Source organism: Lactuca virosa, chromosome 9 (genome assembly GCF_052849685.1).
Source record: "Lactuca virosa cultivar CGN04683 chromosome 9, Lactuca_virosa_CGN04683_v6, whole genome shotgun sequence".
In the NCBI taxonomy this organism is placed as follows: Eukaryota; Viridiplantae; Streptophyta; class Magnoliopsida; order Asterales; family Asteraceae; genus Lactuca; species Lactuca virosa.
Genome location: NC_136434.1, coordinates 85,064,328 through 85,136,416, shown reverse-complemented (window position 1 = coordinate 85,136,416; position 72,089 = coordinate 85,064,328).

Here is a 72,089-nt window from a genome sequence, read left to right as displayed (position 1 = left end):
CTCTCAGCTACACCATTCAACTGTGGTGTCCTAGGAGGTGTCAATTGTGAGACAATCCCACATTCCTTAAGATAGTCAAGGAACTCAGTACTAAGATACTCACCACCACGATCAGATCGAAGCATCTTAATGTTCCTGCCCAACTGATTCTCCACTTCTTGCTTAAACTCTTTGAATTTCTCAAAGGTTTCTGACTTATGCTTGATTAGGTAGACATATCCATATCTACTAAAATCATCAGTAAAAGTCACATAGAACCGATTAGCATCTGTTGTGGCGGTTCTGAAGGGTCCACACACATCCGTGTGTTTGAGGTCCAACAAACCTTCACCCCTAGCACAAGTGCCAGTAAAAGGTGACTTTGTCATTTTACCAAGCAAACAAGATTCACAACTATCATCTGACTTTAGGTCAAATGACTCCAAGACTCCATCCTTTTGGAGTTGGCCTATGCGTTTCTTGCTTACATGTCCAAGACGACAATGCCATAAGGATGCTTTATCTAAGCTAGTGGAAGAGTTAATACACAATACATTATTTCCTAGATTATCTACAACGGATACATTTTCATACACGCCATCACAAGGTAATGCTTTAAAATAAAGAACATTATTAAAGAAAGCATCAATACTACCATTATTATTATCAAATTAAAAGGTAAAACCTTGTTTATACAATGCATGAAAGGAAATAACATTTCTTGCCATTTCTGGCGAATAATAACATTTATTCAAATCTAATGTAAACCCACTATTTAGCACTAAGGAATAAACTCCTATCTTGGTGACAGGTGAAGCTTTCCTGTTTCCCATGATCAAGTTTATCTTTCCCTGCTCCACATTCTCACTTCTTTTTAGTCCCTGCAAATCACAACATATGTGAATACCACAACCTATATCAAGGACCCAAGACTTAGAATGAGGTGAGTTATTAGACAATATAGTGTATATACCTGCATGGTTGGGTTTTACTTTCCCATCCTTCAAATCTTGCTGGTACTTTGGGCAGTTTCGCTTCCAGTGCGACTTTTCATGGCAATAGAAGCATTCAGCCTCATTAGGGTTAGCAGAAGGAGTGACAAAACCTTTCTTGGTTTTGCTTGAAGAGGAGCCTTCAAGGGTCTTACCCTTGGTACCCTTAGAAGGGTTCTTTCTCTTCTTCCCTTTGTCATGCCCGATTGCCAAGACATTGGCCGCAGTTGGAGTAGGAGTAGGAGTAGTAACAACCGACTTACCCTTTAGACCACTTTCGGCGGTCTTCAAGAGTCCTTGAAGTTTGCTGAGGGTGACTTCTTCCTTGTTCATGTGATATGTCCTGCGGAATTGATCATAACACGATGGCAAGGAGTGCAAAATGATGTCTATTGCTAACTCCTCAGCGAAGTTCACATTCAGCTTCAGTAAACGGTCCACATACCTTTGCATTTTCTGCATGTGGCCCGTGATGGGTTCACCATCCTTCATTCGGGTTGTTATCATGGAGGAGATTATTTCATATCGCTCTTGACGAGCACTTTGATGGTAGCGGTCCATCAAGTCCTGGTGCATCTCAAAAAGATAATAGTCCTCATAGGACTTTTGGAGCTCGGCTGTCATGGTGGCCATCATGATGCATGCCACTTTTGTAGCATCTCTTTCATGTACCTCATATTCAGCAAGCTCTTCAGGAGTAGCAGTTGGCTCGGGTACCTTCAGCTCCTTGTCGAGAACATATTCTTTGTTCTCATACCGAGTGACCATCCTGATGTTTCTGATCCAATCTGTAAAGTTGGACCCATCAAAGATGACTCTCCCACAAAGATTCATGAGAGAGAAGGAGCTAGTAGGGTTTGAGCCAGAAGCATTGTTATTGGAAGACATCTGAAAAGAAGAGGGAATAGATTAGATTAGATATAGAGATAGTCCTTAACAAAACACCCAAATGTAATATTAAGGCTAGGACCCAACACAATATTTTATAACTTAGAAGAGGGATGTCGTAATCTAAGCTATAAGATATTTGAAGGTAGGTGAATGACGATTCACCAATTTCCACCATGAAAAACGAAATATTTAATTAGGTTTTAATTGGTTTAGAAACTCCTAGATTCTTTGAGATTCATTGAACTTTCTTCAATGGCATGTTTCAATCTCGAGTGTGCCCTTCAAGTTTTGTGACTGGGATGCCGAGGATCACAAAACAAGGTGTGAAGTAACCATGCAAATTACTTGGTACCCTTAATGTATTACCCCTCAATCGATGTGCCGGTTAACCACACACGCTCCATCGATACTATGATAAACATTAAGTCACCCTTTACCTACCTTGTTAAGTTCAAGTTAGTGTGTCGGTTAACCACACACGCTCCACTAACGACTTAAACAAAGTGTAAAGTGTAATTTCATGGATTAGCACCTTATTCACATTTTCCTAAAATAACTAAGATTGGGAATTCAATAAAGTTTAGTTACTTTAGTATTATCATTATACTTTTAATGAGAATTTATAAGTCCTTGTCCTACCCGTTCGGCTAACGACCCTCCACCGATCAAGGAAGCGGTGGGTGAGAGTGGACACCCATTAAGTTGCCATTTTATAGGCAACAACCTTATACCCCCCTTATAGACCGGCTTCGTGAATGAGGCATACTAGCGGTAAGACGACTTGATCTTATACATATATAAATATTATTAAACTTATAATATTATAAAGTATAAGGGTTGAATTTTAACTTTTAAAATTCTAGGGGTTGGAACTAAAGTTTTTAATATGACTTTACATGTTCCAAAACTTGAGGGCAAGTTTTGTAAACTTTCAAAACTTTTCATTACTCATAACTTATGAGTTAATGGTTATTAAAAATGAAGACTCTTCATTTTTTGTAACCTATGTGTTCTTTTAATGGTTATTTATAAATGTGACTTTTGGTTATCCATAACTTAAGAACTAGTTATGGACTCCATTAAAACACATAAAGATCAAGAATTAATCTAATCAATTATTAGCACATAATTTCTATGATCTTCTAAACTCATATGTTTATGAATGTTCATAACAAAAATTTCAAGAATCGTAAGTACATATACAAAACTTGAAATTTTGATACGAGCTTTTGAACAAAACTTCGATTTTCAAGTTTTTTTTTTGCATCAAGTATCAAATAAACAAACCAGGCTCTGATACCACTGATGGGTTTTGAGCATTCTAACACTCCTATGGCGTACATGCAACCCTAGAAACCTTGGATCTATGTTTGACTATGATACATGCAAATAATTATTTTTCCAAGGTTCTTATCCTATCTAGCATGGCATGGGTAACTTGAATCAAATAAAGCTAGTAGAATTACTTACCTTGTAGTTGTAGTTGATTGCTTGGAGTTTTAGAGCCTAGCACCAATAGTGTGGATGCCTCAAATGGAAATCACAAATCACCACAAACTTGGAACTTTGAGAGAATAGTAATCACCTTCTTGAAATCGGCCCTCTTACTTTACTCACCACAACTCGTGTGATTTCAAGAACCAAAGCCTCATTTATATAGTATGGTGGATTAGGGTTACATTCATGTAAACCCTAATACCCATGTCTTTTCATTTCCATGAGATCCATGGATTAAAGCTCCATGGAGTATCCATGGACTTTCCATGCAAGCCTAGCCCATTCCAAATAAGCATTAGCCCACACTATATAAATACAAGAGCCCATATTTAATTAGTCATACTTTTGATCTCTAAATTAATTCTAGATTAATTATAGATCAATACTAATTAAATAATATGATTTTATATTAATATATTACGACTTATAATATATTAATAAATCATAACTTATACTATTCTCAAATGATTATCCATAAATTGTTCGGGTGAAGTGCAACCCAAATGGACCATGCCGGGTCGGGTCAAGTACATACCAAATATAGTTATGGACTTAGACACTATATCCAACACCATCCGCACCTGCCGTATTTAGACTTGTTGTGCACATGCTCATATGTTCCTTCACCCTTCACATAAATGTCGTGGCCCCTCAGGCCTCTAACACTAGCCATGGAAACATCAAACTGCTTAGATGTTTCTACCAGAGTCGGATCATGAGTCTGCTTCCTCTTCCCCATTTTCATATCCAAACTAAGCTCCTGATCCCGAGTCACCTCGACCATCCCATCAACTGCCTAAACGGCCGAGATCCGATCCTCGAACCTGGCAACCAGTCTGTCAGTGACATGACCAATAATGTCGAGTAACTTCTCGTGTAAAGCTCGCGAAACCTCAGTGGCAATCCAATCATGGAATCGATCCCCTCGAAGACATTATGCAAAATCTACCTTTGACCCCTCAGGACAAGAGCTAGCAATAAGATCCTCCTCCGTGAAGGATTCTAGGGCTCCATAAGCCTTGAGCTCCCGATGGGCCCCTTAACTGTCCCGCTACAATCTCAGACCTAAAATCCCCGAAACAATCATCCAATAGTTCCATGATCCCTTCCGTGATGGTACCAAACATGGTAGGAATCTGCTCCAAAATTATGCGGGTGATCTCCGACGAGATAAACTCCCAAATCCGTTCATCCATCGGCTCAGCACCAACACCTGAGCCCGAATCATATCCTCCTCCACGTGTGCTCATCACCATACTGAAAAGCAACCATACACAAGATCAAAACATACCCAAAGAATCCTCATCCATAGGCTTCCTAGATTCTCTGTGACTCTCCTCGATTTGAGTATGGATCCTGTGCTTTCAGTAGTACGGACCCAATACTACCTTCCACACCTATCCATACCTTCCTCAAGAATCATCCCGAATCCTCTAAGGTATTGTTTGTTTTTTGTCTGCATATCTTCTTGGCCTCTTCTGTCTGCGTCGCGCAGACTACGTACACACATTAGCCTTCACAGACTGTTGGTTTTTTTGAAGACTGCAGACCTAAAAATGTTTGTTCGCCCTCTTCTTGGCGCAGATGTGGACTAGAGTCTTCTAACATCTTCTAGCCTAAAAAATCAAATATATCTTTATTATTACAATAATGGTCATTGAAGTTGTTTATATAAATATGAAAAAAAAATCATAATATATTCTTATATTTTTTGTGCCAAATTTTATAAAACATTATTTAATACAGTGTCGTCAATTTCTAGGGAAAATACTTATGGTACGTTTTTAATTGATTTAATTGGAAAAATCGAAGTTTATTTCAATCCATTTATGTATCAAATTCTTTGATTCATAATTACAATGTTTAGGTATAAATCTTCGACCAAAATTATTTGTTTTTGTCAAATATATATGTTAATTCGTATCATTTTATTTCCACTTTTTATACAATAATACATAAAAGTTGATCTGGATTTGTTAATTATATATAACAAAGTAATAAAAATATTAAAAAATGACTTTGAAGTTTAAAAAAATCAGTTTATTTAGATTTTAGTTTATATTAGTAGCTTACAAATGTTAAAAAAAAAAACAAACAGTCTTCTTTTTTCAGACTGCAGACATTTGGTCCACTAATATTAACTAACTACTAAATGAATATAATCACATGCCACAAATCTTAGATATTCCTTCAAGTAACAGACTCAACCCTACAACGGTTAGACTCAAACGTGAGTTGCGGAATAGAGTCAAATCCATCACTCTAAGATTATTTAACCTTTACAACATGTGACTTGACACATTCACTTAATAGTTAACTCATATTACTACGAGTCCCACAAAGCACAAAGCAAGCAACATTCGTACAGTAACACTCCAAGCCATAGAACAAACAAAGAACCTCCAAAGCTCACTTACTACAACCCATGCTAGGAACTTACACTCTCACTACCAGTTGCCTTATGCATGCAAATTATACATAATACCTAATTAAATAGATTATCGAAGAAAAGACTTTACCCTTGGACCACAACCATACGAGGAACAGGAAATAAGGCAAAGTCAATCATTATAGGGCTATATGATCCTAACCGTATACAAATTTTAAAGCATACACTTAGTAATTACTTCTACCAATACATTTTTTCAAATCTAGCATAGCATCCGATCGTCCTAGGCTACGAGGCATCACATATCAGGCCAATCAATCTAACCATCTAAAAATCCATTCTAGCATGCAATTCCAAAAACTCAAACAATCAGACATATAAAGGCATCTCTCATAGCATGAAATCCTGAGCAGATACTTAGCCTTAATCTAACATGCAATTCTCATAACATAACAAACATGTATGGGTATTATGGGAATCACTTACTTGAGGGGAAAAGTTAATTGGAACCATTGAGCTCATCTCAAACTTAGTTTCCATCAATTTTTGGAACTCAGCAGTTAATCTAGGATTAGTAGATCCGAAAATGATATCATCCACATAGATTTGGACGATCATCAGATGGTCACCATCTTTCTTGCAAAAGAAGGTTGGGTCGACCGAGCCATGTTTAAACTTAGATTGTTTTAAGAAGCGAGTGAGAGTTTCATACCATGCTTGTGGAGCTTGCTGTAACACCCATAAAAATTTAAGCCAATTTAAAACTTTTCAAATACATTTAAAACTAGTAGTTATTACAAATCTGTTTTCAAAATAGTCTAACATCATAGTTCATCCCAGAAACATAAATAAAACATGAGGAGTTGTACGATCATGCCTTCGCCTTGCCGCGATCCTCTGATGTACCTGAAACAATAAACTGAAACTGTAAGCACAAGGCTTAGTGAGTTCCCCAAAATACCGATACACTGCACATAAACACATATACAAATAACAGCATGTACTGGGTCCACAGCTTTACAGATTGGATTACCCCTGGGCCCACAGTGTGAGTCTGGATTTCCTTCCGGGCCCACAGCTCACATCTGGATTGCCATCGAGCCCACAGTACGAGACTCCCTCAGCTCATATCTGGAATGCTCTGGAGCCCACGGTACGATTCTGGAATGCCCCACCTGGCCCTCAGCTCGTATCTGGAATGCTCTCGGGTTTGTTAGTTACCGCACGGAGCAGGATCACCTCGACCCATCCCACATAATATGTCGACATATAACAGATAAGTACACATACAGATAAACATGCAATATCACATGTAGTCCTACAGATCTGCCCTCTAGCATATCAACTAGCATGCATAACTAACTCATACTCAACATAATACCAACTACTAGGATATCATATCCAATGGGCCAGCCTTGGTGCCTTAGACCCCTTAGTATAGTGAGGATAACTCACCTCGCAGTTAGTGCTGAATTACTGCAAGTCTCTGACTGCGATCTCACCAGGAATCCCGAACTGTCACATAATAATAGATACTAGGTTAATACCTAGCACTACCCCCTTGATCAAGTGTTTTTAAAACTCATTAAACCCATTCCTTTTATTTGGCCAAAATCCCACACCAAGACCTTATCTTGAAAGTCCATATACATAAGTCCACTATTGGCCCAATTTACTAAATTAGGCCCATCTCCTTATTGGGCCTAAACTCATGATCCACTACCACTAACTGGCCCATAACATCTTATTTACTAAGTCCAGCAAAGGCGTAAGTCCCTTTAGTCCATAAACAGCCCAATACCCGAAGCCCAAATGTCAATGGCCCAACAGAGGACGTACGCGGGGCGTACTCCTCTGGTACGCGGGGCGTACGCGACCAGATGTTGACCACCATCGGGGTGGTTGACCCAGTACGCTGGGCGTAGTGGATTTACGCTGGGTGTACTCCATAACTTGACAAAACCTTATTAAGTGCTTAATGGCTTAAGCACTTAAGTCCTCATCTCAGATCCAGAGGCCTAACATGCCCAGAGTCCATAAAGTCACGAACTTTATCACTTTGGACGTCCATAATTTTCTAAATACTTTGTCTTAATCCATTAAGACCTTATTTCTCTTGCATGGGACACCTACAGCCTATGGGACCTTATTTTTATTACTCAAAGTCCCTTCAAGAGCCTGGAAGGACATCTCTTTACGTCCACAACACAAAATACACACACTTTATGGCTTTTGGGACAAGAGATGCTTCTAATAAAGTAAAATGATGAGATCTAAGCATAAAGTTTGGAACATTATACCTTTAGGAGCTTCTTGAGCACAAACTAACTTCAGATCTATGAACTTGATCTTCTTCTCCAACACTTGGATGCAATGCCTTCCTCTTGAAACACTCCAAAACACACCAAATAAGCTTACACCCACAAGGAAGAGCTAGGGTTTTGGGGAGGACGAATGTAGGCAGTGGAGGCTGAGGATAATCAGAGGAAATGATCCATAAGGGTGTTTATATAGTCCCCAAACCTTAAATATTAGGGTTTTCTCCCAACATGAGTACGCCCAGCGTACATGAGTGTATGCCCAGCGTACTAGGGCGCTCCTAGTACGCTCAGTGTACCCTTGTGTATGCTCAACGTACTCCTTCCTGACCCAAAGTTGCAACTTTAGCACTAATACTTCTCATGGCCCAACTCAAACAACTCCAAGGACTACAATGACAATTAATTAAAGAGAAGGGATTCGAAATATACCGGCGAAGTTAGGGATGTTACAATTCTCCCCCACTTGACTTAGACTTCGTCCTCGAAGTCTGCTGCAGCAAATAGATCCGGGTAATGCTCCCGCATCTCGGACTCGGGCTCCCAAGTCCACTCGGATCCTCTCCGATGCTCCCATTGTACCTTTACCAAAGGTATCTCCTTGTTCCGCAGAACCTTCATCTTCCTCTCCAAAATGGCCACGAGCCTCTCTACATAATTCAGGCACTCATCAACCTGAATATCATCCAACGATACTACTGCCTCCTGATCCATGATGCACTTCCGTAATTGCGAAACGTGGAAAGTGCTGTGTATCCGACGGAGTTCCTCCGGAAGATCCAAATTATATGCAACCTTGCCAACCCTGGCGATAACCCGAAGTGGTCCAATGTATCGGGGACCCAAATTTCCCCTTTTCCTGAAGCGAATCACACGCTTCCAGGGCGAAACCTTTAGTAGCACCATGTCACCTACCTGAAACTCCAACTCAGATTGGCCTTTGTTGGCATAACTTTTCTGCCGACTCTGAGCGATCTGTAATCGCGGTCTAATCTGCTGAATCTTCTTGGTAGTTTCCAAAACTACCTCCGTCCGCCCCATCACTCTGTAGCCAACCTCTCCCCAACAAACTGGGGTATGACATCTCCGCCCGTACAACAGCTCAAAAGGCGGAGCGCCAATGCTGGAATGGTAGCTGTTGTTGTAGGCGAAATAAAGGAGTAGTTGGCTCCAGAATCAAATAAAATTTGGGCAGGCAATTCGTTTACGAGAAAGGTACCTAAAGCGACATCAGCTTCATCTTTCGCAGCTTCCAGTGTCATCTGAAAGGCTCACGCTTTCGGCTTTAGAGGAATGTTGGGTATTGCTGCCTCCTTCTTTTTCGGGCAGTCCCTAGACATGTGTCCCTCCTCACCACAACCATAGCAAACTTTCTTGGTGAGAGTGCATTCATTGGCATAGTGCCCTGGCTTTCCACATTTAAAACATGTGGCCACTACCTCACATTTTCCATGATGCTTCTTCTTACATTTGTCGCACCATTTCGCTTCGCCTCCTCCTCCTCTCGAACCAGATTTCGAGAATTTACTTTTCTTGTTGGACCCTGAAGGTCCATCGAACTTCCTTTTCTCACCAACCTCTATTCTTTCTAGACCCTTTTCCTTCTGCTGGGCCTCCACATTCTTAGCTGCTCGAACAACTGTCTTCAGAGTGGCTGTCATCTTGACTGTCGGGCCAAAGTCGGCAGGCAGTCCATTAGCAAACCTCTCAATCTTGGAGAGTTTCGTTGGCACTAGGTACAGAAATAACTTCATTTTCTAAGTGAATACAGTAGCATAGTCGTCTATGCTCATTCTCCCCTTCTTTAAGTTTTGGAACTCATTGTTCAGATCAATCATATCTATCTCTGAACAATATTGCACCCTTAGCTGTTCCAAGAACTCCTCCCATGAAATTTTCAGGGCTTCTCCTCGTGGCATAGTATCTGCCAACAACTTCCACCAGCTCAAGACTCCGGTCTTCAGTTGTCTAACTGCAAAGACAGTCTTCTGTTTGTTGCTACAGTCGTAACTTTCAAACACCAGCTCCATTTCAGAGATCCGGTCCATAATCTCAACAGGCTTTGGGCTTCCAGAAAGACTTGGCGGCTTGGCGCCCAAGAAATTCTTGTACATTCGCCCATCCTTGTTGTTTCCCCTTTCTGGGTCATTCCTTCGTTCTTCTTGAGTCCCAACTTGACTCACAGCGCGACTATTGTTTCCTTCCTCCGATTGTTCGGGAATCAGTTCGGGTTCCTCAATGGGTATGATAGGTTCATCCCTATTTTCATGCAACATCTGCCGCATTTCTTCCCTTTGTTCGGCTAACATAGCCCGAATCATGGCTTGCACTCCAGCCATGATGATTGGTTCTGGTGCAGCAGCTACAACAGGTGCTTGCTCAATCACTGGTGGTTGAGGCTGTTGATTCCTGTTTTCGTTCGCGTTTCCAACTACGCTTCTTGTTCTTGCCATACTTGATCTATACACCGAATAAGGTGAATTTAGATCCTCATCCATGATAGATAATTAAATCATCCTTATCACTCCGAAACGTTTACATGCTTGTTCTAATACCGTAGTCCTACGCTTAGAACCCTAAATACATAAGGTTTCCAGATCCGGTTGGCAACAAACCATAGATCCGAAAAAATAATATCATATATGGCAAACATATAACATTTAGCACATAAAAGCATTTTTGGCAACTTTCCTAAAATAAACTAGTGCTCGTGTCTAAAATATAACAGACACTATCTCAAAATCTTCACTTAACATTGTAAGTTTAAGTATAGAATTCCTACAAATTCCTAGTTCGCTTAAACTAATGCTCTGATACCAACTGTGACATCCCCAAAATCACGACCAGAAAAGACCGTTTTAATTTATGCTTTTAAAATAATTTCAGAGTAAATCCATTGATTTAAAAGAGCTGCGAAATTTGTTCCCAAAACAAAATATGATAAAATAAAGTTTATCAAAGCATTTCATCAAGAGATGCATTTTCATTATATAACAATATTCGGGATGTCATGTTCCGATAAACAGACCAAAAGCATAAACAACAAAAGATAGACCATACAACAGTTACATATAACAACTGATCTAATATCAAAAGATCTTGATAAGTCATCCAACTTATGCTCTCGCGCCACTACCTGTAATACAACAAAACTGAGTGGGTCAGGCTTGGGAGCCTGGTGAGTATATAGGGTATTCAACCCACAATAAATAATTATATTTAATTTCACCAACCAACAATAACCCGATTACCCATTCCCATTATCCTCACTTTACGTCCCTATGACAACAACTATTTCAAGGGACCTAATCTAGGATTTTCATCGGGACAGACATTACTGTAAAGGGGTTTCCTTAACAATAGATGTCCTAAAGGGAACCATGAGGGGGATAGAGTACACCGGTGAACACATCGTTCACAACACCTACAGGTTATGAGCCTGCTAGCGTTCCACTGGACTGTCTAGAAGGAGTCAGTGGTCGTCATCCATACTCCGCTAGATGACTAGATCAACAACAACATCGAGGCCTCTCATCATTTTTATCTCATCACACACCAACTGACTACCCATGTTCTACCCAACATATTAGTAGATAAAATATATACATTTATATACAGCTTAAAACCTGTACAAAACATCCATTCAACAACTAGTTCAAATAAACAAATAATATACAAACACATAACACGTATTTTATAAGAATACTTCATATCTATGTGTTAGAAGAAAACGAATATACACTCACTTGATCAGAAGATGATCGGACAGCACTACGGCTCTAAGAGTAGTATTCTTCGGTGAAACCGGAAGATCTTCGCACACCGGGCTTCTCGCAAGCAGAGCTTCGGCTCGGAAACTCTTTTCTTCTCGGGATCTTCGGGCTGCGGGACTCGCTTCGAGTCTCGGGATGATACCGGGGATTCAGGGGGTTAAAATAGGGGTTAGAGAGAGTATCGGGAGTGAGAGAGAAGGGATAGAGCAACCAAACTCGGCTGCCCCTTGAATTCTATTTATAGGGCCATTTTCAGCTCTCACGTCGTGAATTTTAAGTTCTCACGTCGTGAACTTAGTCGCCACTGCATGCGTCATCACAGGTTGCGTCTGATAGGCTCTGAAAGGTCAAATCACTGAGTTAACGTCGTGAACATTGTATTCACGTCGTGAACTCTGACACAGTATCGGGGTTCGCACCCCGAACTTCAGAAATTCATATCTTTCGCATACGAACTCCGTTTTTGACGTTCTTTATATTCACGCGTAGGTGAGATTATGCTCTACAACTCTCGTTTAGACTCCGTTGGCTAATTTTGAATTCATTTTTATTATATTTTTATTATATTATTTTTAGTAGACCGAGATAGGAAAACTCCGTTAGAAATCCATAATTTCTTCGTCTGACGTCCGTTTTCGTCTGTCTTTTTACCGTTGGACTACTATCGATGAGATCTTCAATTCTCATTTAGAAAGTTTTGGCTAAATATCACTCGATCTCAATTTCGAGTTTCGGGCTGCATACTGCTAAGCTGAAACTTAGAAAAATCATAACTTCCTCATACGAAGTCAGATTTGGGCATTCTTTTTATGCACGCTCTCGGTTTAACGTATTCTACGACTTTCGTTTTGATTACTAAGTCTAGATATCGCTCTATCTTAAATTCATATTTTACGTCATTCAGCGTCGTGCCGGTTCTGTCGCGAAACTTCGACAGGTCATAACTTCTTCGTTATAACTCGGATTTCGGCATTCTTTATATATTCGAAAACCTCGTCACGACCACTACGTCTTCATGTATCGATATCGGTTCTATCTAACATTTTATTTTTACGCTTATCTTTATTATTAATTCAATTAAGCAACATAATTAAGCACAAAACACATAATACTCAAATAATACATTCTTATTATTTCAAAATGAGTTACAAAGGTTAACCTAGACTATTACATCAACATTAATGCCTAGCCCAGAAACACGGGCGTTACAATTCTCTCCACCTTAGAATGATTCTGTCCCCAGAATCACACATCAACAAACAAAGGCGGATAGCGACTCATCATGTCACTCTCCGTCTCCCAGGTGAGATTTGGCCCATTCGTATGTTTCCATCGGACAAGCACTAACTCGACCATCTTGCGTCGCAACTTCTTAGTCTTTCGGTCAACGATTGCCTCTGCTTCTTCAATCAACCTTTTGTTCTCATCAATTCTTAATTTAGAAATTGGAATTATGTCGGGAACTTCTCCCGTGAACTTCCTCAAATAACACACATGGAAAGTGTTATGAATTCCATTCAGTTCTTCTGGTAATTCCAGCTTGTAAGCTTGGTTCCCAAACCTCTGAAGAACTTTAAACGGTCCAATAAACCTTGGACTTAACTTTCCCCTTTTACCAAATCTTATAAGTCCCTTCCACGGCGAGACTTTAAGTAAAACCGAATCTCCAACTTCAAAAGTCATCGGTCTTCGCTTTTTGTCAGCATAGCTCTTTTGACGATCCTGAGCTGCTAACATTCTCTCCCTAATTATTTTCAACTTTTCAGCAGTTTGATGGACTATCTCCGGTCCCATAAACTGCTTTTCCCCAGCCTCAAGCCAACATAGCTTGATAAGGTGCCATCTTAATGCTCGAGTGGAAACTATTATTGTAGGATAATTCTACCAAAGGTAAATGTTCATCCCAGTTACCTTGGAATTCCAGGGTACATGCTCTCAGCATATCTTCAAGTGTTTGTATCGTCCGTCCGCTCTGACCATCAGTCTGTGGATGGTAAGCTGTACTCAAACACAACTTGGTACCCAATTCCTCTTGTAGACTTCTCCAAAATTGCAAGGTGAAACGGCTGTCACGATCTGACACAATCGTTAACGGAACACCGTGAAGCCTCACAATTTCCTTCACGTAATAATTCGCAAGCTTATCCATAGACCTTTTCTCATTGGCTGCTATGAAATGCGCACTCTTAGTGAAGCGATCAACGACCACCCAAATCATGTCGTGACCATTCTTTGTTCTGGGCAGTTTAGTGACAAAATCCATAGCAATGTCTTCCCATTTACCCATAGGCACAGGTAAAGGTTCTAAAGTCCCGTATGGTTTCTGATGTTGTGCCTTAACTCTTGCACAGGTCACACACTCGGCCACATACTTTGCTATATCAAGCTTCATCGTCGGCCACCAGTAGTAGGGTTTCAGGTCCCTATACATTTTAGTGCTGGCAGGATGAATTGAGTACATGGTTTTGTGAGCTTCTTCCATCAGAAGATCTCTTATTCCTCCTGACTTAGGTACCCAAATACGATCTTGGAATACCTTCAGTCCATGACCGTTTGTACCAAACACCAACGTTTTGCCCAAACGTTCCTCCTTCCGGTCATTCTTTTCAGAAGCTTCTTCCTGAGCTTTCATTATACTCTCCACAATTGTCGAGACAACTTCTATTCTCAACGCTCTTGGCCTTTTTCTCTCAAGATTGACTTTCCGACTGAGAGCATCAGCAACAACATTTGCTTTACCAGGGTGGTAAAGTATCTCATAGTCGTAGTCCTTAAGTAATTCTAGCCAGCGTCGCTGCCTCATATTCAATTCTTTCTGATTAAAGAGATATTGGAGACTCTTATGATCAGTGAAAAGTTTGCACTTCGAGCCATAGAGGTAATGCCTCCATATTTTCAGAGTGAAAACTACCGCTGCCAACTCCAAATCATGAGTGGGGTAGTTCCTTTCATGCTTTTTCAGCTGTCGAGATGCATACGCGATCACCTTATCTCTTTGGGTCAAAACACAACCTAACCCAACACCAGATGCATCGCTATATACAACGAAGTCTTCAACTCCACCGGGTAGAGATAAAATTGGTGCCTCACATAGCTTCTTTTTTAACAACTCGAATGCTTCTCTATGCTTATCACTCCAAGCATAAGCAGCTCCTCTGTGGGTCAAAGCTGTTAATGGAGTAGCAATCGAAGAAAAGCCTTGGATAAACCTTCGGTAATATCCGGCTAATCCTAAAAAGCTTCGGATATCCGTGGGACTTTTGTTCCCACTTCATCACAGCTTCAATCTTTGCTGGATCAACCATTATCCCTTCTTGGTTGACCACGTGACCCAAGAATTGGACTTCTCGAATCCAAAAATCACATTTGGAGAACTTAGCATACAGCTTCTCCTTCTTCAAGACTTCCAACACTTCTCGCAAGTGTCTGCCATGCTCCTCTTGGCTTTTCGAATAAATCAGAATGTCATCTATGAACACTATCACAGATTTATCAAGGAACGGATTGCAAACCATGTTCATTAAATCCATGAATGCTGCTGGAGCATTGGTTAGTCCAAACGACATAACCAAAAATGCATAGTGTCCATATCGTGTTCTGAATGCAGTCTTCTCGATATCCTGCTCTCTTACTTTCAGCTGATGATATCCTGACCTTAGGTTGATCTATCAAAAATAACTTGAACCTTGTAGTTGATCGAACAGATCATCAATCCTTGTCAACGGATATCTATTCTTTATTGTTGCCTTGTTCAGCTCTCTGTAATCAATGCACATTCTCATATTCCCGTCCTTTTTCTTTACGAATAACACCGGAGCTCCCCAGGGTGATGAACTAGGTCTAATGAAACCTTTGTCCAATAACTCCTGAAGTTGCATCATCAGCTCCTCCATCTCCGTTGGTGCTAGTCGGTATGGTGCTTTTGCTATTGGCGTCGTCCCTGGTAACAAGTCTATTCTGAACTCCACTTGTCTATCAGGCGGTAATCCGAGAAGATCTTTGGGAAATACTTCCGGATAATCACACACGACAGGAATGCTCTGCATCTCCTTTTTCTCCTTCTTAGCATCGATCACGAATGCCAAATATGATGTATATCCTTTGGCCAAACACTTTCTGGCTTTCATTAGCGAAATGATTCCAGAATTTACTCTGCGTTTGTCCCCATACACCACAAATGACTCTTTCCCTGGCGGGTTTACTTTTACAATCTTCTTCTTGCATAGTATTTCGGCATCATTGGCGCTAAGCCAATCCATTCCCAACACGATGTCGAAACCGTTAAGTTCGATAGGCAATAATTCCTCGTGAAACTTATTCCCATTCAAATCAATTAAGATGTTTTTCATATGATGGCTAACAGGTACAAACTTGCCACTAGCAACTTCGACTAATAAAGCATTATCTAGTCTATCGACAGGCAAAGCTAGTTTTCTACCAAATTCATGCGAAATAAAGGAGTAGTTGGCTCCAGAATCAAATAAAATTTGGGCAGGCAATTCGTTTACGAGAAAAGTACCTAAAGCGACATCAGCTTCATCTTTCGCAGCTTCCAGTGTCATCTGAAAGGCTCACGCTTTCGGCTTTAGAGGAATGTTGGGTATTGCTGCCTCCTTCTTTTTCGGGCAGTCCCTAGACATGTGTCCCTCCTCACCACAACCATAGCAAACTTTCTTGGTGAGAGTGCATTCATTGGCATAGTGCCCTGGCTTTCCACATTTAAAACATGTGGCCACTACCTCACATTTTCCATGATGCTTCTTCTTACATTTGTCGCACCATTTCGCTTCGCCTCCTCCTCCTCTCGAACCAGATTTCTAGAATTTACTTTTCTTGTTGGACCCTGAAGGTCCATCGAACTTCCTATTCTCACAAACCTCTATTCTTTCTAGACCATTTTCCTTCTGCTGGGCCTCCACATTCTTAGCTGCTCGAACAGCTGTCTTCAGAGTGGCTGCCATCTTGACTGTCAGGCCAAAGTCGGCAGGCAGTCCATTAGCAAACCTCTCAATCTTGGAGAGTTTCGTTGACACTAGGTACGGAAATAACTTCATTTTCTAAGTGAATGCAGTAGCATAGTCGTCTATGCTCATTCTCCCCTTCTTTAAGTTTTGGAACTCATTGTTCAGATCAATCAGATCTATCTCTGAACAATACTGCACCCTTTGCTATTCCAAGAACTCCTCCCATGAAATTTTCAGGGCTTCTCCTCGTGGCATAGTATCTGCCAACAACTTCCACCAGCTCAAGACTCCGGTCTTCAGTTGTCTAACTGCAAAGATAGTCTTCTGTTTGTTGCTACAGTCGCAACTTTCAAACACCATCTCCATTTCGGAGATCCAGTCCACAATCTCAACAGGCTTTGGGCTTCCAGAAAGACGTGGCGGCTTGGTGCCCAAGAAATTCTTGTACATTCGCCCATCCTTGTTGTTTCCCCTTTCTGGGTCATTCCTTCGTTCTTCTTGAGTCCCATCTTGACTCACAGCGCGACTATTGTTTCCTTCCTCCGATTGTTCGGGAATCAGTTCGGGTTCCTCAATGGGTATGATAGGTTCATCCCTATTTTCATGCAACATCTGCCGCATTTCTTTCCTTTGTTCGGCTAACATAGCCCGAATCATGGCTTGCACTCCAGCTATGATGATTGGTTCTGGTGCAGCAGCTACAACAGGTGCTTGCTCAATCACTGGTGGTTGAGGCTGTTGATTCCTGTTTTCATTTGCGTTTCCAACTACGCTTCTTGTTCTTGCCATACTTGATCTATACACCGAATAAGGTGAATTTAGATCCTCATCCATGATAGATAATTAAATCATCCTTATCACTCCGAAACGTTTACATGCTTGTTCTAATACCATAGTCCTACGCTTAGAACCCTAAACACATAAGGTTTCCAGATCCGGTTGGCAACAAACCATAGATCCGAACAAATAATATCATATATGGCAAACATATAACATTTAGCACATAAAAGCATTTTAGGCAACTTTCCTAAAATAAACTAGTGCTCGTGTCTAAAATATAACAGACACTATCTCAAAATCTTCACTTAGCATTCTAAGTTTAAGTCTAGAAATCCTACAAATTCCTAGTTCGCTTAAACTAATGCTCTGATACCAACTGTGACATCCCCAAAATCACGGCCAGAAAAGACCGTTTTAATTTATGCTTTTAAAATAATTTCAGAGTAAATCCATTGATTTAAAAGAGCTGCGGAATTTGTTCCCAAAACAAAATATGATAAAATAAAGTTTATCAAAGCATTTCATCAAGAGATGCATTTTCATTATATAACAATATTCGGGATGTCATGTTCCGATAAACAGACCAAAAGCATAAACAACAAAAGATAGACCATACAACAGTTACATATAACAACTGATCTAATATCAAAAGATCTTGATAAGTCATCCAACTTATGCTCTCGCGCCACTACCTGTAATACAACAAAACTGAGTGGGTCAGGCTTGGGAGCCTGGTGAGCATATAGGGTATTCAACCCACAATAAATAATTATATTTAATTTCACCAACCAACAATAACCCGATTACCCATTCCCGTTATCCTCACTTTACGTCCCTATGACAACAACTATTTCAAGGGACCTAATCTAGGATTTTCATCGGGACAGACATTACTGCAAAGGGGTTTCCTTAACAATAGATGTCCTAAAGGCAACCATGAGGGGGATAGAGTACACCGGTGAACACATCGTTCACAACACCTATAGGTTATGAGCCTGCTAGCGTTCCACTGGACTGTCTAGAAGGAGTCAGTGGTCGTCATCCATACTCCGCTAGATGACTAGATCAACAACAACATCGAGGCCTCTCATCATTTTTATCTCATCACACACCAACTGACTACCCATGTTCTACCCAACATATTAGTAGATAAAATGTATACATTTATATACAGCTTAAAACCTGTACAAAACATCCATTCAACAACTAGTTCAAATAAACAAATAATATACAAACACATAGCACGTATTTTATAAGAATACTTCATATCTATGTGTTAGAAGAAAACGAATATACACTCACTTGATCAGAAGATGATCGGACAGCACTACGGCTCTAAGAGTAGTATTCTTTGGTGAAACCGGAAGATCTTCGCACACCGGGCTTCTCGCAAGCAGAGCTTCGGCTCGGAAACTCTTTTCTTCTCGGGATCTTCGGGCTGCGGGACTCGCTTCGAGTCTCGGGATGATACCGGGGCTTCGGGGGTTAAAATAGGGCTTAGAGAGAGTATCACTCGATCTCAATCTTGAGATCTTCAATTCTCATTTAGAAAGTTTTGGCTAAATATCACTCGATCTCAATCTTGAGTTTCGGGCTGCATACTGCTAAGCTGAAACTTAGAAAAATCATAACTTCCTCATACGAAGTTAGATTTGGGCATTCTTTTTATGCACGCTCTCGGTTTAACGTATTCTACGACTTTCGTTTAGATTACTAAGTCTAGATATCGCTCTATCTTAAATTCATATTTTACGTCATTCAGCGTCGTGCCGGTTCTGTCGCGAAATTTCGACAGGTCATAACTTCTTCGTTATAACTCGGATTTCGGCATTCTTTATATATTCGGAAACCTCGTCACGACCACTACGTCTTCATGTATCGATATCGGTTCTATCTAACATTTTATTTTTACACTTATCTTTATTATTAATTCAATTAAGCCACACAATTAAGCACAAAACACATAATACTCAAATAATACATTCTTATTATTTCAAAATGAGTTACAAAGGTTAACCTAGACTATTACATCAACATTAATGCCTAGCCCAGAAACACGATCGAAACTCGCAACGGACACTCTAATTCGCCCACTGGCATACTGAACTCCCTACTAAAAGTTTGTGATACAAATGACCGACTCGCCCCCGAGTCAAATAAAACCAATGCAGGCAAGGAGTTCACTAAAAACGTACCTAAACATAGATATATAGAGATAAGCATAAAACATATAAGATCAATAAGATAAGGAATAGAAACATACCAGCAACCACATCCGGTGCGGCCCTGTCCTCCTTTGCGGTGAGCTGAAAGACGCGCCCCTGAGCCTTCGGGGGCTCTGCCCTACCAGACCTCCCATCCGTAATCCTCAATGTAGCTGGGGCGGGAGCCTATGCCGGCTTACCGACAAGTAATGGATAATTGGCCTTCATGTGGCCAACCTGATCACAGTGATAACACAACTTCATACCCGGAACCGCGACGGGCTGGCGACAATCCTTCGTATAGTGCCCCTCCTTGACACACCTGTGGCACCCACTACCCGCTCGACAAACCCCCGAATGATCCTTGCCGCATTTCCCACAAGTGCAGCTCGGATGGCTCCCAACCCTAGAATCAGCGGTCTTAGACCGCTTCGGCGCCGGCTGAGATTGTGTCGGGGCCTGCCGCTGCTCCCTCATCTGCAGCTCAATCTCCAACTCATGACGCCTAGCAGCCTCCTGTAACTCCAGCAGAGTATCACATCGATGTGTGGCAACAAACTGACGAATGTCGGTCTTGAGCATCCTCACATAACGTGTCATCTGGACCTGCTCCGAGGCAAACTCCGGGCAGAACATCGCCCTCTCAGTGAACATTCGGGTGATCTCCGTCACCGACTCTCCCTCCTGTCTCAAACTCAAAAACTCCTGAGCCAATCGTTCCCGCTCAAACCGAGGAATGTATCGAGCGCGGAACATATCCCTGAACTGCTCCCAAGTAACAACAGCTCTTTGTTCGTCCGTGTACGACCCTGTCGTCAATCTCCACCAGTCCTTGGCCCCAAGCCTCAACATGTTCCAGGCACGTCTGACCTTCTGGTCAGTAGGACATGAACACGTGAAGAAACAACCCTCCACGTCAGATAACCACCTCATAGCTCTAATCGGATCCTGGGTACTATCGAATGTCGGGGGCTTCGTGTTATCGAAGTTCCGGTACTGGAAGCCCCGACTGGCTCCACCTCCTCCTGCCACTGTTACAGCCGATGCAGCTGCAGCGGCAGCCATCTCTGCAAGGGCTGCGTAACGCTCGTCAAAGTACTCGACCATAGCAGTCTTAATAGACCCAAACATCTCCGGTAGCTGCGCCCAGAACATAGCAGCAACCTCATCATGCAAGATTTCTCGAATCCTGGCATCCAACTCCTCAGTACTCATCTGCACCACGGGCTCAGGTGTTGTTGGCCCCTCCGGGCCTCCGTCTCCTGATCCTGATCCAGAATCGGATCCGGTCACAAAGCGCCTCGTCATCACCATTCTGAAGCATACCACAAGATATCAGATAATCCATATAAAGAACTGGGAACCAACTCCCGACTAAATCCTAGGGGTTGTGACTTCCTTGCTACGCGTATGGGTCCTATGCTTTCAGTAGTACGGGACCATAATACCTTCCACACCTACCCATATTTGTCTCAAGTATCACCACAACACCCTAACAGTATACATAACATAGCGAGCGCTAAATCCTCACTCCTAGAGGAATGCTAAATATCTCATAACTGGCCTCCCGGCCTCTCACTAACCACCCATCAATGAAACTTCCACCAACCCTGCAGCACTAGTGTATGCTAGCCATACATAATGCGGGACCCTATAGACTTTCAAATACCCAATCCTACCCTAAGCTCCCAATCAAACAAGAACAGAACATAAGCCCAAATCAAACATTCTCAGGCTATAAGATCTTAATTATGTATAACCGTGATGCATACACTAAGCAACTACAGTAATGATGTCAATCTCATATAAAGGAAACCCTAGGCTAGTAGGCATCATGTAATCAGGCAATTCTAACATGTAATTCCTGAATATCCCTAGCCTAACACTAGCATGTTGTTCTAACGTATCACATAATAATAAATAACTGTATGGTATTTTGGGGTCTACATACTGGCTCCGGCTGATCGTACATCTTGCATCCTCCTTTATTTATTTTGAAAACCATTAAAAAATCATTTTAAAATCCTTTCCTTGATCTGAGACTGGATTCACACGAGTGTTCCTCCAATTCACTCAAACCAAGGCTCTCATACCAACTTGTAACACCCATAAAAATTTAAGCCAATTTAAAACTTTTCAAAAACATTTAAAACCAGTACTTATTACAAATCTGTTTTCAAAATAGTGTAACATCAGAGTTCATCCCAGAAACATAAATAAAACATGAGGAGCTGTACGATCATGCCTTCGCCTTGTCGCGATCCTCTGATGTACCTGAAACAATAAACTAAAACTGTAAGCACGAGGCTTAGTGGGTTCCCCAAAATACTGATACACTGCACATAAACACATATACAAATAACAGCATGTACTGGGTCCACAGCTTTACAGACTGGATTACCCCTGGGCCCACAGTGTGAGTCTGGATTGCCTTCCGGGCCCACAACTCACATCTGGATTGTCATTGAGCCCATATTATGAGACTCCCTCAGCTCGTATCTGGAATGCTCCTGAGCCCACAGTACGAGTCTGGAATGCCCCACCTGGCCCTCAGCTCGTATCTGGAATGCTCTCGGGTTTGTTGGTTACCGCACGGAGCAGGATCACCTCAACCCATCCCACATAATATGTCGACATATAACAGATAAGTACACATACAGATAAGCAGGCAATATCACATGTAGTCCTACAGATCTACCCTCTAGCATATCAAATAGTATGCATAACTAACTCATACTCAACATAATACCAACTACTAGGATATCATATCCAATGGGCCGGCCTTGGTGCCTTAGACCCCTTAGTATAGTGAGGATAACTCACCTCGCAGTTAGTGCTGAATTACTGCAAGTCTCTGACTACGATCTCACCAGGAATCCCGAACTGTCACATAATAATAGATACTAGGTTAATACCCAACATTACCCCCTTGATCAAGTGTTTTTAAAACTCATTAAACCCATTCCTTTTATTGGGCCAAAATCCCACACCAAGACCTTATCTTGAAAGTGCATATATATAAGTCCACTATTGGCCCAATTTACTAAATTGAACCCAATCTCCTTATTGGGCCTAAACTCATGATCCACTACCACTAACTGGCCCATAACATCTTATTTACTAAGTCCAGCAAAGGCCCAAGTCCCTTTAGTCCATAAACAGCCCAATACCCGAAGCCCAAATGTCAATGGCCCAGCAGAGGACGTACGCGACCAGATGTTGACCACCATCGGGGTGGTTGACCCAGTACACTGGGCGTACTGGATTTACGCTGGGCGTACTCCATAACTTGACAAAACCTTATTAAGTGATTAATGGCTTAAGCACTTAAGTCCTAATCTCAGATCCAGAGGCCTAACATGCCCAGGGTCTATAAAGTCACGAACTTTATCACTTTGGACGTCCATAAATTTCTAAATACTTTGTCTTAATCCATTAAGACCTTATTTCTCTTGCATGGCACACCTACAGCCTATGGGACCTTATTTTTATTACTCAAAGTCCCTTCAAGAGCCTGGAAGGACAGCTCTTTACGTCCACAACACAAAATACACACACTTTATGGCTTTTGGGACAAGAGATGCTTCTAATAAAGTAAAATGATGAGATCTAAGAATATAAGCATAAAGTTTGGAACATTATACCTTTAGGAGCTTCTTGAGCACAAACTAACTTCAGATCTATGAACTTGATCTTCTTCTCCAACACTTGGATGCAATGCTTCCTCTTGAAACACTCCAAAACACACCAAATAAGCTTACACCCACAAGGAAGAGCTAGGGTTTTGCGAAGGAAGAATGTAGGCAGTGGAGGCTGAGGATAATCATAGAAATTTTCCATAAGGGTGTTTATATAGTCCCCAAACCCTAAACATTAGGGTTTTCTCCTGACATGAGTACGTCCAGCGTACTAGGGTGCGCCTAGTATGCTCAGCGTACCCTTGTGTACGCTCAGCGTACTCCTTCCTGACCCAAAGTTGCAACTTTAGCACTTATACTTCTCATGGCCCAACTCAAACAACTCCAAGGACTACAATGGTAATTAAATAAAGAGAAGGGATTCGAAATATACCGGCAATTTTCGAGATGTTACACTTGCTTTAGACCATACACAAATTTATCCAAAATGTAACAGTGGTTTGGATATTTTTCGTTTACAAAACCTGGTGGTTGTTCCACATAGAACGTTTCTTTTAATTCACCATTGAAAAACGCACATTTCACGTCCATTTGGTAGACTTCGAAATTTTTATGAGCTGCATAGGAAAGAAAAATGCAAACTGACTCTAGCCTTGCAACTGGTGTGAATGTTTCTTCATAGTTTATGCCTTCCTCTTTGCAGTATCCCTTCACAACTAATCGAGATTTGTTTCTCATTACGTTGCCTTCTTGTCAAGCTTGTTGCGAAATACCCATTTCAAACCTACAACCGCTGCATCCTTCGGAGTTGGAATCAACCTCCAATCTTTATTGCGATCAAACTCATTGAGCTTTTCCTACATTGCTTGCACCCAATCAGAATGATCAAGAGCAATCTTAATTGTTTTTGGCTCAACTTTGTAAATGAACGAATTAAAAATGCAAAATTCCATTTTGGAAAATAATGTAGTTTGATTCGCTTTTTGTTGAGCTCTAGTGAGAACACAGGAAGAAGCAGCTCCAATAACTTGTGATTTAGGATGATCTTTGGTCCACTTTGCCAAAGGAGGGTAGTCCGGATCATAGGATGGATCCAATTCTGCATTTACATCTTTGAATTTTGACTGAGTATCTGAGTCATTATTTTCACTCTTATTTTTCCCCCTAGAATGTTGCATGTGGCTCTACGTTCGGAATTGGATGCTCCCATGGATTGGAATTTCATTATTGACTTCGGGATTTGAATTCTCCCCATGAATAGGTGTATTGGATCTGGACGTTGAAGTAGAACCCTCCCCCTGAACTGGAGCATTAGTAGCTTGAGGTGGAACTTCAGAAGCATTCGGAATTTGTGGCTCTTTTTCAAGGTCTTTAGCATCATCGTCAATGATCTTTGATAGCTTATTTTATTTCCTTATTTTTATTAGTTTATTTTAGATTTTAGTACTTTTTATTAGTATTTCATTGTATATTCTATATTTTCTTTATCATGGATCGTATAGGGGACTTTTTATTTTGCATGAGGAATTTTGCAGGGTTTTGGAGCTCATAGCAGTTGCAGTTTGACTGGAGTTGGGCTTAGTGGGCCTTTCGATGCATTATTGGGCTTGGCGGATACACCAAAGGAGATTTGGGCTTAAAAAGCTAAAGGCTTGGATAAGTGGGCTTGTGAAGATGGATCATGGATTGTTAATTTGGGCTTAGAGCATCCATATTTGAAGCTAAAAGATGATTGGTTAATTTGAATCATGTGGGATATGGAGGGGACCAAGGGAATCTTTGGTCGTGGGATGGTTAGTGGAGGAAAAATGAGCCAATAGCATTCCAGCAGCACTTGCGCGGGTGGAATCTCCGTCGCGCGGGTACCCGCGCAACTGCCCAGTTTTGGGCATTTTCGTCATTTGGCTTGCCATTACCTTGGGGGATTGGATCTATCAAGCTATACTGTAATGCCTGTGTTTCTAGGCTAGGCATTAATATTGACGTTATAGTCTAGGTTAACCTTTGTAACTCATTTTGAAGAAATGAAAAGGAATTATGTGAATATTATGTGAATTATGTGTTTTATGCTTAATTATTAGGGTTTAATTAATTAAGAATAAAAATTAGCGTAAAAAATAAATATTAGATAAAGCCGATATCTATTAAGAAAGTCGTAGTGGTCGTGACAAGGATTACGGATATATAAAGAATACCAAAATCCGAGTTATAACGAAGAAGTTATGATCTGTCGAAGTTTCGCGACAAAACCGGCACGGTGCCGAATGTTGTAAAAAGTGAGTTTTTGAGAAACTACTTTTTAGCCTTAGTGATCTAAACGAAAGTCGTAGTGTTCGTTAACCGAGAGTAGGTATAAAAAGAACGCCCAAATCTGACTTCGTATGAGGAAGTTATGATTTTTCTAAGTTCCAGCTTAGCAGTAGACAGCTAAAAACTCGAATTTTAGATCGAGTGATTTTTAGCCGATACAACCTAAACGAGAATCGAAGGTCTCGTCAATAGTAGCACAACGGTAAAAAGACAGACGAAAACGGACGTCGGATGAAGAAGTTATGAATTTTTAACGGATTTCCTGTCCCGGTCTGTTAAAAATAATAATATAAAAATTAAAATCAAAATTAGCCGACGAAGTCTAAATGAACGTTGTAGAGCGTAATTTTACCTACGCGTGCATATAAAGAATGTCAAAACCTGAGCCCGTATGCGAAAGTTATGGATTTTAGAAGTTTTGGCACGAAAATCGAGAAAAAATTGCCAAAACCGAGAAATTTCGCAAGGTGGACTTCGGCCACCTCACCCTCGCTCAAATCGTGCCACGTGTCCGATCTGCTGAGTCATCCGAGGCCACCTGTCGACGCGTGTAGCATTCTCTTCGGACTGAAGGCTCGGCCAATCAGAAGCTGCCTCGTACCCCTTTCTCGCGTGTCCGAGCTTCACAGGGAGTGCCACGTCCGAAGTCTCGGACCCTAGACCTCGGTCCACTAAGAAGCTGCCACCAGGACCTCGCATGCGCAACCCATGTGCTCCTCGCTCCAGATCTGCTGACGCGTGGAGGCTTCTCAGCCCTTGGATCAGGAGCCTCGTCCCTATAAATAGAAGGGTGCGAGACCTCGCGGGGAATATTTGGAAAATTGTCTCTTTTTGCCCATTTTTCAATATTTCTTTCATTCTAACTTCCCCCAAAGCCCGGGATTATACCAAACACCCAGAATACACCCCGAAGTGCCCGAGAAGCCCGAGAAATTTATCTTTTCGGTTTTGAAGCCCGACCCTCGCAGATCCCGGTTTCTGAATAAAACTCCCGGTTTTATTAGAAACGATCGTTTTAGGAAACGAAGTGCTGCCTGATTATCATCAAATCATGTGAGTGTATAGTTACCTTCATCTTACACCTAGATATGAAGTATTTTCTATAAAATATGTGCAAATATGTTGGGTAAAACATGGGTAGATAGTTGATGTGTGATGAAATAAAATGATGAGAGGCCTCGATGTGATTGTGATCCAGTCATCTAGCGGAGTTTGGATGACGACCACATACGTTTCTAGACAGTCCAGTGGAACGCTGGCAGGCCCGCAACCTGTAGGTGTTAATGAACTTGGGTGTTCATTTGATGTACTCCATCCCCCTCATGGTTGCCTTTAGGTCATGTATGGCTGAGGAGTCCCCTTAGCAGTAGTGTCCATCCCGATGATATTCTTTAGGCTAGGTCCCTTGTGATAAGTGTTTAGGGACGTAAAGTAAGGATAACGGGAACGGGTAATCAGGGTTATTGTTGATTGATGAACTTAATAAGTTTATTATTATTGCGGATTGAAAACCCTATAGGCTCACCAGGCTCCCAAGCCTGACCCACTCAGCTTTTTATGTTACAGGTAGTGGACCCCGAGCATAGTCGGAGGACGATGAGAGATTTTTGGATTATAGGCCAGTAGTTGTAAATAACTGTTGAAAGGCTTATAATGTCTTGTTTATGCTTTTGATCTGTATCGGAACATGACATCCCGAGGTTTTGATATGAAATGAAATTATATATTTCTTAAAGAAAGGTTTTGACAAACTTTTATCATGTTTTGTATTGGGGACCAATTTCGCAACATCTTTTATAAGAATTTCTCTGATTTTATTTTAAAAAGCATAAATTAAATCAGTCTTTTCTGGCCGAGAAATTAGGGGATATCACATATACTCTCGATTTTACACCATTGGAGAGCTGAAGAAGGCGATTTTGAAGCTCAAGACTCATTTCTTTTCATCTTTCCAAGTTATTTGGTAGTTTCTTTATGCAAGTAGACTTTTGTGATTGTTGTTCTATTTCCATGAGTGGCTAAACTCTCTATTTTGGTAGACCTTGGCTAAAACCTCTGAATGTTTGTGGGTTTTTGAAGGATTTATGCTTATTTATCATTTATCTTATGTCTATGATTCTAGTTCATATTTCCTATGCTTGTTTAGTGCTTTGATCATGAGCTTGGTACTTTAATAAGCAATTGTTGGTTTATTTCTTTGGTTTAGCATTGAATCATTGAATTTACTTAGAACAAAGGCTTTATGATGGTAGAAATCATCTCTAGCTTATGAATCGTAACTCCTTTATGGACGTGTAAGCATTGACATCCTCTAGGAATTGGGGATTTCTTCATTCTTAAGGCTAATCAACTTCTTGGGGTCAATCGCTTCAATTGGATCTTTGATTTTGATTAAGAAGGTGTGTTGTGGGCTTCCCCAACCTCCATACTACCAATGAGAAATCTTGGCATATCATGCTTCATGATTGCTATAACCAATTTGTGATGAATGATAAGCTTCATGTTAAATCCTAATGATAAACACACAAATGTTCATTATGTTGAATTGCCTTTGTTTACCAGTTCTCTCCAATATTTGAGCGTCTCACTTTCTTGCTTAATTGCAAGTTTTTAGTTATTGAAGTCTTTTAGTTTTCAAGCAATCATAACACCCCCTTTTTAGTTTAATTGTAGTTAGTTAGTTTATTTACAATAGTTCTTTTAGATTGCATTGGTGATTGAATACAACCATTTCCCCGAGAATCGATACCCCCTTTTACCATTATATTACGTTTTATTTGCAAACAAATGGTGTAATTTGCTTGGTGGACTTGACATCCCACCAATCTTCTTCAGTTCATCTTCCTTATTATCTGCTGCTTTTGATTCTGAAGAGATCGCCTTTTCTGGCTCATCAAATAGGTTCATGAATCCTCGTAAAGGTTTGAGAGAGGAATAGTCATCAGATTTCTCATGGGAAAAATCTCCTCAGATTGACAGTCAGCCTTCTGATACTTCTTTAGATAATGTTCATCAAACGTGACAGTAGGTTTCTTCTATCTTTATTCGACTTTTTGTTCAGAATCCTATATGCCTTCAAAGTAAGAGAGTGCCCCAAAAAGATCCCTTCGTCAGCTTTCACATCGAACTTGTTCCGTTGCTCTTTAGAATTGAAGATAAAACACCTGGAACCAAAGACATGAAAGAACTGGACATTAGGTTTACATTTATTTAGAATCTCATATGGAGTGATTGAAAATCTTTTATTGATAAGAGATCGATTCTGAGTGAAGCAAGCAGTTCCGATAGCCTCAACCCAGAAGTAAAGTGGAAGATTCGCAAATGATAGCATCGTCCTTGCAGCTTCGCAAAGAGACCGGTTTCGTCTTTCAATGACGTCGTTCTGCTGAGGAGTGTAAGGAGCAGAGAAGTTATGAGCAACTCCTTTTTCAATCAGGAATTCTTAAAACACTTGGTTTTTGAATTCCGAACCATTATCACTGCGAACGTTCCGAACTAGCTTTCGCAGTTGAAGCTCGATCTGCTTGATGAAGTCCTTAATCTTGGAAGTTGTATCTGATTTCTGTTTAAGAAATTAAAACCCAAGTAAATCTAGAAAAGTCATCAACAATAACTAGAATGTATTTGCTACCACCAATACTCTCGATGGAAGATGGACCACAAAGATCTATATGTAATAATTCAAGTGGCTCGATCACTTTGGTGTTGATGATAGTCGAATGAATCTTGTGACTTTTCTTTCCGAATTCACATGTTGCACATAAATGTTCCTTCTCGAACTTCAGAAGAGGAAGTCCTCGCACAAGATCGCCAAGTACAAGTTTGTTGATGTCCTTGAAGTTGAGATGCGAGAGCCTTAGGTGTCAAATCCAACTGTCATTCGAAGATGCTTTCGTAAGTAGGAAAATTGAAGGCTTTCATGTTATCGGATTTATATTCAAAGGAAACATCTCTCCCTTTCGTTTGGATTTCAGAAGCATTGCCTTTGTTTTCTTCTCTATAATTTCAGATCCCTCATCATTGAATGAAACTTTTAGACCAGTACCTACAACCAATTGAGACACACTAATTAGGTTATGTTGCAGGTCTTCCACATATGCTACCTTCTAAATGGAGAATTCACCATTTTTGATCATGCCATATCCTTTGATTTCTCCCGTAGCATTATTTCCGTACTTCACTTTGCCTCCATCCTTTAGTGATCAGAATTCCCTCAGCTCTTCTCTCCTTCCAGTCATGTGACGTGAACAGCCACTATCAATATACCATTCTGAGTCGTACTGGTCATCACGAATCACCTACAAAATTCAGAGAGATTTAGGAACCCAAAGTTGCTTGGGTCCTTGTGAGGTTTTCTTAAGAACAGGAAAAGTTATAGCTTCTTCAACCAAGTAAGATCTCTTTATCAAAGTGGAATTTTCTCCTTTCGTGATTTTGAACAAAACAATCCTCTTATCTTTGGGATTCTTTTTAAAAGGATTTTGTCTTTGTTTAGATTTTATGTGTTGCCTGGCAACCTTTTTCATAAACTTATTTTCCTCCTTTTTCAAGTTTGTTTCGGATTCCTTGAATGAAATTTCAGGTTCCGAAACAACTTTTCCTTTGCCCTTAACATCTTTCGATGTGGTGACAGATTTTGAAACAATTGTTTTTGGAGAAAAATTGAGTTTTTCATTAGGTTTTGAAACTAGTGGTTTGGAAAAACTTTTTTACTTTTAAACTTGTGGTTTTGAAAAAGAATTTGTAGCCAGTTTCGGAATTGGAGAAGAATTCATATTTTGTTTTGAAGATCTTTCTGGATTAATAGAACTTTGAGTGGAATTCTTATTTTTCTAGAAACGTTTTCTTTCCTGCAAGTTTTTCCTATATCTAGAATTCAGTTGTCGTTTATTAGCTATGAATTTCTCAGCTGACTTATGAATGTTAGTCCTAGGTTTCTCTTTTCTAACAGGCGTGCCTGTCTGTTCGGAAGATGTTTCACTTGAGACATCTTTGGTACTACTCGGACCAGCTTTATCAAAACAGGGGTTAACAGAATTTAATGGTTCAACATATCTCCCCTTCGTTTTCCAATAGGTCATTTCAGAAAGACCTTTGGTATCATCTGCACTGTCAATAGGAGCTGACCAAAAGAATTCATCACACCCATCTGCATTATCTTCATCTACAAGGGACAACAATTATGAGGTTTGATTTTCGTTCAGTCCAGAAGTTGCGAAAACCTGATTCGGAACAGTTTGCACTTTCAGAAAAATTGTTGCCTTTTCTTTTAAAACCTTTGAACCTTTATTTTCACATATACGAACAAACTCAATTGAATTTTCAGAGATCAGATTTTTCTTTGGTTCAGGTTCACTTTTAACAAATTCAAAGCAATCTACCTCATCCTCTACATAAATTTCACTCATGTCACTTTCATCAAATTCTGAGACATTTTCAGTGTCAAACGTATTTTCTGAACTTAATTAAGTGCATAACGAGTCAAATTTTTGCACAGTATCAGATTTAATTTGCTCATTATCTTTCTCATTCAAAATTTGTTTCAACATATCCTTGTGTTCTTTGGACTGAATGTACGCTTCAAATTTTGTCAAGTCCAATTTTGTATAAATCAGATACATCGTCAGAGGAAACAATGGATTCACATTTGTAGCATTCTGCATCGATTTCATCATCTTTCAACTCGAGAAAGGGTAAAATCATTTTGTGTATATTCTTGCCTATTTCACAATCAAGATGCAGCTGAGTAATGTTAAAATATAACCGCTTTGCAATGAAACATAAAATATTTCTTCATTTTAACAACGCTAAATTGTCTCGTTTTAAATAAATAAAATCATCCCTACACCTAGTCAACTGTGACATCCCCTAATTTGTCGGCCAGAAAAGACTGATTTAATTTATGCTTTTTAAAATAAAATCAGAGAAATTCTTTTAAAAGATGTTGCGGAATTGGTCCCCAATACAAAACATGATAAAAGTTTGTCAAAACCTTTCTTTAAGAAATATATAATTTCATTTCATATCAAAACCTCGGGATGTCATGTTCTGATACAGATCAAAAGCATAAACAAGACATTATAAGCCTTTCAACAGTTATTTACAACTACTAGCCTATAATCCAAAAATCTCTCATCGTCCTCCGACTATGCTCGGGGTCCACTACCTGTAACATAAAAAGTTGAGTGGGTCAGGCTTGGGAGCCTGGTGAGCATATAGGGTTTTCAACCCACAATAATAATAAACTTATAAAGTTCATCAATCAACAATAACCCTGATTACCTGTTCCCGTTATCCTCACTTTACGTCCCTAAACACTTATCACAAGGGACCTAGCCTAAAGAATATCATCGGGATGGACACTACTACTAAGGGGACTCCTCGGCCATACATGTCCTAAAGGCAACCATGAGGGGGATGGAGTACAGCAAATGAACACCCAAGTTCATTAACACCTACAGATTGCGGGCCTGCCAGCGTTCCACTGGACTGTCTAGAAAAGTCTGTGGTCGTCATCCAAACTCCGCTAGATGACTGGATCACAATCACATCGAGGCCTCTCATCATTTTATTTCATCACACATCAACTATCTACCCATGTTTTACCCAACATATTTGTAGATAAAAATACATATACAGTTTAAAACTTGTATAAAACATCTATTCAACAGTCACCTCAATTAAACAATTAATATAATTACACGTAGCACGTATTTTATAGAAAATACTTCATATCTAGGTGTAAGATGAAGGTAACTATACACTCACATGATTTGATGATAATCAGGCAGCACTTCGTTTCCTAAAACGATCGTTTCTAATAAAACCAGGAGTTTTATTGAGAAACCGGGCTATGCGCGGGTTGGGCTTCAAAACCGCAAAGATAAATTTTCCGGGTCTTCGGGCACTTCGGGGCGTGTTCCGGGTGCTATAATTGATACCGGGGCTTCGGGGGATGTTAAAATAGTGAGAATATTGAAAAAGGGGTAAAAATGGACAATTTTCCAAAAGTACCCGGGAAGTCTCGCAAGCCTTTGTATTTATAGGCGAGGTCCGAAGTCGGCTAAGGAGGATGAGTCAGCAGCGAGGACACGCGGCAGCAGCAGAGCGAAGGCGCGCAGATGGCTCGCACGTGGGTTGCGCATGCGAGGGTCTCGCTGGAGGCTCCTGATTGGACCGAGGTCTAGTCCGAGGAGGGGGTTCGTGGCACTTCCTGCGAAGCTCGGATGTGTCATCAGAAGGCACGCGTCGGACACCCATTGGACCGCGGCTTCGGATGCGAGGGCAGGCGACACGTCTTCGGATGACTCAGCGGATTTCGGACACGTGGCACGATTTGAGCGAGGGTGAGGTGGCCGAAGTCCACCTTGCGAAATTTCTTGGTTTTGGCAATTTTTCTCGATTTTCGTGCCAAAACTTCTAAAATCCATAACTTTCGCATACGAGCTCCGTTTTTGACATTCTTGATATGCACGCGTAGGTAAAATTATGTTCTACAACTTTCGTTTAGACTTCTTCGGATAATTTTGACTTTAATTTTTATATTATTATTTTTAATAGACCGAGGCAGGAAATCTATTAAAAATTCATAACTTCTTCATCCGACGTCCGTTTTCGTCTGTCTTTTTACTGTTGTACTACTATTGATGAGACCTTTGATTCTCGTTTAGGTCGTGTCGGCTAAAAATCACTCGATCTAAAATTCGAGTTTTTAGCTGTCTACTGCTAAGCTGAAACTTTGAAAAATCATAACTTCCTCATACGAAGTCAGATTTGGGCGTTCTTTTTATACCTACTCTCGGTTTAACGAACACTACGACTTTCGTTTAGATCACTATGGCTAAAAAGTAGTTTATCAAAAACTCATTTTTTAACACATTCGGCACCGTGCCGGTTTCGTCGCGAAACTTCGACAGGTCATAACTTATTCGTTATAACTCGGATTTCGGTATTCTTTATATATCCGTAATCCTTGTCATGACTACTACAACTTTCTTAATAGATATCGGCTTTATCTAATATTTATTTTTGACGCTCATTTTTATTCTTAATTAATTAAACCCTAAGAATTAAGCATAAAACACATAATTCACATAATATTCACATAATTCCTTTTCATTTCTTCAAAATGAGTTACAAAGGTTAACCTAGACTATAACGTCAATATTAATGCCTAGCCTAGAAACACGACCGTTACAATTCTCTCCCCCTTAGGATGATTCCGTCCCCGGAATCACACATCAGCAAACAAATGTGGGTAGCGACTTATCATGTCACTCTCTGTTTCCCAGGTGAGATTTGGCCCATCCGTATGTTTCCATCGTACCAGCACTAAATCGACCATCTTGCGTCGCAACTTCTTAGTCTTACGGTCAACGATTGCCTCAGGTTCTTCAATCAACCTCTTGTTTTCATCCAACCTTAATTCAAAAATGGGAATTATATCGGGCACATCTCCCGTGAACTTTCTCAAATAACACACATGAAAGGTGTTATGAATACCCTCCAGTTCTTCCGGTAATTCTAGCTTGTAAGCTTGATTCCCGATCCTCTGAAGAACTTTAAATGGTCCAATAAACCTTGGACTCAACTTTCCCCTTTTACCAAATCTTATAAGTCCCTTCCACAGCGAGACTTTAAGTAAAACCGAATCTCCAACTTCGAAGGATATCGGTTGTCTTTTCTTGTCAGCATAACTCTTTTGTCGATCTTGAGCTGCTAACATCCTTTCCCTAATCACTTTCAACTTTTCAGCAGTCTGATGGACTATTTCAGGTCCCACAAACTGCTTTTCCCCATCTTCCAGCCAACATGACGACGTTCGACACTTTTCTCCATACAAAGCGTGATAAGGTGCCATCTTGATGCTTGAGTGGAAACTATTATTATAGGAAAATTCTACTAGAGGTAAGTGTTCATCCCAGTTACCTTGGAATTCCAGGGTACATGCTCTCAGCATATCCTCCAATGTTTGAATTGTTCATTCGCTCTGACTATCAGTTTGCGGATGGTAAGCTGTACTCAAACACAACTTGGTACCCAATTCCTCTTGTAGACTTCTCCAAAACCTTGAGGTAAAACGGCTGTCACGATCGGATACAATCGTTAACGGAACACCATGAAGCCTCATAATTTCCCTCACGTAAGAATTCACAAGTTTATCCATAGACCATTTCTCGTTAGCGCCTATGAAATGCGTACTCTTAGTGAAGCGATCAACGACCACCCAAATCATGTCGTGACCGTTCCTTGTTCTGGGCAGTTTAGTCACAAAATCAATGGTAATGTCCTCCCGTTTACCCATGGGTACAGGTAAAGGTTCTAAACTCCCATACGGTTTCTGATGTTGTGCCTTAACCCTAGCACAATTTACACACTCGGCCACATACTTAGCAACATCAAGCTTCATCGACGGCCACCAGTACTAGGGTTTTAGATCCCTATACATTTTTGTACTGCCGGGATGAATCGAGTACATGGTTTTGTGAGCTTCTTCCATCAGAAGATCTCTTACTCCTCCCGTCTTAGGTACCCAAATCCTATCTTTGAATATCTTCAGTCCTTGACCGTTTGTATCAAACACCAACGTTTTGCCCAAACGTTCCTCCTTTCGGTCATTTTTCTCTAAAGCTTCCTCATGACCTTTCTTTATACTTTCCACAATTGTAGAGACAACTTCAATTCTCAACGCTCTTGGCCTTTTATTTTCAAGATTTATCTTCCGACTGAGAGCATCAGCAACAACATTTGCTTTACCAGGGTGGTAAAGTATCTCACAATCGTAGTCCTTGAGTAACTCTAGCCAGCGCTGATGCCTCATGTTCAATTCCTTCTGATTAAAGAGATATTGAAGACTCTTATGATCAGTGAAAAGTTTGCATTTAGTTCCATAAAGATAGTGCCTCCATATCTTTAAGGCGAATACTACCGCTGCCAACTCCATATCATGAGTGGGGTAGTTCTTTTCATGCTCTTTCAATTGCCTCGATGCATACGCTAACACTTTATCCCTTTGGGTAAGAACACAACCTAACCCAACTCCAGAGGCATCACTATAAACTGCGAAGTCATCAACTCCTTCAGGTAACGAAAGAATCGGTGCTTCACACAATCTCTTCTTTAACTTTTCAAAGGCTTCCTTATGCTTCTCATTCCAAGTATAAGTAGCTCCTTTGTGGGTCAAAGCTGTTAATGGAGTAGCAATCGAAGAAAAGCCTTGTATAAATTGGCGATAATATCTGGCTAATCCTAAAAAGCTTTGAATCTCCGTAGGACTTTTTGGTTGTTCCCACTTCATCACAGCTTCAATATTTGCTGGGTCAACCATTATTCCTTCTTGGTTAACCACATGACCTAAAAATTGGACTTCTTGAATCCAAAATTCACATTTGGAGAACTTTGCATACAGCTTCTCCTTTTTCAGAACTTCTAACACTTCCCGCAGATGCTTTTCATGCTCCTGCTTGCTTTTCGAATAAATCAATATATCGTCTATGAATACTATCACGAATTTATCAAGGTATGTTTTACAAACCCTATTCATCAAATCCATGAAAGCTGCTGGGGCATTGGTTAGTCCGAACGACATAACCAAAAATTCATAGTGTCCATATCTTATTCTGAACGCAGTCTTTTCGATATCCTGCTCTCTCACCTTTAGCTGATGGTATCCTAACCTAAGATCGATCTTCGAGAAATAGCTCAAACCTTGCAACTGATCGAACAGGTCATCGATCCTCGGCAACGGGTACTTGTTCTTTATTTTCGCTTTATTCAGCTTTCTGTAATCGATGCACCTTCTCACGCTCCCGTCTTTCTTCTTTACAAATAACACAGGGGCTCCCCAGGGTGATGAACTAGGTCGAATGAAACCTTTGTCCAATAACTCCTGAAGTTGTGTCATAAGTTCTTTCATCTCTGTTGGTGCTAATCGATACGGTGCTTTTTCTATCGACGTCGTTCCTGGTAACAAGTCGATACGGAAGTCTACTTGTCGATCAGGGGGCAATCCGGGAAGATCTTCGGGAAAGACTTCCGGATAAACACACACCACTGGAATATTCTGCACCTCCTTCTTTTCCTTCTTAGCATCGATCACGAACGCTAGGTATGATGTACATCCCTTGGCCAAACACTTTCTGGCTTTCATTAGGGAAATGATTCCAGAGTTTACTCTGCGTTTGTCTCCATACACCATAAACGACTCTTTCCCTGGCGGGTTTACTTTTACTATCTTCTTCCTACACAATATTTCGGCATCATTGGCGCTAAGCCAATCCATTCCTAAAACTATGTCGAATCCATTTAACTCGATAGGCAATAATTCCTCGTGGAACTTATTTCCATCCAAGTCAATGAGGATGTTTTTCATACGATGGCTAACAGGTACAAACTTGCCACTAGCAATCTCGACTATTATAGCATTAAATAGTCTATCTACAGGCAAAGCTAGTTTTCTACCAAATTTCATGCGAAATAAAGGAGTAATTGGCTCCAGAATCAAACAAAATTTGGGCAGGCAATTCGTTTACGAGAAAGGTACCTGAAGCGACATCGACTTCTTCTTTTGCAGCTTCAAGTGTCATCTGAAAGGCTCTCGCCTTCGGCTTTAGTGGAAGATTGGGCTTTGACGCATCCTTCCTCTTCGGACAGTCTTTCAAAATATGCCCTTCTTCATGGCACCCAAAACATACCCTCTTGTCGGACGGACACTCGTTGGCATAATGCCTTGTCTTTCCATATTTGTAGCAAGTCACCCCCTCACTACATTTCCCAGAGTGCTTTTTCTTGCACTTCTCATACCATTTCACTTCGCCTCCTCCTCCTCCAAACTTCTTAGACTTTGAAAATTTGCTTTTCTTGTTGGAACCTGAAGTTCCTTCAAATTTTCTCTTTTCGCCAACTTCTGCCCTCTACAGACCCTTCTCTCTGATCTGAATCTCAACATTCTTAGTAGCCCAGATGGCGGCTTTCAAAGTGGTTGCTTGCTTAACCATTGGACCAAAGTCCGCTGGTAATCCGAGGGCAAACTTGTTGACCTTGGAGAGTTTAGTTGGAACTAGATAAGGAACAAACTTCATCTTTTCCGTAAAACTAGCAGCGTATTCAGTAACGCTCATCTTTCCCTTCTTCAAATTCTGGAACTCATTATTGATTTCCAGAAGATCCTGCTCATAGCAGTATTGCAATTTTAGTTGCACCAGAAAGTCTTCCCAAGACATCTTGCTAGCTTCTCCCTTGGGCATCGAATCAGCTAGTAACTTCCACCAGCTCAATACACCAGATTTTAACAGAGGAATTGCAAGTGCGGTCTTTTGTTTGTTGCTGCACTCACAACGTTCAAACATCGTCTCCATTTCGGAGATCCAATTCATGACTTCCACCGGTGTCGGACTTCCAGATAGACACGGTGGTTTGGATGCCATGAAATCTTTGTATTTACATCCGCGTCCATCAACTCCTCCATCCTGGTTTTTTTGTCTAACTATCGGTGGGTTGGCTTGACCAAGAGTCCCACTGTAGTTCCCTCCTACTGATTGCCCTTCATTTAATTCGGGCTGTTCAACAGGTATCGTAGTTTCTTCCCTATTCTGTTGTAGTAATCGCCTTGTCTCCTCCATTTGGCGATCTAACATCATCTGCATCATTGCTTGTACCCCATCCATCGTCATTGGCTCAGGTGCAGCTCCTACAACAAGTACTTGCTCAATTACTTGGGGTTGAGGTTGTTGATTCCTGTTTTCGTTTGCATTTGCAACTCCACTACGAGTTCATGCCATTATAATCTATATACCGAATAAGGCGAATTTAGGTCTTTATCCTCGATAGGTATTTTAATTCCCTTATCACTCCGAAACGTTTACATGTTAGTTCTAATATCGTAATCGTACGCTTAGAATCCTACACACATAAGGTTTCCAGATCCGGTCGGCAACAGACCATAGATCCGAACAAATAATGGCATATATGACAAACATATAACATTTAGCACATAAAAGCATTTTAGGCATATTTCCTAAAATAAACTAGTGCTCGTGTCTAAAATATGGTAGACACTCATCTCACAATCATCACTTAGCATTCTAAGTTTAAGTCTAGAAATCCTACAATTTCTTAGTTCGCTTAAACTAATGCTCTGATACCAACTGTGACATCCCCTAATTTCTCGGCCCGAAAAGACCGATTTAATTTATGCTTTTTGAAATAAAATCAGAGAAATTCTTTTAAAAGATGTTGCGGAATTGGTCCCCAATACAAAACATGATAAAAGTTTGTCAAAACCTTTCTTTAAGAAATATATAATTTCATTTCATATCAAAACCTCGGGATGTCATGTTCGGATACAGATCAAAAGCATAAACAAGACATTATAAGCCTTTCAACATATATTTACAACTACTGGCCTATAATCCAAAAATCTTTCATCGTCCTCCGACTATGCTCGGGGTCCACTACCTGTAACATAAAAAGCTGAGTGGGTCAGGCTTGGGAGTCTGGTGAGCATATAGGGTTTTAAACCCACAATAATAATAAACTTATTAAGTTCATCAATCAACAATAACCCTGATTACCCGTTCCCGTTATCCTCACTTTACGTCCCTAAACACTTATCACAAGGGACCTAGCTTAAAGAATATCATCGGGATGGACACTACTGCTAAGGGGACTCCTCAGCCTGATACCAACTGTGACATCCCCGAATTTCTCGGCCAGAAAAGACTGATTTAATTTATGCTTTTTAAAATAAAATCAGAGAAATTCTTTTAAAAGATGTTGCGGAATTGGTCCCCAATACAAAACATGTTAAAAGTTTGTCAAAACCTTTCTTTAAGAAGTATATAATTTCATTTCATATCAAAACCTCGGGATGTCATGTTCCGATAGAGATCAAAAGCATAAACAAGACATTATAAGCCTTTCAACAGTTATTTACAACTACTAGCCTATAATCCAAAAATCTCTCATCGTCCTTCGACTATGCTCGGGGTCCACTACCTGTAACATAAAAAGTTGAGTGGGTCAGGCTTGGGAGCCTGGTGAGCATATAGGGTTTTCAACCCACAATAATAATAAACTTATTAAGTTCATCAATCAACAATAACCCTGATTACCTGTTCCCGTTATCCTCACTTTACGTCCCTAAACACTTATCACAAGGGACCTAGCCTAAAGAATATCATCGGGATGGACACTACTACTAAGGGGACTCCTCGGCCATACATGTCCTAAAGGCAACCATGAGGGGGATGGAGTACAGCAAATGAACACCCAAGTTCATTAACAACTACAGGTTGCGGACCTGCCAGCGTTCCACTGGACTGTCTAGAAAAGTCTGTGGTCGTCATCCAAACTCCGCTAGATGACTGAATCACAATCACATCGAGGCCTCTCATCATTTTATTTCATCACACATCAACTATCTACCCATGTTTTACCCAACATATTTGTAGATAAAAATACATATACAGTTTAAACCTTGTATAAAACATCTATTCAACAGTCACCTCAATTAAACAATTAATATAATTACACGTAGCACGTATTTTATAGAAAATACTTCATATCTAGGTGTAAGATGAATGTGACTATACACTCACATGATTTGATGATAATCGGGCAGCACTTCGTTTCCTAAAACGATCGTTTCTAATAAAACCAGAAGTTTTATTGAGAAACCGGGCTCTGCGCGGGTTGGGCTTCAAAACCGAAAAGATAATTTTTTCGGGTCTTCAGGCACTTCGGGGCGTGTTCCGGGTGCTATAATTGATACCGGGGCTTCCGGGGATGTTAAAATGGTGAGAATATTGAAAAAGGGGTAAAAATGGACAATTTTCCAAAAGTACCCGGGAAGGCTCGCAAGCCTTCTATTTATAGGCGAGGTCCGAAGTCGGCTAAGGAGGATGAGTCAGCAGCGAGGACACGCGGCAGCAGCAGAGCGAAGGCGCGCAGATGGCTCGCACGTGGGTTGCGCATGCGAGGGTCTCGCTGGAGGCTCCTGATTGGACCGAGGTCTAGTCCGAGGAGGGGGTTCGTGGCACTTCCTGCGAAGCTCGGATGTGTCATCAGAAGGCACGCGTCGGACACCCATTGGACCGCGGCTTCGGATGCGAGGGCAGGCGACACGTCTTCGGATGACTCAGCGGATTTCGGACACGTGGCACGATTTGAGCGAGGGTGAGGTGGCCGAAGTCCACCTTGCGAAATTTCTCGGTTTTGGCAAATTTTTCTCGATTTTCGTGCCAAAACTTCTATAATCCATAACTTTTGCATACGAGCTCCATTTTTTTACGTTCTTTATATGCACGCGTAGGTAAAATTACGCTCTACAATTTTCGTTTAGACTTCGTCGGCTAATTTTAACTTTAATTTTTATATTATTATTTTTAACAGACTGGGACAAGAAATCCGTTAAAAATTCATAACTTCTTCATCCGACGTCCGTTTTCGTCTGTCTTTTTACCATTGTACTACTATTGACAAGACCTTCGATTCTCGTTTAGGTCGTGTCGGCTAAAAATCACTCGATCTAAAATTCGAGTTTTTAGCTGTCTACTGCTAAGCTGAAACTTCGAAAAATCATAACTTCCTCATACGAAGTCAGATTTGGGCGTTCTTTTTATACCTACTCTGGGTTTAATGAACACTCCGACTTTCGTTTAGATCACTAAGGCTAAAAAGTAGTTTATCAAAAACTCACTTTTTACGACATTCGGCACCGTGCCCGTTTCGTCGCGAAACTTCGACATGTCATAACTTCTTCGTTATAACTCGTATTTCGGTATTCTTTTTATATCCGTAATCCTTGTCACGACCACTACAACTTTCTTAATAGATATCGGCTTTATCTAATATTTAGTTTTGACGCTCATTTTTATTCTTAATTAATTAAACCCTAAGAATTAAGCATAAAACACATAATTCACATAATATTCACATAATTCCTTTTCATTTCTTCAAAATGAGTTACAAAAGGTTAACCTAGACTATAACGTCAATATTAATGCCTAGCCTAGAAACACGGGCGTTACATCAACTCTAACTCCAACTTCTCTATCCACATCCGTCTCTCTTCATTTTTGTTTGTTACCCTGTTGATTTAATCATTTAGGTTAGAATTACTTAAACGTGTTCTTTTTAAACTATCACTAAAACTAGAGACAGTATAATTCAAATCATTTAATTTAGATTCGTAACGACTGACAGGAATCTTAAGAGACTGGAGTATGGATTGTACCTTACTGATGACATTCTCGCACTCATTCACCTGTTCAGAAACAGGTCTCACAGCAAAACAGTTTTCTGAGGCCTGACCGCCATCAGTTGCATATCCCCTCTGTTCCGAGACATCGCTGCGAACCATCAGACATCTTCCCTTGTACTCTGGCACTTCAGACTTCACTACGAAACATCCACCATGTGTGGGCTTGCGAACTTCTTCATCTTCCAAATCTGTTGACCAGACTTCAACACGTCCAAACTCATCAACATCCTCCTGCACAATCAAAGAAGGCTTAGCACTATCAGCACTATTTTTCTTTTTAATCTCTTCTATCTTTTGCAGATAGTAAACTTCATCCTTCTCTTCTTCCTTTTTCTCACTTATTCTCCTCAGCATGCATTCTTTGGCAAATTGATTTTTGCCATGAAAATAGTTGCAGTCGTAACCTGAATCTCCCAGTAGTTTCTTCTCTTGTTTCTCCTCATCTTTTTGGGAGTTTTTTAAGCTATCATCCCTTGCCTTATCTAAACTGTGATTTCACTACCAGTTCCTGTACTTGAAGCGTCCAAAGTTCTTTTTGACAAACTTTTGGGATTAGAAACTATCAAATCAAATTATTCCTTAGAGATTTCGCAGTCCGAAAGATCAGATTCGGATTCCTCTTTTGCAGTCTTCTTACCCTTCACAATCAGGGCTAACAAACCCATGCTGGATACAATCTTCCCATCCTTTGTTACTTCAGATTCATGAGACCTAAGAATTCCCACCAACTTCGCCAAAGTATAATTCTTAAATTGTTCATGAGCTTTTACTGTCGAAACAACTGCCTTCCATTCAGACCTCAAACCATTCATAAACATGACTTTTTGCTCTATTGTTTCACGCTTAATTTTGTGTTTTAACATCCTACTTAAAAGATGATTAAAACGATTGAATGTTTGATCTAAAGTTTCTTCTGGCTTTTGAACAAAAGCACCAAACTCTGGTAGAAGCAACGTCTGGACAGAATGTTCCAGATCTGCATCGCTGGAGTAGAGCTCCTTTAGCCTATCCCAGATTTCCTTAGGTGTGACACACAAACTCACCAGACGAAAAGTGTCCCGGGGAAGAGCAAACCTTATGATTCTCAAGGCCTTGATGTTGCTTATTAGTTTATCTTTTTCATCATTTGTAACATCTTATTGATCGAAAAGAAGCGAATTGTACTGAGCCAAAGCAATAACCTCCTCCTTTTTACGTGAAAAAGTAAACGTTTCCTGAGTCATAGCCTGCCATATCGTTGCACCATGGTCTTCAATACCCAAAACGTAGTCTTCGAAGTGTAAGGCCTAGACTTCATAGTCTTGTGGGAACAGAATAGGGATCATGGTAGTATAACCAATTCTACTGGATAGATTGAAGGAAAGAGTATGAGGATCTTCCAGTTGCATGATGTCGATTCACAAAAACCTGTAAAGAATCAAATGTGTAAGACGATAATCGAGTTTAGGTGTAATATCCCAATTTTCAGGAATGATTTTAAGCTTTATATGTATTTTACCAGGGCAACTCGACGATTTGGGAGGCGCCAACTCGTCGTGTTGAGTTTTAATGGTCGCGTCCTTTTCAACACCTACTCGACGAGTTGGAGGACCCCAACTCGACGTGTTGAGGTTGTGCATGAAAACCCTGATTTTTAGGGTTGGCACCCTATTTAAAGGACCTTAAGTCCCCTCACTGGCCTCCCTCACCACCTTATTGCCCAGAGGAACCCTAGCTCGAGCCTTATACCTTCTTGTGCGTGTGTGTGAAAGCCTTGGAGAGTGATTTTGGTGTGGTTGTGAAGGAACTTGGAGCTTGAAGAGGTTGGAGTGAAGGGAGAAGCTGTAGATCCGGCATTTACACTGTGTTAGCAACCATTTGGAGGTAAAAAGTCTTTACCTTGGCTTTCCATTTCTTAGATCTTCTCCTATGGTCGTTTAGTGTCATTTAGCCCAATATGGATCCACTTTTGGAAGATGATCTAGATTCGAAGTTGTAACTTCAGATCTGGAGAACTCTAGGCCCCTTAGGCCTAAAGATTCAACGTTTATCAAGCTTTGGCCATTCTCCATGCCCTAAACCCCTTATTAAGTTTCATATGAGTGTTTTAACCCCTTGGATGCCATGCATGGATGTAAAGTTAGCAACTTTATGTGGTATCTTAACCCTAGGGGGCTAGATCTATAGTTTGGGGCTTTGGATTCGACTGGAAAGGACTCAATGATGAAGGAAATCGACGAGTTGCTTAGCCAACTCGACGAGTTGATTCGGGTTTTCCCGCTTTCTGGATTCTGAGTGGACTCGCCGAGTTGATGAGATAACTCAACGAGTTAGTTAGGGTTTTTCCCCGATTTTCTGAGTTCTGAAGGAACTCGACGAGCTGCTAGCTGCACTCGACGAGTTGGGTCAACATGGACTGTTAACCTTGACTGTTGAATTTGACCTTGAACAGGGTTGACCAAGTTTGACTTATGAGGGTATTTTGATAATTTGGGTCTTGATGGAATTGGTCCTATAGTGGTTGTAGGTGTTTGAGTTTGGAGCCGTGATTCGAGAGCATGATCTTTTCAGTTCAGTTCGACATTGTGAGGTGAGTTTTCTTCACTGTACTAAAGGGTCGCAGGCACCAAGGCCGGCCCTTTGGATTGTTATCCTGGTTATAGTATGCTTGTATGCAGTTAGGATCTGTTAGATCGGTATCCTGGTAGATAGGATGTTGTTATGCTATTATGATATGTTAGATCGATATCCTGGTTGATAGGATGATATTATGCCTAGTGATCTGTATGATTTGTGCTTGTCTGTTGGTTGTTTATGTGTTATGAGTATGTCGACATATGTGTGTGTGTGGTTGGGTTGAGGCGGTCCTGCTTTGTGCTGCAGGCCAACAGACCCAACGCGGCCCGGATAGACTGAAGGCCATGCGAGGCGGTCCAGTCAGGCTGAAGGCCCGACGAGCGGTCCAGATAGGCTGTTGGCCCTGCGAGGCGGTCTAAACATGTCGAAGGCTCGGGAGCGGTCCAGATAGTTGTAGGCCCTACGAGGCGGTCCAGTCAGGCTGATGGCTCAGTATGTGTGTTGTTATGTGATCTGTTTGGGTATTGGTACTTTGGGGGAACTCACTAAGCTTCAGGCTTACAGTTTTGGATTTTGTTTCAGGTACTTCGGATGATCGCGAGAAGGAAAATGCTTGATCGTGCACCTCCTTACATTTTATGATTTTGATTTCTGGGATACTCTGATATGAAACTATTTTGAAAACATTTTGTAATAAATAATGGTTTTTGGATGTTTGAAAAAGTTTTAAATTTTTACGAATTTTACGGATGTTACAAGTTGGTATCAGAGCCATGGTTTGAGTGAATTGGAGGAACACTCATGTGAATCCAGTCTCAAACTAAGGAAAAGATTTTCAAAATGATTTTCAAATGGTTTTCAAAATAGTAAAGGAGGATGCGAAGTGTACGATCAACCGGAGCCAAGTAAGTAGACCCCAAAATACCATATTGTTATTTGATATTGTGATATGTTAGAGCAACATGCTATTGATAGGCTAGGGATCTTCAGAAATTGCATGATAGAATTGCTTGATCTTTGATGCCTTATCTTATGTAGAGTACCTCATTGATTGTTTTATGACTCTTTCGTGCGTGAACTAACTATTTAGTGAATACGCTAAGTCACATTCAATATGGGTTAAATGGTCTTAGAGTAAGGGATTTGGTCCTGCTACGCAACTCTTTTCTGAGTCCAACCGTTGTAGGATTAAATCTTTTAGTCTAAGATTGTTTAAGTTGTGCGGCATGTGATTGTATTCATGCAATAGTTAACAGGCACCAATAGAGGGTCGTGTGGCAGTTGGTGGTAGGATGGATTATGTGGGGGGGTCAATCGGCCAGTATGAGTTATTTAGCCATCCTCTAGGAGTGAGGATTGAGCGCTCGCCTATGTTTATGAGTATTGTTAGGGCGTTGTGATGATCCCTAAGACAAATACGGGTAGGTGTGGAAGGTAGTATGGGCTCGTACTACTGAAAGCACATGACTCGTACGTGTAACAAGGAAGTCACAACCCCTAGGGCTTCGTTCGCCTCTGGTATGATATGTGTTTCATCTTATACCTCCCTATTTTATGTTCAGTATGGTGATGGCGAGACGATTTGAGGCGGGATCCGGATCAGGTTCGGGAGCTAGTGGTCAGGATAGGCCGGTATTGTCTGTTGATCAGATGCGAGAAATGATTTTCGTGGAAGTTTCTCAGATTTTGCAAGAAGAATTGTCTGGTGTCGTGGATCGGGTCACTTCCAGGGTAATTTCCAAGCTCGAGGAACAAGCTGCAGCCTTGCAGACTATGAGAGGTACTGCTACTGAGATGGCTACTGGAGGGGAGCTAGTTATGAGGACACCACTGGGAAAGAAGATGAGGGATCTTTCAGCAGAGGATGAGGAGTCCAAGGTTGTTGACCTGGGAACTGGAAGTTAGGAGAATCATGAGGTGTGTGGAAAGTGTGGGGGTACTCGAGGATTTGCTTGTCAAAAATTCGGGTGTTTCAAGTGTGGAGAAAGAGGGCATGTGCAACGGGATTGTAAGAAGGATCAGCTATGCTTTCATTGTCATCAGCCAGATCATTTCAGGTCCAACTGTCCTACTTTGGGGGCAGAGGGAATTTAGGTTCCAACGATCATCGTTCCTCAGGAGGTCAAGGTCGAGTCGCAAGAAGTGTCTGTTATGTAAATGGAACCCCCATTCTGTAATAATTTTATGGTATTCTTGTCCTTGATCGGTATCTGTTTTGCTTCGGAATCTTGTTGGGTATAGGTAAGTAGTGTCTTCGGGTTAGTTTTCTGTTTTGCGTAATCTATGTATTGTGAATCCTTGTATGCCATTCCATATGGGTCGTTAGGGCGTTGGAAGTGTTAGGGAAATTTTATTACCACGAGGGATTGTAGATAGCTAGAGTTAAGAGATTCATTTGAGGATGAGAAGTTAGATTAAATATTCGCCAGTTCAGGGTAAGGGTTATGGTTTTAAGTCACCAGCATAAAGGACTTAAGGAGTTGTTTGCAATGGCTAGCGACAGTATGTCAGCGCCAGGGTACGTAGGCGGATTGATGCGACACGAGTACCTTAGCAATGCGAGCAAGGGGCTCGCATCATTGGGAAGTGGGAAGCTAGGTATTATGTTGTAGTTGGACTGCAAGCAAGGCAGGTATGTTTCGATCGAAATCGTTAGTTGCTTATGCTTGTAAGTAGTTATAATTTGGAAATTCAGGAGTCTTCAGCTGGAATTCAGGTTTCTCTTTGGGGTTCGTTTGATCCGTATCTAGAGGATTGTTCTGTGTATGTTATTCATTCCATGGTTAAGTATGGCGATACCTGGTTGGGTCGGTTAAGTTATGTTTTAGTTTCACCACCAGTGGGTAGTGTTTGGTGTTCTAAGTGGGGGAGAATCGAAAATTATCAGGCTGAGCGTCAGCCATTGAAGGTTTTGTCAGTTGCTGTTCGAATTACTGGTTTCAGATTTGTTGGGCAGGTGTTGGTCGGTGAACCTTTCCAAGAGCGGGAATGTTCAACTCTAGGTGGACTTGTGTCCCTCTGGTTTAGGTGTCAGGATATTCTAGACCATCGGTTGATGAGTTCTTCTTTCAGCGGGAATCCTCCGAAGGATTCAAGAGGCGACAGTTAAAAGCAAGGAATGCGTCACCGACCCTCTTGTGCAGTGTGTTTATGTTCTCTCAGTCTTTGGGTATGTTTACCCTAAATGGTGGAGTGGAATTCTGATCCATATCAGACTCGAGTTTTGGCAACCTTCGGGATCACCATGGAAGTCTTCACGAGCTAGTTTCGTGTTGGTAGAATCTATTCAGTCTCAACCAAGTATGGGATCTTGTTACGATCAATCATGAGGTTAGGGGTTCCCTAAGTATGTGCATGGTGGTAATTCTTTGTGTGTATCTGTGGGATGTGCAAGGTAGCGTTGGGGTTTGGTTCGAATTATGTGCATTGTTAGGTTGGGATTATAGTCTGCGGATTGGATCAAGAGTTTGACCATCACCCTACTCTCGGGTCATGTACGACCATGGCTTCATAAGGTTTTGCTTGGGTAGCAGCTTGTTCTATAAGTGAATCATGCGTGGCAGGATTTCAGCATTGTGGTGCTTACTCGGTGTTGAGAGGAACATTGATTACGTCCCTTCAAGGCAATGGAAGGAGGTGAGAATCTTTAGGCCCAGGGTGTTGTGCAAGCGAGGTAATGCTGTCAAGGTCGGTATAAAGTCGAGAGCATTCCAGTCATGGTCTGAGGGTCGGGGATGGCATTCTAGACTCATGTTGTGGGCCTAATGGACAGGATTATTCGTTTCACCTGTTTGGGATACTCTCAGTATTGACGCATTGATGGAGAATTGGAAGACCCACAATTCTATTGGTTTGATTAAGGGAGCAGTAAGGGTTGTGGGAAGTATCAGTCAGGTATCAAAAAGCCTCTATGTGATGTATGCATTATGTTTCTGGTTGTTCGCAAACTGTTGTTGGGGTTCGATGTTGTAAATTGCTTATGAGTCCGCAAGCCATAGAGCTCTTTATGATGTCCCGAGTGGTTGATCAGGTGGGGGTACACCTGAGCCGATAGGAATGGATGTGACATGTAACATCCCATTTACAATATAATAATTTAATAATAAACCCGGAACCCCGAGAAGCGATTTTTATTATTATTATATGTAGTTATAGTCCAAAATCAGATAATAATTAGTGGAGGGTTGGTTTCGGGGTACCAAATAATATACTTTTGATTTCCGAGGGTTAAAAATGTGAGTTTCGGACTAGTTTTGTAAATGATTGTGAAGGCAGGGACTATGGGGTAATTATTAGGACTTCATTTGAAGAGATTATGGAAGATAGGGGGCTGTTTGGTAATTTTCGTACCTAAGTGTAATGGATTTTAATATTCAGGGTTTAAATTGTAAATATTGGATTAAATTTGATAAGATCCCATGGGGGGGGGACCAAAAATGTGATTATGGGAAATTTGTAATAATGTTCGGGTGTATATGTGTTGTGATGACACATTGTAAACCCTAACCCTTAAGAAGAGTCGGCCGCCACCCCTCCATTCCTCCAGCCGCTATCACCGACTTTCCCCTTGTTCCTCCGACCACGAGCCACCTAGTGTGTTGAGCACCGCCATAACCCGCTGCCGGTGAAGTCTCGAACAGCCGAAGCTCTTGCTGTCAGCGTTGAGGGCCACCGGGAACCGAAGTGAGGCTGTCGCCACCGCCGATATACCCTTTATCTGTTGAAGACGGGTTGCCGCCGCCGCTACCCCCGGACGATGGCGCCGCCGCTGCTGCCTTTCCGCCGACGACAGTGACCACAAGAAGCCGCCTCCCTCCATCATTCTTCTTATTCTGTTCGCCGGTACCCTGCCGCCAAGAGGCCACCGCCGTGGTTCCTGTCGTCGAACTGAAGAACCACCCCCCCTTTTTCCCCTTCTGTTTCGTCGTGTTTTCGTCAGTGCCAGGTCCCAGCTCGACCGTCACCGCCTGTGCGACCCTTCTTCTACTCCGGTCAACGTCCTCCACCCTTGGGGTGGCTGTTGTGTGCATGTTTAGCCGTGTGTCGCAAATTGTGTGTGGTTTTCTGACGACTGGAGATCGTGAAGAACCACCATGGCCGCCGACCATGGTGGCTGCCGGAAATAATGAAGTTGCTGCCATCGCCGCCCACCATAGGTGGGTGTTGGATTCATGTTCCGAGCAAAGGATATGTGTGTGCGTTTTATTAGTGTGTGTGTTTATTAGTGTGTGTGTGTGTGTGTTATTTGGATTGTGTTGTAAGTTGTAATCAAACGGAATAGTAAAGGAAAACTTGAAACCACCACCGTGAGGTGGTGGTTGCCGCCTCCTGCCGCCACCGGCCGCCGTGTCGGGTGGCGGTGTGCTTTGTTTGCGTTTGGACCTCGTTTGGGGGATGTTTGGACAATATGGGACCAATGAAACCCTAATGGGCCCAACGAGGCCCAAAGTGACCTAAAGACCCAACCAATTGACTAATGGGCTAGTATTGGGTAGGAAACCCTAATTAGGGTTTGGAAAACCCTAATTAGGGTTTGGAAAACCCTAATTGCATAAAACCCTAATTTTTGGGAAAAGTCGGGACCTGCACTTGAATTAATTATTAAACTTAAAGTATTAAAGTATAATCATTGGTAAATTAACCTAAGATAATAATGAACTTAATGGATTAAGTCCTTAATGGATTAAGCCCTTAATGGGTTAAGTAGGAACACTTAACCCTAATCATCATTTTATATGAAACCCTAATTTCACTTGGGCTTTGAGTTGGGCCTTCCTATTGGGCTTTGGTGATTGGACTTCTAATGGGCTTCCAAGAATAAGCAGATGGACTAAATAATTATATGGGTTTTAGGATAAGGCTCATGTGAGAGTCTTGGGCCCAATTTGGAAAATTGGGCCATTGATGGGCCATAATTGGGCCTTTATGATTATGTGATATTAGGCCATGGGAATACCAAGAGTTTGGACTAGACTAATTGAATGGACCTTAAGGAAACACCATGTAGAGGTCTGGGCCCAATTTAGAAAATTGGGCCATATATTGGGCTTTGGCCCATTACTTGACTTTTGGGCCTTTGGAGTGTGAGTTGGACTTTAGGCTTGGAGCCTAATTATTAATTGGGTATTGTTTGATGTTGACAGTTTAGGAATCTGTCAACCAACAGCTGGAGTTTTATTTACGGGACTTCAGCAGTGTCAGGTGAGTTCTCCTCACTATATCAACAGGGTCTACGGCACCAAGGCCGACCTTTTATGATTTACATCCTGGGTTAGGATGGTCGTTATGTTATTGCTATGCTAGATCTCATCCTGGTTTAGGATGGTTGCTATGTTAGATTACATCATGGCTTAGGATGGTTGCTATGCTAGATTTCATCCTGGTTTAGGATGGTTGCTATGTTAGATTTCATTCTGGTTTAGGATGGTTGCTATGCTAGAGATCGGTTAGATCGGTATCCTGGTTATAGGATGGTTGCCATGTTAGTGATCTGTTAGATCTGCATGTTTACTTGTTTATATGTATGTGCACATGTTTGTTGGTTTGGGGAAAGGGTTGAGGCAGGTCCTGCTGTGTGTAGTAGGCCAAGACACCCTGGGCGGACCGGGTAGACTGCACGCCCGAGCCGGGCAAATCTAGTCAGGCCGAAGGCCCAGCGAGCGGTCCGGATAGGCTGAAGGCCCCGAGGAGGGCGGTCCAGATGTGCCGTAGGCTCGGAGAGCAGTCCAGATAGACTGAGGATCGGGATTCGGTCCAGTCAGACTGATGGCTCATTATGCATGTTGTTGCTGTTTGCTTAGATGTTTATATGATATGGTTATATCTGTATGGCGTTGGTATTTTGGGGGTAACTCACTAAACCTTTGAGCTTACATTTATCGATTATTGTTTCAGGTATTCTGATGAACGCGGGAAGGCGAAGGCGTGATCGTGCACCTCCTTACATTTTCATGATTCATTCCGGGGATACTCTGATGTTCAAATTATTTTGAAAGTAAACTGTAACAACTTAATGGTTTTAAATGTTTTAAAAAGTTTTAAATTGGCTCGAAAATTTTGGGTGTTACAAGTTGGTATCAGAGCCTTGGTTTGAGTGAATTGGAGGAAACACTCGCGTGTCTCCAGTCTCAAACTGAGGACAAGACTTTAAAAAGATTTTCTTAAAATGTTTTCAAAATAATAAAGGAGGATGCAAGTGTACAATCAGCCGGAGCTCGCGGATAGACCCCAAAATACCTTACGGATTATTTGATTGGGTGATGTGTTAGAACATCATGCTAGTACTAGGCTAGGGATCTTCATGAATTGCGTGATAGAGTTGCCTGATAGCATAGGGTTTTCCTTATATGAAATTGACATCATTATTGTAGTTGCTTAGTGAATGCATCACGACTGTACATATAAGATCTTATATCCTGAGAATGTTTGATTTGGTCTTATGTTCTGTTCTTGTATGATTGGGAGCTTAGGGTAGGATTGGATATTTGAAAGTCTATAGGGTCCAGCGTTATGTATGGCTAGCGTACACTAGTGCTGCAGGGTTGGTGGAAGTTTCATGGATGTGTGAGTTGTGTGGGACCGGCAGGTCAGTTATGAGACAGTTAGCTTTCCTCTAGGAGTGAGGATTGAGTGCTTGCTATGTTTATGTATATTGTTAGGGTGTTGTGGTGATACTTGAGACAAATATGGGTAGGTGTGGAAGGTAGTATGGGACCGTACTACTGAAAGCACAGGACCCATACGCGTAGCAAGGAAGTCACAAACCCTAGGGTTAGGTTGGGAATTGGCTCTTTGTCATTATATGGGTTATCAGAGACCTTTCTGGTGTGTTACCAGAATGGTGGTTACGAGACGTCTTGAGGCCGGATTCGAGTTAGGATCGGGAGCTGGCAGCCAGGATAGGCCAGCATTGTCAATGGATCGTGTCAGTGAGATCATCCGAGAGGAGGTGATCGAGATTTGTCCGGTCAGATTCCGGAGATGTTTGGGTCTATCAAGACCGCCATGGTTGAGTACCTTGATGAGCGCTATGTAGCCATTGTTGAGATGGCTGCCGCAACAGCTTCAACAGCTGTAACGACGACAGGGGAAAGAGCTGGTCGAGTTTTCCAGTACCGGGACTTGTTATTGGTACATATTCTGATGAGTCGAGGGCTGCAGTTACTTGGGATCAGGGAGATGTTCTGTAGTCATTACATTCCGCGGCTTGAGCGGGAGTGGCTAGCATATGAGTTCCTGGATTTGAGGCTTCGGGGGTTTTGTTCGAGGCCGGGATACGAGTCGCGGGGACTCCGGAAGGGATTGATGATTATGATCAGCTGAAGTTTTGCAGCAGGAAGTAAAATGGTTAAATGATAGATTGAAATGTCGTTTCTAGGGCCATGATTTTGCCCTTTCAGTTTTCGAGCTCGAAGGAGTGAGCAGACTTGGGACCCTAGGATCAGGTTATGTTCCATCTCGGGTCAGTTGGTCGCCGGGATTGGCGACATTAGTTCAGCGCTGGTGAGCGCAGGTGGGTTGATGTGGCATAAGTATCTTGTGAGATCCGATTCGCCTTGGATCTCTTGTATCAGACGGTGAGGATTGATTTCGTGATCTATTGCACTTTCGGGACTGTAGACTATGTCTTGGGAGTAGTTATAGCCCGGTTTAGGGCAAAAAGGTTGTTTCAGCTACTGCAGCTCAGCCGTGGACGACCGAGCTGGTGAGTGATTCAGGGTGCGAGACCCTGAATGATATGATTTCTAGAGCCCGAGAGCGGGAGAATTATTGGAACACTGTGGGAAGAAGGGTATTATGTGGGAGGTCTACGGATAGGGTCCTACAGGATGGTTATTCAGCATTGTCCGGATTCAGTGGTTTTAGTAACCGTTATTGCTTGGCGAATGATAGCGCCAAGGGAAGTAGCTCGTTGCTGAGATATTAGTTGGAGCACCTATCTTTAGGTCTTCAAGATTTGAGTGTGGGATCATTCAAGCTTTAGAGACTGATGGTTTCCCGGGGATTCAGGAAGTGTTCATCTAGTTATTAAAAGCATGTGATCATTTGGGGTTGGCTAGTAAAGGAGTACTATTTGGAAAGGTCTAGTTGTCATCAGATCGATCGTTGGAAAGTAAGAAGGATTGGAAATTCTCTATTTTTCATGTGTTGTGAAGACTTAGTTGAATCTAAGTGGGGGAGAATCGTTCCGGAACGCAGAAGCAGGATCGGTTTTGAAACTGGGGTAGGTCTCGCATCGTTTTCTGGAAGGAAGACAACCCTAGTGGCTGTTTGGTTTGAGGGTTGTGTGAGTTGGGAGTTCGGTAAAACTCCTCAACATGTGTATCGTGTCTTCTCGTTGCTTGATAGCAGAATTTGGAGAATTAGTTTGGGGTTCTAGTCATGAATTTAGCTCAGTTCGGGGGTTCGGTCGAGTGTGTGCTCGACTATGAGGGTTTTTTGATTGATAGATTGAGGGTTGTGTTAGCTGCCAGGACTCGGCAGTACTTTAAGCACTGGTGTGTGGGTTATTTAGCGTAGCTGGTAGATACGTGGATCAGGGATCTGACCACGAGTTCCCGAAAGAGTGAGCGATCAACATGAGGTCTAGAGTTAGGCCGAGATTATAGTCCACAGATTTGGATCAGGAGTTCGAAACCCCAAGTGGGGGAGAACTGGCTATATGGGAGAGAGCACCAGGATGAGCCCAGGTTTGTGCACAACAGACTTAGAGCGGTCCGGATAGACTGAAGGCCAGTGGGGCGTACCAGTCAGGCCGAAGGCTCAGAGAACGGTCCAGACAGGCTGAAGGCCCGGAGAGGCGGTCCAGACATGCTGAAGGTTCTGAGAGTGGTCCAGATAGGCTGAAGGCCCGGAGGGGCGGTCCAGTCAGGCTGAAGATTCTGTACGTAATCCGTTAGATCAAGCGATCAGATAGTATGAGAAGTGTTGTAAGACTACGGGGGCAGCCGTAGCATTCACAAGCGGTCAGATAGTGAGGGAAGTGTTGTGAGACTGCGGGAGGACCCGTAACATTCATGAATTCTTGCAGACGATTAGGCCAGGGTGGGCCAGCTCGCAAGACTGTGGGTAGACCACGGCATAATCAAAATCAGGAAACCATAGGTCGTTGGAGACCGAACATGATGTAAGTGTTGGGTTTTGAGCATTCTAACACTTCCTAAGTGTACATGCAACCCTATTAAACCTTGGATCTATGTTTGTCTAAGATACATGCAAAATATTATTTTCCAAGGTTTATAACCTATCTAGCATGGCATGGGGTACTTTTAACCATAAAAGAACTAGATGAATTACATACCTTTTGTTGATTATTGATTCCTTGGAGTTTGAGAGCCAAGCACCAATAATGTGAATGCCTCAAATGGAAATCACAAATCACCACAAACTTGGAAAATGTATGAGAGAGTATTATAACTCTTGATTTTGGCCACCACACTTACACACACATTAGTGTCTTTTTCATGCAACATAAGCTTGTTTATATAGTGTACATGGTTAGGGTGAAACCCTAATAACCCATGTCTTTTCCTCTTCCAAGGATCCATGGGTAAAAGCTCCGTGGATCATCCATGGACTTCCATATAAGCTTAGCCCATTCCCAAATGAGTGTTAGCCCACACTATATAAATATAATAGCCCATGATTTAATTAGTCTTCCTTTTAATCACTAAATTAATTCATAATTAATTCAAGATTAAAACTAATTAGGTAACATGACTTTATATTAATATATTATAACTTATAATATATTAATAAATCGTAAGTATACAACTCTCATAAAATTATCCATAACTAGTTCGGGTGAAGTGCAACCCAAATGGACCATGTCGGGTCGGGTCAAGTATATACCAAATAAGTTATGGACTTAGACACCTTATCCAACAGACTCCCACTTGGATAAGTCTAATAACTGTATTTTCCTATATTACTTCAGGAACCAACCGACAATCGTAGCTCTCGAAAACTCTTGTGAACTATGAAGCGCCATTTTAGATAAGTGATCATATAATCCTCTGTTCTCATGATATCAGCCGGACAAATACATGCAACAATGTCTTACTTATTGTCTAGCAGTTGTTTCTCGATTTCCGATTTGTTTGACAAAGAACTTAACTGAACACATCAATTTAGTTCTGACCGGGCCCGGTACATGGGTCAACACAAAATCATCGAGGGGCCCAGATATCGCTTCTATTTCTAGAAGGAACAGATAAACTTCGACTCATATGCTTGTTCTACTACTTATTGAATTGCACACAAAGGCACGTTTTATAACATCAAGTTACTGATGCGTTTACGTGCAATCAATGCACAACCAACTCATAGGTAACAACTCATATCTCTAGGTTTGAAGACTTATATGATATTACCGTCTCACGATCACTCGAGATAAATTCCATGAAGTGATACACGTGAGCGTGGGTTTATTCCAATACTCATAACTTATGAGTACTCATGAATGTTGTAGCAACCATTGCTATGGCTAAACACCTTTAGTCATCTACAATCCCAATTCATGACAGTCTTGATTCATACCTACTTCCGACATATGACCGACTGTGGAGAGTTTGAATAAATTAATTATTCTGGAAGTCAAAACATGCAAAACTGAAACAATAGTAAATAATTGACAATGATAGCAACATTTTACTCATAAATAAATCACAAATTTTATTCATCATCAAACGTCAATTACATTTTACAAGTTTCAGAAAAGGCTATCTAATCTGTAAAACTAATATCGTCCCTCAGCCCGATGCGCCTCGCATGCTGCAAATGCTTCACCCTCGTCAGTCCCTTCGTAAGGGGATCCGCAGGGTTCTCATCTGACGATACCCTCTTTGCCACGAGGAGTCCCTCTTCTATCTTGTGTCTTATGAAGTGATATTTTCTTTCAATGTGTCGGGATCTGCCATGATCTCTTGGTTCCTTGGCTAAGGCAACCGCACTATTGCTGTCACAGAAAATCTCCATAGGCTCCTTAATAGCTGGTACAACTCCAAGGTCTCCGATGAAGTTATTCAGCCATATTACCTCCTTTTTCGCTTCACTCGCTGCTATGTACTCTGATTCACAGGTCGAATCAGCTACCGTCTCCTGCTTGGAACTTTTCCAAGTGATTGCCCCTCCATTTAGAGTAAAGACCCAGCCCGACTGAGAGCGGAAGTTATCCCTATCAGTCTGAAATCTAGCATCACTATACCCTACTACTCTCACGTCATCACTCCCACCAAGGGTAAGGATCCAATCCTTAGTCCTCCGCAGGTACTTGAGAATATTCTTTACCGCAGTCCAGTGAGCCTTGCCAGGGTTCCCCTGATATCTGCTGACCATGCTCAAAGCGAAGGCCACATCAGGGCGGGTACAAGTCATAGCATACATGATCGAGCCAACAGCGGAAGCATATGGTAATCGACTCATCTCAGCTATCTCAGCCTCTGTACTCGGGCTCTGAGTCTTGCTCAGTTTGGCATTGCTTTGGATCGGTAATTCTCCTTTCTTGGAATTCTGCATGTTGAACCTTTTCAACACCTTATACAAGTAGATACTCTGACTAAGTCCAATTAGTCTTTTACTCCTTTATCTTAATATCCTTATCCCTAGGATATAGGTAGCTTCTCCAAGGTCCTTCATAGCAAAGCACTTCCCAAGCCAGGACTTAACCTCCTGCAAGGTTGGGATGTCATTTCCTATGAGTAGTATGTCATCCACATACAGTACCAAAAAACTAACTATACTCCCACTAGCTCTGACATACACGCAGGACTCATCTTCACTTCTTGAGAAACCAAACTCTTTGACCTTCTCATCGAAACAAAGATTCCAACTTCGAGATGCTTGTTTCAATCCATAAATGGATTTCTCAAGCTTGCACACTCTATTGGGGTACTCTGCACTGACAAAACCTTCTGGCTGATTCATGTAAACATCCTCAGTCAACTTTCCGTTAAGGAAAGCGGTTTTGACATCCATTTGCCATATTTCATAATCATGAAATGCAGCAATGGCTAGCATAACCCTAATAGACTTAATCTTTGCTACTGGTGAAAAGGTTTCATCATAATCAATACCCTGAGTCTGAGTAAACCCCTTCGCAACCAGTCGAGCCTTATAAGTGTGCACCTTCCCATCCATGTCGGTCTTCTTCTTGAAGATCCATTTGCACCCGACTGTCTTACGGCCTGGTACATTGTCAACCAAGTTCCAAACTTGATTGTCATACATGGACTGTATCTCGCTGTCCATAGCCTCCTTCCATTTAGCAGACTCTGGGCCTGCCATGGCTTCCTTAACACTGTTAGGTTCATCCAAATTTACCAGTGTACTGTCACTGATAAATGTATCACCTTCCGTAGTAATATGAAATCCATAATAAAACTCAGGTGTGTTCCTAACCCTTGTGGAACGCCTCAGAAGTATAGACTCGTCAGCTGGATCAACAGGAATTTCCTCCTCAAGTTGATTGCTAGTGTCTCTGGTTCCTTCACCAATTGAGTCTTGAATTTCTTCAAGGTCAATTTGCCTCCCACTGTCTCCTTGGCTTATAAATTCTCTCTCTCGAAAGACTCCTCTCCTAGCCACAAATACCACATTCTCACTGGGTCTATAGAAGAGGTAACCAAAGGATTTTTGTGGGTAGCCAATGAAAATACACCTTTCACTTCGAGGTTCGAGCTTGTCATGAGTTTCGCGCCTCACGAAAGCCTCGCAACCCCAAATCTTGATGTGGTCCAAATTGGGAACTTTCCCAGTCCACATCTCATGAGGTGTTTTGGCAACCTTCTTTGTAGGGACTAGATTAAGGATGTGGGCGGTAGTCTCTAAGGCATACCCCCAAAAAGAGATTGGTAGCGAAGCTCGACTCATCATAGAGCGAACCATGTCCAACAAAGTTCGATTGCGCCTCTCAGCTACACCATTCAGCTGTGGTGTCCTGGGAGGTGTCAATTGTGAGACAATCCCACACTCCTTAAGATAGTCGAGGAACTTAGTACTAAGATACTCACCACCTCGATCGGATCGAAGCATCTTAATGTTCCTGCCCAATTGATTTTCTACTTCCTGTTTAAGCTCTTTAAACCTTTCAAAAGTTTCTGACTTATGTTTGATTAAGTAGACATAACCATATCTACTAAAATCATCAATAAAAGTCACATAATAGCGATTAGCATCCCTTGTGGCGGTTTTGAATGGTCCACATACATCAATATGTATAAGGTCCAACAAACCCTCACCCCTTGCACAAGTACCAGTGAAGGGTGATTTTGTCATTTTTCCAAGTAGACAAGACTCACAACTATCATCCGACTTGAGGTCGAACGACTCCAAGACTCCATCCTTTTGGAGCTGGCCTATGCGTTTCTTGCTTACATGTCCAAGACGACAATGCCACAAAGATGCTTTATCCAAGCTAGTAGAAGAATCAATATATAATACATTATTTCCTAAATTATCTACAACCGATACAGCTTCATACACACCATCACAAGGTAATGCTTTAAAATAAAGAACATTATTAAAGAAAGCATTAATACTACCAACTTCATTATCAAAAGAAAAGGTAAAACCTTGTTTGTACAAAGCATGAAAGGAAATAATATTCCTCGCCATTTCAGACGAGTACACACATTTATTCAAATCTAACTTTAACCCACTATCTAGCAACAAAGTATAAACTCCAATCTTGGTAACAGGTGCAACCTTCTTGTTCCCCATGATTAAGTTTATCTTTCGGTGCTCCACATCCTCACTTCTTCTTAGGCCCTGCAAGTCACAACAGATGTGAATACCACAACCTGTATCAAGAGCCCAAGAATTAGAATATGGTGAGTTATTAGACAATATAGTGTAAATACCTGCATGGGATGGTTTTACTTTCCCATCCTTGACATCCTGCAAGTACTTTGGGCAGTTTCGCTTCCAGTGCCCCTTATTTTGACAGTAGAAGCATTCAGCATCCTTAGGGATGGCAGAAGGAGTGATAGAACCACCTTTGGTTCCAGATGAGGAGCCTTCAAGGGACTTTCCCTTGGTACCCTTCGAAGGGTGCTTCCTCTTTTTCCCTTTGCCTTGCCCGATAGCCAAAATAGGGGTAGTAGTAGGAGTAGGAGTAGCAACCGACTTACTCTTAAGACCACTTTCGGCAGTCTTCAGAAGTCCTTGAAGCTTACTGAGTGTGACTTCCTCCTTGTTCATGTGGTATGTCATACGAAATTGATCATAACACGATGGCAAGGAGTGCAAAATGATATCAATTGCCAACTCCTCAGGGAAGTTCACATTCAGTTTCATTAGACGGTCCACATACCTTTGCATTTTCTGCATGTGGCTCGTGATTGGTTCGCTATCCTTCATACGGGTAGTGATCATGGAGGAGATTATTTCATACCGCTCTTGACGAGCACTCTGATGGTACCTTTCTATCAGATCCTGATGCATCTCAAAAGGGTAATAGTCCTCATAGGACTTTTGGAGTTCAGCTGTCATGGTGGCCATCATGATGCATGCCACCTTGGTGGCATCTCTTTCATGTGCCTGATACTCAGCGACCTCCTCAGGAGTAGCAGTGGACTCATCAAGCTCCTTTAGCTCCTTATCGAGGACATATTCCTTGTCCTCGTAACGAGTAACCATCCTGATGTTCCAGATCCAATCCATGAAGTTGGAACCATCAAAGATGACCCTCCCACAAAGGTTCATGAGGGAAAAGGAGCCAGTAGGGTTAGAGCCCGAAGCTTTGTTGTTGGAAGACATCTGAAAAGAAGAAAACAAGTTTAGATTAGATATATCGAATCCTTAATAATACACCCAAATGTAATATTAAGGCTAGGATCCAACACAATATATTATAACTTAGAAGTGGGATGCCGTAATCTAAGCTATAATATATTTGAAGGTAGGTGAATGACGATTCACCAATTTCCACCATGAAAACGAAATGAATTGTTAGGTTTAATTGGTTTTGAAATTCCTAGATTCCTTTGAGATTCGTTGAACTTTTCAATGGCATGTTTCAATCTCGATTGTGCCCTTCAAGTTTTATGACTGGGATGTCGAGGATCACAAAACAAGGTGTGAATAACCATGCAAATTCACTTGGTACCCTTAATATTATCACCTAATCAATGTGCCGGTTAACCACACACGCTCCACCGATCTATGATAAACATTAAGTCACCCTTCGTGATCCTTACTAGTCCAAGTTAGTGTGTCGGTTAACCACACACGCTCCACCAACGACTTGGTAAGGTACAAAGTGTGAATTTCATGGGTTAGCACCATATTCACATTTTCCTAAAGTAACTAAGATTGGGAATTTATAAAAGGTTTAGTTACTTTATAATATTCATCATACTTTTAATGAGAATTTATAAGTCCTTGTCCTACCCGTTCGGCTAACGACCCTCCACCAGTCAAGCAAGCGGTGGGTGAGAGTGGACACCCATTAAGTTGCCATTTTATAGGCAACAACCTTATACCCACCTTATAGACTGGCTTCGTGAATGAGGCGTACTAGCGGTAAGACGACTTTGATCTTATACATATATATAATAATTAACCATTAATATTATAAATAGTATAAGGGTTGAATTTTAACTTTTAAAACTCTAAGGGTTTGGAATTAAAGTATATTAAAGTGTGTGTAACTTTACAAATTCCAAAACTTGAGGACAAGTTTTGAAACTATTCAAAACTTTTCATTTCATAACTTATGAATTAAAGGTTCATAAAAATGAAGACTCTTCATTTCCATGTAACTTATGTGTTTTAAGTGTGTGTTTAAAAGAGGTGACCTTTGGATATCCATAACTTGAGGACAAATTATGGACTCCATTAAAACACATAAATGATCAAGAATTAATCCTAAACAATTCAGCAAATAATTCCTATCATCTTCTAAATTCATAAGAACATGAACATGATCATCAAAGTTTCAAGAATTATATGAACACATACAAAGCATGAAATTTTGATATAAGCTATTGTAAATGGATTAGAACAACCATTACACCAACTAAAACAAGTTTTAAAACACCAAAACAGTTTAGGGTAATGTTTCTAGTCCATTTCCAGCAGCAAAAGTCGAAAATCTGCATTCTGAGGCTCCTACTCGCCGAGTGCACGAACCTACTCGGCGAGTAGGATGAGTTTACACATGAACTCGGCGAGTCCCCCCATGGACTCGGCGAGTTCATCAGTCAGACAGCAAAAAATCGACCTTTTATCACTATTTTGCATCAAGTATCAAACAAACAAGCCTAGGCTCTGACACCACTGTTGGGTTTTGAGCATTCTAACACTTCCTAAGTGTACATGCAACCCTATTAAACCTTGGATCTATGTTTGTCTAAGATACATGCAAAATATTATTTTCCAAGGTTTATAACCTATCTAGCATGGCATGGGGTACTTTTAACCATAAAAGAACTAGATGAATTACATACCTTTTGTTGATTGTTGATTCCTTGGAGTTTGAGAGCCAAGCACCAATAATGTGAATGCCTCAAATGGAAATCACAAATCACCACAAACTTGGAAAATGTATGAGAGAGTATTATAACTCTTGATTTTGGCCACCACACTTACACACACATTAGTGTCTTTTTCATGCAACATAAGCTTGTTTATATAGTGTACATGGTTAGGGTGAAACCCTAATAACCCATGTCTTTTCCTCTTCCAAGGATCCATGGGTAAAAGCTCTGTGGATCATCCATGGACTTCCATATAAGCTTAGCCCATTCCCAAATGAGTGTTAGCCCACACTATATAAATATAATAGCCCATGATTTAATTAGTCTTCCTTTTAATCACTAAATGAATTCATAATTAATTCAAGATTAAAACTAATTAGGTAACATGACTTTATATTAATATATTATAACTTATAATATATTAATAAATCGTAAGTATACAACTCTCATAAAATTATCCATAACTAGTTCGGGTGAAGTGCAACCCAAATGGACCATGCCGGGTCGGGTCAAGTATATACCAAATAAGTTATGGACTTAGACACCTTATCCAACAGTAAGACTACAGAATTCTGGTAGCTTTCACTTTTCGTATTCGGTTCGATGGTGACAGATTGTCAGATTATCATGGTCGGATGGACCAGAAGGATCGATGGAGCCATAAGTGGCGATATAGTTAAGGCAGTTATTGCCAGTCGAAGTCTCTTTCGGAAATCGTGTGGGGCGACTGTAAGATCGCTCGTTGGTTTAGCAACCGGGCGGGAATCCGGTATTCCGGATGAGCTTCTGTCATGTATAAGTGTACTGCAAGGGAAATTTGGTCTGTGACTCTGTCTTCTAGTAGGAACCCCAGGTTATCAAAAGTTGAATAGTCACATGAGAGACAAGCGGACTGGTCTCAACAATAATGATTTGGTATGAGAGGTCTGTCAGGAAGCCAGACCATCTCGAGACTTCAGGTTACGGGTCGAGTAAATGTGATCATATTGCTAGGGATTTGTTTATTTTCAGGTCTTGGAACCCTGTGAGGGTTGGTTACGGTTGCCTTGGAAAGGCTAGGGTGAAGCTCGAGATTGTAGTTCAAGTTGTTCGGTGCGTAAGGAATGAGAAGAAACGATTTCGAGGACGAAATCAAATTTAAGTGGGGAGAGTTGTAACATCCCATTTAAGACTTGGCCATTCTCCATGCCCTAAACCCCTTATTAAGTTTCATATGAGTGTTTTAACCCCTTGGATGCCATGCATGGACGTAAAGTTAGCAACTTTATGTGGTATCTTAACCCTAGGGGGGCTAGATATGTAGTTTGGGGATTTGGATTCAACTGGAAAGGACTGAACATGAAAAGGCTGAAGGAACTCGACGATCAGCTTAGCCAACTCGACGAGTTGAGTCAGGTTTTCCTGCTTTCTGGATTCTGAGTGGACTCGCCGAGTTGATGAGATAACTCGACGAGTTAGTTAGGGTTTTTCCCCGATTTTCTGAGTTCTGAAGGAACTCGACGAGCTGTTATTTGCACTCGACGATTTGGGTCAACATGGACTGTTAACCTTGACTATTGACTTTGACCTTGACCAGGGTTGACCAAGTTTGACTTCTGAGGGTATTTTGGTAATTTGGGTCTTGATGGAATTGGTCCTATAGTGGTTGTAGGTGTTTGAGTTTTGAGCCGTGATTCGAGAGCTTGATCTTTTCAGTTCAGTTCGACATTGTGAGGTGAGTTTTCCTCACTATACTAAAGGGTCGAAGACACCAAGGTCGGCCCTTTGGATTGTTATCATGGTTATAGTATGCGTGTATGCAGTTAGGATCTGTTAGATCGGTATCCTGGTAGATAGGATGTTGTTATGCTATTATGATCTCTTAGATCGATATCCTGGTAGATAGGATGATGTTATGCCTAGTGATCTGTATGATTTGTGCTTGTCTGTTGGTTGTTTATGTGTTATGAGTATGTCGACATATGTGTGTGTGTCGTTGGGTTGAGGCGGTCCTGCTTTGTGCTGTAGGCCAACAGACCCAAGGCGGCTCGGATAGACTGAAGGCCCTGCGACGCGGTCCAGTCAGACCGAAGGCCCGACGAGCGGTCCGGATAGGCTGTAGGCCCTGCGAGGCGGTCCAAATGTGCCGAAGGCTCGGGAGCGGTCCAAATAGGTTGTAGGCCCTGCGAGGCGGTCCAGTCAGGCTGATGGCTTAGTATGCGTGTTGTTATGTGATCTGTTTGGGTATTGGTACTTTGGGGAACTCACTAAGCTTCGGGCTTACAGTTTTGGATTTTGTTTCAGGTACTTCGGATGATCGCGGGAAGGCGAAGGCTTGATCGTGCACCTCCTCACATTTTGTGATTTTGATTTCTGGGATACTCTGATATGAAACTATTTTGAAAACATTTGTAATCAATAATGGTTTTTGGATGTTTGAAAAAGTTTTAAATTTTTACGAATTTTACGGATGTTACATTAGGGCAAAATAAGGATCAAGATCCAACGTTTACAATCGATGAAAATGATGAAGATGGCAAAAAAAGATCTAGCAAAAGCGGAAAACCCTAATTACACTCGACAAAAGAATTACGTATGGTTTACACAATCTCCTACTCTTATACCAATTGTTGAAACAATAAACTTAAGATGGATTTATCCTTTAACAAAAAAGTGAATCAAAACAAGAAGAGCAATTGATCAAAAAGTGCTGAATGCTTATATTATCAAAGCCTTAGAAGAGTTCTGTGTGAACTTCTCTGTAAAAGCAATGTAGGGCAATACAATTGATAATCCTAAAAATGTTGCATGCATGCACTATAAATAATCTAACCCTAAAGACATTAATACTCGGGTGGACAGGCCCAACCCGTTACATAATGGACTATTCTTGTACAAAACAATTGACACAACATTATTTATCCTAACAATGCCATGCTCAAGAATCACCATATTTGGGACCAAAAGTGCCCTAAATGAAGAAATGTCTAGATCTACAAGATAGGATGATCAAGTTATGAGCTTTTTCCCTCCTGTAGGTTGCTAGCAAGGAGATAATCTCAGATCCAAGTTGCTTCCAAGCTCCAAGTTCTTCTCACCACCTTCTTCTTCTTCAAGAATACCACAAAACACAAAGATAAACTCAATATGCACTCTTCTCACTTAGGGTTAGCTAAAGGATCGTTTTCTCAGATGGATGCCAATGAGGGAATGAGAAATGAGGGGATAATGATGCTTATATACGGACCAACCCCTAAATATTTTGGTTTGATGATTTACCACGTACGCCCTACGTACGTGGTGTACGCCCAGCATACTAGGGTCCACCCCAGTAAACCTAGCGTACACAACGTATGCTCAACGTACTAATCTCATGGCCAAAATTACCAAAATGCCACTATGAGCCATTGTTGCAATCTTTCTCAAACCCAAGGGTCAAAAGGCAATATTCTTTCATACTTAGGTTTAATATTGAAAATAACTCAGCATCGGGATGTTATAGCATAGAAGGGCCTGACGAATAGAAGTGCTCGGTATCGAATTTTTGTCTGTGTAAATCCCAGTTTTCTCTAGAAACTCTTTGTAAGTTAAGCTACGCTTACTAGCCTTGTAAGTGTAACTTGTATTTATATTAATACTGGTTATTATGAATGTATATATACTATTATCAGTAATTCCAGTCATAATACTAATTGATCTACTTATAGGAGAAGTGTCTAGAATGATCACGTTAGCTTGGTTGTTGGATTTCAGAAAAACTATGCCGAAATGATCCTGCCTCCCAACTGCCCTACCTAGTTGATCCTTATTTCATAGAACTCTCAGTATTTATTGGGATTAGCGAAAGATCTAGCCTTCCTTACCAGATTCCTATAGGGACTAATAAGCTAGAATAATATAGGTTAATACTTGTTCGGGGTGCTACCTGCCAGTTGGATCGCCAGTGAAATCACCAAGATAACTGTCAATCTTATAAATAATTGTCCGGGTGAGTTACCTCATTATACTGTGTATTACAATACATATTCATGTGTGTTAGGTTGTAAGAGATAGTAGACTAGAGCCGGTAGTATAGTTCCTCGGTGCTCAACGTTAGTGTACTTAAAGTTAGTAGTAGAATGGAAAGTATAGTCTCTATATGCTTGTATTAGTATAGCCTAAAGTGTAGTCTCTATATGTGTAATATGATTATGTATGTCGCACGGGGCTCATTAGGATTATTGGGCATTTCCCTTTATGTAGTTTGGGTGGGGCCCGTTTATATGCTCATTGAGCGAGGCTCATTTGTATGCTTATTGGGAGGGTCCCGATATATGTATTGTGGTATATAATATTATGGGGAACACACTAAGTCCCATACTTACCCAATTGAATAAAAATCTTTTTCAGTTACTTTAGTGATTCTTGAGAAGGGCAAGGTTCGACTATATACATGCGCATTCACATCAAGTTTCCACACAATGTAATCATACCCTGATACATTTTAATAAATAAAAATGAAAATTTTGGGTTGAAAATCAGGATGTTACATTCATGTTGCTTACGGGCGAGGCCCGTTATTATACTATGCTGGGCGGGGGCCATTATTCAGGATGGGGTCCAATACTTAGGGTGAGGCCTAATAATAAGGGTGGGGTCGAATACTCAGGACATGGTCCATTATGTAGGGCGAGGCCCATTACTTGTGTTGTGTGTGGTATCGAGGAAACTCACTAAACTTTGTGCTTACAATTTAAGTTTAAATGTTTCACGTACTTCTAGTAGCAAAGGCAAGATCCCAGTCAAATTGCATCACTTCCTCTAGAGATTTCGCACTATCTATTTTATATTTTACTCTAATGTTTGAGGAGATTACATTTTTAAACACTCTGATTATCTTTTGATGGAAATGAATGGTTATAAATTATTGAAAAATGAAAATTTTCTTCGATATTTTGGGGATGTTGCTATATATATATATATATATATATATATATATATATATATATATATATATATATGCATGTGTGTGTTAGACCATGAAAAGCTTCTCGGATAGAAATGGTCAAAGGATGGTCAACTAGAAAAAAGCCTATCGGAGGGAATCTAGTCGTACTGATGTTATCTATGCTAGCATATGTTATGTGATATAATGATGCGTGTTGAATACACTAGTTTTAATCCTACTAACTTAGACACAAAATAAACACACGAAAGGCAGTGTACCTATCGATTAGTAATATAGTTCAAGCAAGTAGGGTATCGAACACAGGGAATGGTAAACAATTAAAATAAATGCTAATATTATCTAAATATAACAAGTAATAGAAAGGGGATTTTCTCTAGTTTTGCAAGACTAGAAACTTAAGCAATCAAATAACACGCAAACTAAGCAACTAACAGCTAAAGCAAATAAACAATCAACTAAATTCAATAATGGAGAAGACTTTTGTTTAGGTTCGATTCATTTACTTCTATGGTTGATTTTATGGCAAGCGCAATGGATTAATACTTATTGGTTACCGATTAAAGTGATTAGATTCACATTCGCTATTACCAATCCTTAGAAAACAAATTAATTTAAGCAGTGATCAAGTGATTAAACTAATGAATTTCCTAGTTAATTATTCGGGTTAAATAAGACTTGTAATTAGCTAATCAAATTACTAATTCAATTAACCTCTTGTTGATGGTTTGTCACACAAGCTCACACATTAATTTACCCACTTTCTAGTTAATCCTAGTTTCACGTTCGTTAATCCTAGGCACAAAACAATGTTTTCACATAAATCACATGAGTTAAGCAATTAAGAGATGTTCATGCAGCTTAATTACTTGATAATTAACAGAAAATAGTTATGGTTAATGCATAAGGTTCTTTAACAAGCTTAATAAAACTAAATTCACCAATAAACAATTAATCCAACCACAAATCAATCCATAGTCATAAATTCATCTACCCTAAACAGAAGATATGAGTTTTAACTCATGATTACAGCAGAAAGTAACTCAAAAACGAAATCAATTGATGCAAACATAGTTTAAACAAAAGATTAAGTAAAGAGTAAACCTAAATTGCCTTTGATCTTCTCAAAATTGGAATCTAAGTTGAAATCTCGAAAACCACAACTTCTAAGAACCCTTCTGGCCTCTAAAAACCGTCCATAGCTTCCCCCATTAGTTAGGGTTCGAATGAGAAGCGTTTCTATATATATATATATATATATATATATATATATATATATATATATATATATATATATATATTCTAAAAACAGGGGCTACTCGGCGAGTCCAGTGACCTACTCGACGAGTCCATCACTTAAAATCCCGTGTACGGCAAGGCAAAGTCAAGAATCGCGAAACTTCTGACCAACTCGTTGAGTTGATGGCCTACTCGTTGAGTCCATTTGGAATCAACATTTTCTCAAAACATGAAAGTCGTCCAAAATTGTGTCTAGTTTTCAGAACATTTTGAATCTCGTCAATCGGAGTTACGGTTCATGAGATATGGCCTAAACACTGACGAGGGGTCAAGCTGTCCAACAACATCCTTCTTTCTTCAAAATCCAAGATCCAAGCTTCCAATTGCTAAATCCGCTTCCTTTTCCTTTCGAGCATGTCTTTGTTGCTGAAAATGAAATATGTAAGCTAATTAAGCACCTTTTGTTCATTATTTAAGATAAAATTAACATAAAGTATTAAGATCATGCATGATTTTTATGACTAAATAAGCCCATATCAAAATACCCCACACTTGACTTTTGTTTGCCCCCAAGCAAAACTGAATTTTAGCACACTAATATCACATAAAACAATCAAAATTGAACCTAGCCATTATGCCAAGACCGCAACGCATGCATTTCTGTCTAAAGTTTTTCCTAAGGACCCCCTGATTCTATATACTTACAATCCTCATAAACACTCGCCCACTTCTTTTGAACAACGCTCATTTTATGCATCCCTCCAAATCCATCCGCAAAAAACTTTCTAACCTCAAGGTATTTTTGGTCAAGCAACCCAAACATACATAATCTAGAAAATTACAACTTTTCGATACAACTATAGAGCTATTGGAATTCTTCACTTCTTTTATAATTTAATCTTGATTTCTTTGAATTGACCACCTTGTTGTTTGATTTTTTGGTATCTTCAACTTTTTGAATTTCTTCAGAACTTTGATCTTTTGATCTTCACTTTGATTACTCCAAAATTCTTACAACTTTTCTTGTAATTCTCTCTCTCTTTTTTTTTAACATGTATCTCACTTTTTTTTCACTCAATACCTACATGCTTAAGCAAGGGCACTCAACTTCAACCTTTATTGGTTAAAGTATCAGTCTTCCTGGATACATTTCAAGTACACGATGCTAAACATGTTGCGTCCCTCAAACAAAGCGAGGTTGTGTTTTTGTCCCATGATTTCACTAGAATAAAGGGGGCCACAAATGCATTATAACGTATATAGGTTCAACTAAACATTTGGGTCCTCATGGAATCATCAAATATAATACTAGCATGGTTTCTAATTGTTTTTACCAAAATATCTAAATTAGCCCTAGCAATTTTATGCAAAATTTTAAAATTAATCTAAATTTTAACTAAATGTAACCAACCCCCTACCCCACACTTAATTTATGCAATGTCACCATTGCATATTATGCATGAATAAGAAAACATAAAAATAAAGAGGGAATTGGAACAAACTCCCCTGGGATAGTAGTTGCGAGAGTGATCTTTCTTCTTTTGAGCTCCATCTTCAGATGACTTTGGCATGGGAACAGCACATCCATGCCTTGGGTGTCAAAATCTCGTGTGGTTGACAGCTCTAAATATATAGGATAAAGCTTCTTGGAAACGCTCGGAAAATGATCGAGTTTTATGTGGAGACTCGCCGAGTTGAATCGCTATACTCGCAGAAATCGTGATTTTTTGCTTGGACTCGTCGAGTTAGTATTATGCACTCGACGAGTTCTTGACTCTGATCATGTCTCTTCTTCTTTCTACCCCAGCTTTAATTTTGTGTTCAAGGAGAGTATCAAGGTAATACAACTCCTCATTTTCTTCAGGGACGAGACTCTTTTTAATCAAATATAAACATCAGACTCAACTTATCACTCAAATCTTCTAATCTTCTCGTCTACGACTCGACCTCTCACTTTATTTCCTTCACGCTTTAAGAAATCGCTCTAATCTCACCCTAACTTCTGCAAAGATCAAAGACAAAACCACGTAATAAAAAGGAAAACAAACATCAAAATAAAAATTCCTAAATTATCCCTAAATACTAGAAGTTTAAAAGAAAAAGAAAAGCAAACTCTAATTACGGGTTGCCTCCCGCAAGCGCTTCTTCTTATGCGAGTCTTGAGCTGGACTCCCCACTTAATAAATTTCCAATAAATTCAATGTCAATCCATCCGTTGCATTAAATATTTTCTTTGGACCAATTTGTAATATTTGGCTCTTTGCTTTTACAATTGTCCAATCGAGCTTTAATTCATGTAACCCAAGAATCTTGACAAGGGTTGGAACCGGTCGGATACTAATCAGAAATGGATCGCGCTTCAGAACTTTCTCCAAAGTTGAAATCGTCACCCCATTCTTCGAAACACAAACTGGAAATACTTGGGGCCATGTCGTGGTAATGGTCAATCCACGACTTGGTTCCTGCAATTCAGCTTGTTCTTGTTCTTCGTCTGACCTCTCTGCTAGCAACCTTTCCAGCTCCTCCAAGTCCCTTTCTGGATTAAATTCTTCATCTTGTAAATTTAGCTCTTGTAACTCAGACTTCTCTTGTTTGTTGGGCAAGATGTTATCTAACCATCTTCCAAATTTCTTCAAATCTTCATCTGAGTCATACTCCTCATCTTCTAGATCTTGTGACTCAGATGTCCCTTGTGTCTTGGGCAAGATGTTATCTAACCATCTTCCAAATTTCTTCAAATCTTCATCTGAGTCATACTCCTCATCTTCTTGCTCAATTTCCTGTACTACTTCCTCAAGAAAAGCATCAAGAGCATCGAGATTTTGAAAATACATAATAAATAAAAATAAAAATAAAAATTAAACTAAATAAAAAAAATTAATCAACAAATAAAATAAAAAAATGATAACAATTAGCAAATAAAATTAACTATTTAGAACTGTTCCCCGGCAACGGCGCCAAAAACTTGATGTGTGTTGAATACACTAGTTTTAATCCTATTAACTTAGACACAAAATAAACACACGAAAGGCAGTGTACCTATCGATTAGTAATATAGTTCAAGCAAGTAGGGTATCGAACACATGAAACGGTAAACAATTAAAATAAATGCTAATATTATCTAAATATAACAAGTAATAGAAAGGGGATTTTCTCTAGTTTTGCAAGACTAGAAACTTAAGCAATCAAATAACACGCAAACTAAGCAACTAACAGCTAAAACAAATAAACAATCAACTAAATTCAATAATGGAGAAGACTTTTGTTTAGGTTCGATTCATTTACTTCTATGGTTGATTGTATGGCAAGTGCAATGGATTAATACTTATTGGTTACCGATTAAAGTGATTAGATTCACATTCGCTATTACCAATCCTTAGAAAACAAATTAATGTAAGCAGTGATCAAATGATTAAACTAATGAATTTCCTAGTTAATTATTCGGGTTAAATAAGACTTGTAATTAGCTAATCAAATTACTAATTCAATTAACCTCTTGTTGATGGTTTGTCACACAAGCTCACACATTAATTTACCCACTTTCTAGTTAATCCTAGTTTCACGTTCGTTAATCCTAGGCACATAGCAATGTTTTCACATAAATCACATGAGTTAAGCAATTAAGAGATGTTCATGCAGCTTAATTACTTGATAATTAACAGAAAATAGTTATGGTTAATGCATAAGGTTCTTTAACAAGCTTAATAAAACTAAATTCACCAATAAATAATTAATCCAACCACAAATCAATCCATAGTCATAAATTCATCTACCCTAAACAGAAGATATGAGTTTTAACTCATGATTACAGCAGAAAGTAACTCAAAAACGAAATCAATTGATGCAAACATAGTTTAAACAAAAGATTAAGTAAAGAGTAAACCTAAATTGCCTTTG